Raw genomic sequence first — 68,637 nt, 5'->3', positions numbered from 1 at the left:
TATATATGTCACGTGAATGTAAAATGCTGTATTTCATGGTGCTAAAACACCAATAAAAAATATTGTGGGGAAAAAAAAGAAGTAACATCAGCATGAGCATCCCAAACTATTCCCTTCCTGACTTGGTTGCACACTGAGTCCATCCCGTATCTTTTCCCACCCACCATATCCAAATGCTGTACTGCCGCCTTTGGAATCATTTGGACCCTCTGTTTTTGATTTAACGTCCGCTGCTACATTTATTACCCCTGAAATAATGATAAAGTCCCTCTTGTTCTTCCAGTGTCCCAGTTTCCTTCCTCTTTCTGTGTCCACTGACACAGTTTCCCTTCCGATATTTTCTCCTTTTTCTTTGGTGGTTCGTCTCATTTGAATGATTCTGCATACGACATCTTCCCCTTTACTTTGACACTGTGAATCTCAACTTCTCTTTTCATAACTTCACATCCTCAGTATGCAGCACTGTGGCCTCCACCACAGCTGCAACATTTTGGACTCTCTCCCTCTCCACATTCTCCACAGTCATGGCCTCCACCACACGGTGGCATGGTGGCTTAGTGGGTAGCACTGATGCCTCACAGCAAGAAGGTCGTGGGATCGCTTCCCACCCTTTCTGTGTGGAGTCTGCGTGTTCTCCCCGTGTCTGTGTGGGTTTCCTCCCACAATCAAAAGCATGCTTATATAGGGCCTGCTCCTTTCTCTGCCCCTGACCAAGGCAGCATCTCTACAAAATATTCCCCCCTCTAGCCCCACTAATCTTAACCCACTGAAAAGTGACATGCACCCAACTTTGAAACATATGACAGACGCATGCTTGACGGAGTACTCGGTCGATTTTACGCAGAAGCTAGACATGCAAATGGCGAACTTTCTAAGAAAACAAGCCTGATGACTCTTCGTCACAGACTTAATCGATCGATGGGATGTCAGTTTGTGCAGTATGACAGTAATAATAAAGAGTTGAAACTTGAGATTGATTTTTCAGTTTTAGTATGTTTGACAAACTCCCAATTTTCTTGTTTACCATATAATAAAGCAGTTATAGACTTTTGATTTCAGTGTACCCGTGATAATGCGGACCTGGTCAGGACACCTCATCAAAAGTCTATAATTGTATAATATAGTACAGTGCATTCCCCCCACCCCACTTATTAATAATACTAGGGGAGCTACGACCACTACCTTCCCCCCCACCAGGACTAAACCAAACTAACTTTTTTCCTTAAATATCACAAAGATTCAATGGGAAGACCACTGTAGGTCACAGCAAACTCATTTGTGCCTAAACTAAATTCATTCATAGGTTTATGATTCAAAATGGCATCCAAAATGGTTGCCAATAGACCCTTATCATTGAATCTCTGTGATATTGAGGTTGTTTATATGTTGGAGTCAAATGACGCGCCCTCGCATAAAAAGTCACATGACCTAATTAAGCGGGCATAACACTCAATCTGCTGCACTCTGAGGCTCCCTTTAAATGCGTGTTGAACTTCTCACTTTATAGCACTTTTTAAATGTTGTTAATAGGCCTAGTATAACTTGACTTACGAGTGTTTTTTTACGCCATGTGTTTTCATGAATATTACTGTCATTTTTCGCTGCGTGTTTATGTATACACACGGAGCCAAAATGATCATTTCCTTCTCTACTGCAGCAGCAACAGTGGTGGGAAGAAATATGACTCCTTCTTCCTCAATGGTTGGCTCCTGAAATTTTCCACGAATCAGAAGTCACTAACCCCACGTGTTTGATCACAGCCCACCCACCCCACGTGGGTCTGATTGTGTGTGTTTTCTCTTTGTTACTGGTGGGAAGCATGTGTGGTTAGTGTTTTGTTGTTGTTTGGGGTTTTTTTTTTTTTTTGTAAAAATTAGGCATTTTATGAATGTGGAGCAAGCGCTTCAGTTATTTTTTTGAACTGGAGGAAGACGGGCATGCAGCACGTTGTCAGAATCTGAACCAGACAATGAGGATTCTGGTCATGAAAGAGATGATCCCTCTTCTGTTCTGGAGGAGCAACCAAAGCAGGTGGATCCACCAGTGTGCGCACGGAGATCTGAACAGAGGGTCGGAGCTTGCGCTTCTGTTTCCAGATCCAGAGCTCCACTCAGACATGCAGCAGAGATATGTCCCAGTGCTGACTGCTGGAACACGGAGGAGGACGCAGACTCCGCTCCAGCAGTAAGCAGATTTCAGCCTTGGAGAACAGCAGGAGTCCAGGTTGATACACTTTCCACCCAAAGTCCAAAAGACCTTTTTCTTTTGTTTTGTGCAACTGACACAATTAGAATAATTTGCACCAACACCAATAAAATTACTGCAAAAAAACAAGGCATTAGGGAAAAAATACAACTGGACAGACATTGAAATGGAAGATCTGTACCAATTTTTTGGACTTCTGATGTACATGTCGTTGGTGTTACTGCCAAGTCTCCAGGACTACTGGAAACAAAGTCATAATTTGTGTGTGCCCTTTCCACCGAAAGTAATGTCCAGATTTAGATCGATATTCTGGAACATTCACCTAAGTGATCCACTACTTTTGCACCCCCCTCCCCCAGGACTAAACCAAACCAACTTTTTTAGGTTCCTTAGATGACCCCAAAACACAATCAGGATGTTCCCAAAAATAAAAACTGGCCTCAAGCCAGTTATCCAAGATGGCCACCAAAATAGGGTTTTTCCACTAAAACACCTTTAAACAACATATAAACAACCTCAATATCACAGAGATTCAATGATAAGGGTCTATTGGCAACCATTTTGGATGCCATTTTGAATCATAAACCTATGAATGAATTTAGTTTAGGCACAAATGAGTTTGCTGTGACCTACAGTGGTCTTCCCATTGAATCTTTGTGATATTTAAGGAAAAAAGTTAGTTTGGTTTAGTCCTGGTGGGGGGGAAGGTAGTGGTCGTAGCTCCCCTAGTATTATTAATAAGTGGGGTGGGGGGAATGCACTGTACTATATTATACAATTATAGACTTTTGATGAGGTGTCCTGACCAGGTCCGCATTATCACGGGTACACTGAAATCAAAAGTCTATAACTGCTTTATTATATGGTAAACAAGAAAATTGGGAGTTTGTCAAACATACTAAAACTGAAAAATCAATCTCAAGTTTCAACTCTTTATTATTACTGTCATACTGCACAAACTGACATCCCATCGATCGACTGGAGATGCCTGTTAAGTCTGTGACGAAGAGTCATCAGGCTTGTTTTCTTAGAAAGTTCGCCATTCGCATGTCTAGCTTCTGCGTAAAATCGACCGAGTACTCCGTCAAGCATGCGTCTGTCATATGTTTCAAAGTTGGGTGCATGTCACTTTTCAGTGGTGTACTTGCGAAACAGGCTGGCTGCTGACTGTGTATTTCTGCGGGTGTCCTTCGCATCTTTTTCTTGTAAAATTCGTTTTAAGTCAGCGTCGCTAACAGACGCAAATCTGTCTTCTGCTATCTTGTCAACAAACTGACAGCCAAAGTAAGCATTGTATCGCGTTATCTGATTGGTCATTATTGATAGAAGGCGTCACTCGATTAGCTAGCGCTACGATGCACACAAGGTGTACTTGTTTTGCATGCGATGTCTACTCAGCCCCACCAGCGGTCAACTCGGCATGTGGTACAGCTCAGAAAGTGGCGAATGGGCCAATCAGAAGTTGGCAACATCCCATACCATATAATAATCTACAGAATAAACCTGTTCCCTTTAAATATAGTAAATATATAGTGTCGAAAAAGAAAGTAATCCCTGAAGTGTTAAACTGTTCCGTCCTAGTGTTCTGACATCGTCTAATAAAATTCTTCTTTGTGTGTTATATATGTTTGGCGTGCCCATAAGACATGCTCAACAAATAAAGTCTCTATTCTCTAACAGTCTCCTTTCTGCTGTGTCTCAAACAATGAGCGGTTTCATGTTTTCCAGTGATGTTTAGAGTCTGATTTAAACCTGTGTGACGTATAGGTAGTCATGTGAGTACTTCTTCCCCCCTGTGTTGTGTGGGCCGCCCGAAGAGGAGGTACTGCTGGCCCAACACCAGAGGGCGCCCTGCCTGAAGGTGGGCTTCAGGCACCAGAAGGCGCAGTCGCCGCCAGGAGCATCTGGAACCTGGATTGACAGCTGTCACTCATCCACTCATCATGACGCACCCATAAAAGCCTGGAGAAGACACCACACCCACGTCGAGAAATCGTCGACCCGTACAGGTAGACTCTCAGCCGTCTTTGCAGCTAAGCTTTTGTTGTGACGTTCATTGCATCTGAGCTGGTAGCTGATAATTAGTGACTTTTGAGTTTGCAGCTTATCCACTTGTATCCGAGTCTGAGGGAGTTGGTTGGAGCCGGCATTTCCGCTCTGCACTCCAGCACTCGACAAGTGTATACTGGGTCTGCACGGTAACTCACGGGACTTGTGAAAGCAGGAGGTGGAGGTGTTCTTCTCCTCCCAAAAAGGAGTCATTTGCTGACTGTTTGCTGGGTGTGTTCATTCACACTCACTATTAACTGTTTCTGTTTCCTGCCAGCAGTACCCGATCTGACAGCTGGAGACGGTGGCCACCTGGGGACTCAGGATTGGCGGCTCCGGGGTGTTCCAGATCCGTTGGTGGTGGAAATCGTGTGGGTTCCCACTCCTCTCTGGATGGGCGTCTCCTATCCGCGAGCCTGCCCACACTACACCAACTTGAGATTGACTATAGTATTGATTGTATCTGTATTCGTTGTGCACTTTTCACAACATTAAATTGTTATTCTTGCATTCCCATTGACCGTTCATTTACCCCCCCCCATTGTGGGTCCGTGTTATCACACTTTTCACAACAGGATTTCTCGGCCAACGCCATGGATCCCGAGGGGCGTCAACCATGGAGTGAACCACCAATGGAAACGCAGGGTGCACGGTGGCCAGCAGGAGGCGTACTAGGTGAGCTGCAGCAAATCCTAACCGCCTTCACTGCTCAGTTGGACTTGGTAACCGAGCAGAACGTTATCCTCAATCGGAGGATGGAGGCTCTCACCGCTCAGGTGGAAGTGCACACGCAGGGCGCTGCTGCGGCACCTCCTCCTGCTGCCCGAGGGCCTGATATTGATATTCCAGTGGTCATTCAACGAACCCCCCCCCCGTCCCCTGAAGCATACATAAGCCCTCCAGAGCCGTACGGAGGCTGTGTCGAGATGTGCGCTGACTTCTTAATGCAGTGTTCGCTCGTCTTTTCACAGCGTCCGGTTATGTACGCGTCTGATGCTAGCAGGGTGGCTTATGTGGTAAATCTGCTTCGAGGAGAGGCACGCGCCTGGGCTACGGCGCTTTGGGAGCAGAACTCACGGCTCCTAACAACATACACTGGGTTTGTGCGGGAGTTCAAACAAGTGTTTGATCACCCCAATAGAGGCCAGACCGCTTCAAACGTGCTGCTGTCGATGAGACAGGGGCGTCGGAGTGCAGCCGAATATGCAGTCGACTTCCGCATCGCGGCAGTGAGGTCCGGCTGGAATAACGTTGCGCTCCACGCCGCCTTCGTAAATGGACTGTCTCCGGTCCTGAAGGAGCATTTGCTGGCGAAGGATGAGCCACGGGATTTCGATGGGCTTGTCGATCTAGTTATACAGTTAGACAACCGACTAGAGGAACATCGCCGGGAGCGAGGCGAAGGGCGTGGCCGGGCACGAGTTGTCCCTCTTCCTTCCGGGTCCGAAAGGATGTCGCCGTCCCCCCCGCTCCACTGCCAGAGCACTCCGTGAGGCGACATCTCCCCCTGCTGACGATGCTATGGACACGAGCAGGGCTAAAGTAAAATCAGAAAACAGACAACGGAGGCTGGCCCGTGGGGAGTGTTTTTTCTGCGGCTCGAGTGAGCATATACAGAAGAATTGCCCCAAATGGTCAAACTACAACACCCGCCCTTAGAGACCGGGCTAAGGGTGGGCCATAACACTCACAAGGGGAAATCCCGGAAATCTGCACGAATCCCAGTTATGATCCTGAGTGGGGATCTAACCCTTCATGCCCCAGCACTGGTGGACACGGGGTCGGAGGGGAATCTGCTGGATAGCAGATGGGCAAGGGAGGTGGGGCTCCCTCTGGTGGCCTTACCATGACCATTGTTGGTACGGGCACTAGATGGCACCCTCCTCCCATTAATCACACACCAGACTCAGCCAGTAACATTGGTCGTGTCTGGGAATCACAGGGAGGAGATTGTGTTTTTTGTGACACCTTCTACCTCCCGGGTGATTTTGGGTTTTCCTTGGATGCTAAAGCACAATCCCCGGATTGATTGGCCGTCTGGGGTAGTGACGCAGTGGAGCGAAACCTGCCACCGGGAGTGTTTAGGATCCTCGGTTCCACCCAGTGTAACAGCTAAGGAGGAGGTTTTAGTCCCCCCCAATCTTGCGGTGGTGCCGGCTGAGTACCATGATCTTGCTGACGTCTTCAGCAAGGATCTGGCGCTCACGCTGCCCCCGCACCGTCCGTAATGATTGTGCCATTGATCTGATCCCGGGCGCTGAGTACCCGTCCAGCAGGTTGTACAACCTCTCACGTCCGGAACGCGAATCAATGGAAACCTACATCCGGGACTCTTTGGCTGCCGGGTTGATCCGGAACTCCACCTCCCCGATGGGTGCAGGTTTCTTTTTTGTGGGCAAGAAAGACGGCGGACTCCGTCCATGCATCAATTACAGAGGGCTGAACGAAATTACGGTTCGCAATCAATACAATCAAGTTATTTTCATTAGTTACTTCATCCAAACCATCAACATGTTTATTAGACCCCATTCCTACCAGGCTGCTCAAGGAAGCCCTACCATTATTTAATGCTTCGATCTTAAATATGATCAATCTATCTTTGTTAGTTGGCTATGTACCACAGGCTTTTAAGGTGGCAGTAATTAAACCATTACTTAAAAAGCCATCACTTGACCCAGCTATCTTAGCTAATTATAGGCCAATCTCCAACCTTCCTTTTCTCTCAAAAATTCTTGAAAGGGTAGTTGTAAAACAGCTAACTGATCATCTGCAGAGGAATGGTCTATTTGAAGAGTTTCAGTCAGGTTTTAGAATTCATCATAGTACAGAAACAGCATTAGTGAAGGTTACAAATGATCTTCTTATGGCCTCGGACAGTGGACTCATCTCTGTGCTTGTTCTGTTAGACCTCAGTGCTGCTTTTGATACTGTTGACCATAAAATTTTATTACAGAGATTAGAGCATGCCATAGGTATTAAAGGCACTGCGCTGCGGTGGTTTGAATCATATTTGTCTAATAGATTACAATTTGTTCATGTAAATGGGGAATCTTCTTCACAGACTAAAGTTAATTATGGAGTTCCACAAGGTTCTGTGCTAGGACCAATTTTATTCACTTTATACATGCTTCCCTTAGGCAGTATTATTAGACGGTATTGCTTAAATTTTCATTGTTACGCAGATGATACCCAGCTTTATCTATCCATGAAGCCAGAGGACACACACCAATTAGCTAAACTGCAGGATTGTCTTACAGACATAAAGACATGGATGGCCTCTCATTTCCTGCTTTTAAACTCAGATAAAACTGAAGTTATTGTACTTGGCCCCACAAATCTTAGAAACATGGTGTCTAACCAGATCCTTACTCTGGATGGCATTACCCTGACCTCTAGTAATACTGTGAGAAATCTTGGAGTCATTTTTGATCAGGATATGTCATTCAAAGCGCATATTAAGCAAATATGTAGGACTGCTTTTTTGCATTTACGCAATATCTCTAAAATTAGAAAGGTCTTGTCTCAGAGTGATGCTGAAAAACTAATTCATGCATTTATTTCCTCTAGGCTGGACTATTGTAATTCATTATTATCAGGTTGTCCTAAAAGTTCCCTAAAAAGCCTTCAGTTAATTCAAAATGCTGCAGCTAGAGTACTGACGGGGACTAGAAGGAGAGAGCATATCTCACCCATATTGGCCTCTCTTCATTGGCTTCCTGTTAACTCTAGAATAGAATTTAAAATTCTTCTTACTTATAAGGTTTTGAATAATCAGGTCCCATCTTATCTTAGGGACCTCGTAGTACCACATCACCCCAATAGAGCGCTTCGCTCTCAGACTGCAGGCTTACTTGTAGTTCCTAGGGTTTGTAAGAGTAGAATGGGAGGCAGAGCCTTCAGCTTTCAGGCTCCTCTCCTGTGGAACCAGCTCCCAATTCAGATCAGGGAGACAGACACCCTCTCTACTTTTAAGATTAGGCTTAAAACTTTCCTTTTTGCTAAAGCTTATAGTTAGGGCTGGATCAGGTGACCCTGAACCATCCCTTAGTTATGCTGCTATAGACGTAGACTGCTGGGGGGTTCCCACGATGCACTGTTTCTTTCTCTTTTGCTCTGTATGCACCACTCTGCATTTAATCATTAGTGATCGATCTCTGCTCCCCTCCACAGCATGTCTTTTTCCTGGTTCTCTCCCTCAGCCCCAACCAGTCCCAGCAGAAGACTGCCCCTCCCTGAGCCTGGTTCTGCTGGAGGTTTCTTCCTGTTAAAAGGGAGTTTTTCCTTCCCACTGTAGCCAAGTGCTTGCTCACAGGGGGTCGTTTTGACCGTTGGGGTTTTACATAATTATTGTATGGCCTTGCCTTACAATATAAGGCGTCTTGGGGCAACTGTTTGTTGTGATTTGGCGCTATATATAAAAAAAAAAAAATTGAATTGATTTATACATGCTTCCCTTAGGCAGTATTATTAGACGGTATTGCTTAAATTTTCATTGTTACGCAGATGATACCCAGCTTTATCTATCCATGAAGCCAGAGGACACACACCAATTAGCTAAACTGCAGGATTGTCTTACAGACATAAAGACATGGATGACCTCTAATTTCCTGCTTTTAAACTCAGATAAAACTGAAGTTATTGTACTTGGCCCCCCAAATCTTAGAAACATGGTGTCTAACCAGATCCTTACTCTGGATGGCATTACCCTGACCTCTAGTAATACTGTGAGAAATCTTGGAGTCATTTTTGATCAGGATATGTCATTCAAAGCGCATATTAAACAAATATGTAGGACTGCTTTTTTGCATTTACGCAATATCTCTAAAATCAGAAAGGTCTTGTCTCAGAGTGATGCTGAAAAACTAATTCATGCATTTATTTCCTCTAGGCTGGACTATTGTAATTCATTATTATCAGGTTGTCCTAAAAGTTCCCTAAAAAGCCTTCAGTTAATTCAAAATGCTGCAGCTAGAGTACTGACGGGGACTAGAAGGAGAGAGCATATCTCACCCATATTGGCCTCTCTTCATTGGCTTCCTGTTAATTCTAGAATAGAATTTAAAATTCTTCTTCTTACTTATAAGGTTTTGAATAATCAGGTCCCATCTTATCTTAGGGACCTCGTAGTACCATATCACCCCAATAGAGCGCTTCGCTCTCAGACTGCAGGCTTACTTGTAGTTCCTAGGGTTTGTAAGAGTAGAATGGGAGGCAGAGCCTTCAGCTTTCAGGCTCCTCTCCTGTGGAACCAGCTCCCAATTCAGATCAGGGAGACAGACACCCTCTCTACTTTTAAGATTAGGCTTAAAACTTTCCTTTTTGCTAAAGCTTATAGTTAGGGCTGGATCAGGTGACCCTGAACCATCCCTTAGTTATGCTGCTATAGATGTAGACTGCTGGGGGGTTCCCATGATGCACTGAGTGTTTCTTTCTCTTTTTGCTCTGTATGCACCACTCTGCATTTAATCATTAGTGATCATTCTCTGCTCCCCTCCACAGCATGTCTTTTTCCTGGTTCTCTCCCTCAGCCCCAACCAGTCCCAGCAGAAGACTGCCCCTCCCTGAGCCTGGTTCTGCTGGAGGTTTCTTCCTGTTAAAAGGGAGTTTTTCCTTCCCACTGTAGCCAAGTGCTTGCTCACAGGGGGTCGTTTTGACCGTTGGGGTTTTACATAATTATTGTATGGCCTTGCCTTACAATATAAAGCGCCTTGGGGCAACTGTTTGTTGTGATTTGGCGCTATATAAAAAAATTGATTGATTGATTGAATACCCGTTACCTCTGTTGGATTCGGTGTTCACGCCCCTGCATGGAGCCCAAATATTTACTAAATTGGATCTTAGGAATGCGTACCACCTGGTTCAGATCCTCAAGGGAGATGAGTGGAAGACGGCATTTAACACCCCCTTAGGTCACTTTGAGTACCTGGTCATGCCGTTCGGCCTCAAAAACGCCCCTGCGACATTCCAAGCATTGGTTAATGACGTTTTGCGGGACTTCCTGCATCGGTTCGTCTTCGTATATCTTGACGACATTCTCATCTTCTCCCCGGATCCTGAGACCCATGTCAAGCATGTACGTCAGGTCCTGCAGCGGTTGTTGGAGAACCGACTGTTTGTGAAGGGCGAGAAGTGTGAGTTCCACCGCACTTCTTTGTCCTTCCTGGGGTTCATAATCTCCTCCAACTCTGTCACCCCTGATCCGGCCAAGGTTGCAGCGGTGAGAGATTGGCCCCAACCAACAAGCCGTAGGAAACTGCAACAGTTCCTCGGTTTTGCAAACTTCTATCGGAGGTTCATTAAGGGCTACAGTCAGGTTGTTAGCCCCCTGACAGCCCTGACCTCCACTAAGGTCCCTTTCACCTGGTCGGATCGGTGCAAAGCCGCGTTTAAGGAGTTGAAACGTCGGTTCTCGACTGCACCAGTTCTGGTGCAGCTCGACCCCAATCGTCAGTTCATAGTCAAAGTGGACGCCTCTGACTCAGGGATAGGAGCCGTGCTGTCCCAAAGCGGGGAGTCCGATAAAATTCTCCATCCTTGTGCTTACTACTCCCGCAGGTTGACCCTGGCTGAAAGGAATTCACAACACCCTGAGCCTCCATCTCCACTGTCTCCATGATACAACCTGTCCCTGAATTTTATAAAAATAAAAACAACCCTTAGATTTCCTGTCCCACTGCTTTTGTTGTGCTTTGTTCATTTCTGTCTTGTTATGGTTTTGACTTCAGATTTAATCAGTGGAATGTAGATCTGTGTTTCTGATTTCAGAGCTGCTTTTCGTTGGCCTCAATTCCGGAATGAGGTGGAACCCAAATGAGACATACTGAAATATTCTGTTGTTGTAGTTTAAATAAGCTTTGAAGAAATAAGCTTTGAAGATCAGGTCTGGCCTGCAAACAGATTTGCAATTTGAAATGCTGAGTCATTGATATAAAAGTTAATGCTGTTAAAGATTTGTCAAATATATTTAGTAATATTTATAGTATAATAAATTTAGTAATATTTAGTATCTTAGTAATTGATTGAACTATGCCATGGAAGAGGAAAGAGCACTGATAAGATTGATGACGAGACATGATTTAATCAGTGCATGATGAACAAGAAGGAAAGGACTATTCGTCTGATTGTCTTATGCTATGCAATGAGGCAAGACATTGTTTCATCAGTGTATAATTAACAACCAGCAATAGACTTTAAGACTGACTGTCTTGTACAAGTACAATCAAATTATTTCATTGAATGGACTCTGGAACACCTGGACTGTATATAAGTGACATGAAAACTGGATGTACTCATAGTTTGTCTTCAGATCTACACTCTGTATGACATCTACCTTTAAAGCTTTAAATAACAAAAGATCTTAGATACTGAAACCTGTTTCCTCTGGTGTCTCATTTGTTGTCTGTGTCAGAGTTTTTAGGTAATTTTCCTGAGTCATGCTGTCATTGAATCTGAACATCACCTCCTCTACCCATAGTGCAAGCAAAAATGCAAACAGGTAGACAGGAAAGACATCTAACTGATCTGACAGTCTTTTTATGATCGACTTATGAAACTGGGGAATATAAACTGCTTCGCCTGTCTTTCCTGTGACTGGATCTTTAGATCCATCTGTAAATATTTGAATCATACAGTAGTGTTCAGAATAATAGTAGTGCTATGTGACTAAAAAGATTAATCCAGGTTTTGAGTATATTTCTTATTGTTACTTGGGAAACAAGGTACCAGTACATTCTCACAAATCCAACAAGACCAAGCATTCATGATATGCACACTCTTAAGGCTATGAAGTTGGGCTATTAGTAAAAAAAGTAGAAAAGGGGGTGTTCACAATAATAGTAGTGTGGCATTCAGTCAGTGAGTTCATCAATTTTGTGGAACAAACAGGTGTGAATCAGGTGTCCCCTATTTAAGGATGAAGCCAGCACCTGTTGAACATGCTTTTCTCTTTGAAAGCCTGAGGAAAATGGGACGTTCAAGACGTTCATAAGAACAGCGTAGTTTGATTAAAAAGTTGATTGGAGAGGGGAAAACTTATACGCAGGTGCAAAAAATTACAGGCTGTTGATCTACAATGATCTCCAATGCTTTAAAATGGACAAAAAAAAAAACAGACGCGTGGAAGAAAACGGAAAACAACCATCAAAATGGATAGAAGAATAACCAGAATGGCAAAGGCTCACCCATTGATCTGCTCCAGGATGATCAAAGACAGTCTGGAGTTACCTGTAAAGTGCTGTGACAGTTAGAAGACGCCTGTGTGAAGCTAATTTATTTGCAAGAATCCCCACAAAGTCCCTCTGTTAAATAAAAGACATGTGCAGAAGAGGTTACAATTTGCTAAAGAACACATCAACTGGCCTAAAGAGAAATGGAGGAATATTTTGTGGACTAATGAGAATAAAATTGTTCTTTTTGGGTCCAAGGGCCACAGACTGTTTGTGAGATGACACCCAAACTCTGAATTCAAGCCACAGTTCACAGTGAAGACAGTGAAGCATGGTGGTGCAAGCATCATGATATGGGCATGTTTCTCCTACTATGGTGTTGGGCCTATATATCGCATACCAGGTATCATGGATCAGTTTGGATATGTCAAAATACTTGAAGAGGTCATGCTGCCTTATGTTGAAGAGGACATGCCCTTGAAATGGGTGTTTCAACAAGACAATGACCCCAAGCACACTAGTAAACAAGCAAAATCTTGGTTCCAAACCAACAAAATTAATGCCTTGCAGATGTGAAGAATTCATGAAAAACTGTGGTTATACAACTAAATACTAGTTTAGTGATTCACAGGATTGCTAAAAAAGCAGTTTGAACAAAGTAGTTTTGAGTTTGTAGCGTCAACAACAGATGCTACTATTATTGTGAACACCCCCTTTTCTACTTTTTTTTTTTTTTTTTTACTAATAGCCCAATTTCATAGCCTTAAGAGTGTGCATATCATGAATGGTTGGTCTTGTTGGATTTGTGAGAATTACTGAATCTACTAGTACCTTGTTTCCCACGTAACAATAAGAAATATACTCAAAACCTGGATTAATCTTTTTAGTCACATAGCAGTACTATTATTCTGAACACTACTGTATGTCTGTCTCCATGTCTGCAGAAATATGTTGCAGATGTTTTAGCACTCGGTGGTCTCCAGCATCATCTTCTACGCTGTAGTGTGCTGGGCAGCAGGCTGAAGGCAGCTCTCTGCAGCTGAGAGCCGGAGAGTTCCAAAGTAATGTGGTGCAGATAGTCATGTAGCCGGGAGCATATGCAACATGGAAGCCACGCAGGGGAGTGTCTAGAAACACCAGAGAAATCAACAAGCTCTACTACGGAAATTACAGTCAGCCAGGTTACCTTGGAGTAAGCTGCAGAAAGCCCAGATGTCAGAGTACATGGAAGCGGCAGGAATGACAACGCGTAGAATCTGGCATGGTCAAGGTCACGGATTCCTCATGGAAGGTTCACGGAAGAGCCGAATCCGGCCAGACAGGGTCACGGAGTCACAGAAGACTCTCTTGGGTCAGGATCATCAAGACTCTGACAAAGACTGAGCTCAGAGCCAGGGTTTAAGTAGGCGGCTCATATCAGGAGCTCATGAACGTCAGGTGAGAGGAGATGATGAGCTGCAGGTGTTCCTTGGCGCCACCTGGAGGGAAAACAGACAAACTACACACAAAAGGTTAGACAGGGCAAAGGACCCAGGCAGACCATGACACTCCCACCTGTTCCCTTCACTTCAAGCTTGATAAGGAGACCATCCCGCCACAACATATCATAAACCTTTTCAATATCAAAAAAAAGATTGCTCCTACCAGTTCCTTATTAGCTTGAGCTTTCCTAATAAAATCTACCAAACACAGCACGGGATCCATGGTCGTCCTCCCTTGGTGAAAGCCACTCTGATTAGGACTGAATAACCCGCTAATTTCTACTATGTAGGTCAGTCTATCAGTGACCATGTGCTCCATTGTTTTACATAAGTTAGATGTCAATTAAATTGGTCTATAACTAGTAGCTTCACATTTATCTTTCCCTGGTTTTCCAACTGGGACAACAACAGAATGTTTCCATGCTCATGGAAGTGTCCCAGATTCCCAGACTCTATTATACAACTTGTAAGATCAACATCTGTGCTTGCAGAGACAAATTTTCCACCGTCTTGCAACAAACCATTAAATATTGTTGAATCTGTAACATAAAAAGTGGTGACGTGGTCTGTTTGCCTTTAAGATGTGTTTCCAGGAATTAGACGCCACCGGCCCTCTCTGTGCTAGCTGTGTTGCGTGCAGCCATGGCTGCAGCTGTTAGAAATGGAAGCTGCCAAAGTTCAGCCATGTCTTGACTGCGAGCCAAAGCGCTCGAGCGTTATTTTACTGCTGCAGATCCACGTGTTACCATTACACAACCTTTTGTCCAATATTTTGCCACGGGAGTGGGCTAAATACAGCACACCAGCACACCACATGAAGTGATGCTGCCAAGAAATGTGCCGCATGCGTGACATGAAATTCTCGAGGGCGTCACATGCTTTTTATGTGCGTATCAAATGTCTCTCCACAAAATGCTGTAGGCTTGTCTTACACGATGTTCTATGTCCCGTGAACACACAAAAGGATTTGAATGTTTCTCATGAACAACATTTCTTTCTGCGTTCTTTGTCAGGCGCACAATCTGTGACAATATTTGACTTTCCTGTCCTAATTTTTGCAGGTTAAACTTTATTTAAGTGACACAGATCAGGTGACACATCAGAGCAACAAATTAGTTTTTATCACAACATAAAAGATGAACCTCAAAACATCTAAAAACATAGAGTCCAGGATAGAAAATGTTGGAATTTCCCCTCAATACAGACCAAGGATCTGATCGTAAAAGAGTTGGTTGCATTATTCACCCATCAGAAATCTAAGCTAGCTCAGCAGCTGTGTTTAAAAAAGATATTTTAAAGTAAAAAATACCATATTAGACACAAGGTGTTGCATTCAAAAAAAAAAAAAAAAAAATAGAGACATTCGTCATGAAATGCTCCGCGTGCAGTACTATTTTCCATGTAAAGTGCAGTAATATGTACATGTGTGGGGCAGGTATTTGGTTGAACCCTCATGTGTTTGATGTAAACTGGGATACACAGTGGAAAAATTGGAGATTGACATTATATTTATTTAGAGGATGTGGCCAACAGTGACCATAAAAAGTCGGTAGCCTTTGAACAAATGCAACTATTGGTAATTTTTTAAAAGTAGGTCAAGGTCACCGGCCTTCAAACCCATGTGGGTGGAAGAGCTGTGAATAATGTCAGTCACAGTCAGTCAGAGCTGCGTGTCGTCAGAGCGAGCTGCAAAAAGTTTGTACCTGAGTTTTCAGAGGTGGTGTTTGTAGTTGCCATCTGCCACGCCGGTGTTTGCCAACCCGGACAGTGGGAATACCACCTCAACCGGCAACTTAGCCCCGCGACTGGACAGCAACAACGTCCGAGGCCCAACGTGGTGAATTCACTGAGGTCGCGCGCTGCGTCATTAGAGCCGCGCGGCACGAGTGCCGCTTCCCCGAGGCCTCGTGCAGCCACCGCGGATCCATCAGCGCGGAAACACCGAGGCCGCGCGGCACCAACGCAGTGCAGATCCATCCCGGTGACAAACAACGCAGGCTGTTAACATCGGCGATCGACAAGCTGCTCATAAGCCGACCATGGGGCCTAAGAAGGTTCTGACAGCGGAGGAAGGTGACGATATTAAAAAAATCTCTGGACTTTCTATCAGAGGAGATTTCTGTTGTGAAGCAGCAACAGAAATCAATTATGGATCTGGTGGAGGAGGTGAAGGCATTACGGCTCCAGAATGCCGAGAAAGACCGGCGTCTGGTGCAGCTGGAAAATAGAGTGGCTGAATTGGAGCAGTACACCAGAATCAACGACGTCATCATCACAGGTCTTCATATCAAACCACGGTCCTACGCACGGGCGGTAACAGATGAGAGCGGAGGGGAGCCCAGTGAACAGGAGGTCAGCTCTGTGGAAAAACAGGTTGCTGATTTCCTCCTATCTAAAGGTATAGAAATGGATTTAAATAACATTGAAGCGTGCCACCCTCTGCCCCGGAGAAATGACGGTGATAAACGAACCGTCATCATGAGATTCATCAACAGAAAACACAAAACAGCACTGTTAAAACAAGGAAGAAAACTGAAAGGGACAAACGTATTCATCAATGAACATCTCACCAAACGGAATGCCGACATCGCCAGGAAAGCACGCTTCTTGAAGAAACGGAAAAATCCAGCACACATGGACTTCAAACTGTAAAATATTCATCAAACTGAACGGATCACCAGAACAAGCAAAAGTCATGGCAATAAGGAACATCGAGGAGCTGGACAAATATGAACAATAGTGTTTCTTAAAGCGAGGATCTGGACAAATATGACCAATAAGGTATGAGGACACAAACACATCACAACACCATGACACAGACCAGAGGAACCCATTCATCTACTACCTATTCATCTACATCTGGAGACAAGAAGGATATAACTCAAAGGATTGCTGATCATGGAAAAGTAGAACTGAGAACATTTAAATACACAGACCACAATGTACTGGACTTGGAGCACGATATAGACCCGGACAATAATTTCTTCTCAAATATCAATGACAGTTGTTGCTATTATACAGATGAACAGTTTAATCGGATCATTAGAACGGATAACAAATGATCAATAATCCATTTCAACAGCAGAAGTCTATATGCAAACTTTAACAACATTAAAGAATATTTAAGTCAGTTTAAAAAAATATTTAACATAATTGCTATATCAGAAACATGGATCAATGAAGATAAAGGAATGGATTTTGAACTGGATGGATATGAATTTAATTGTGTAAACAGAAAAAATAAGAGTGGAGGAGGAGTGGCTGTGTATGTGGATAAGAACATGGATTATAAAATAGTAGACAATATGACAACTGTGATTGATAACTTATTAGAATGTATAACTATTGAAATATGTGAAGAAAAAAGCAAAAATGTATTAGTCAGCTGTATATATAGAGCACCAGGATCTAGTATTGAAACATTCACTGACTGTATGGGAAAAATGTTCTCAAAAACTAATCAAAAAACTGTGTTCATTTGTGGTGACTTAAATATTGATCTGCTCAATCCAAATAAGCATAAAATAACAGATGAATTTATCAGTATAATGTACAGTATGAGTTTATATCCAAAAATCACCAGGCCAAGCAGAATTACATCCCATAGTGCTACCTTAATTGATAATATATTCAGCAATGATATTGAGAATAACACTGAGTGGATTATTAATCAATGACATTAGTGATCATCTACCAGTTTTCATCGTTTATAATAGAAACCATCGGCGGAATCAGCCAGAGGAGAAAATAAAATACAGGCGAGTGCGGACAGAGGAAAACATGAACACACTAAAGAAGGATTTACAGGAGCAAAACTGGGAAAAGGTATACAGTGAAAGTGATGTTGATAGTGCATATGAAACTTTTTTACAAATATTTACATCATTATATGATAAAAATTGTCCAATTAAACAAGACTACAGAAAACAAAAAATCCAAGCTCGACCATGGATGACGAAAGGGTTACGAAATGCATGTAATAAGAAAAATACACTGTATAGAGAATTCATAAAACTAAAGACTAAAGAGGCAGGAAATAGATATGAGATACAAAAATAGATTAACTAATATTATACGGGTATGTAGGAAGGAATATTATAGTAACATTATATAATAACAAAAACAATATTAAAGGAATATGGGATATATTAAATAGCATTATCAAAAATGGTAATAAAAAACAGAGTTACCCTCAGTATTTCATTGATAATAATGTCAAGAAGGAAAATAAGGATGAGGTAGTCAACGGTTTTAATAATTTTTTTGTAAATATTGGACCAAGCTTGGCAGAAAAAATTCCTGATTCCCAACCTGAGGATTGGGATAATAATCTCATAGAAAGAAATCCCTGTTCAATGTTCCTCACAGCAGTGGATGGAAATGAAATTATAGACATTGTGAATAATTGTAAATATAAAACATCTACCGATTTAAATGAAATTGATATGGTGGTGGTAAAACAGGTCATTGAATGGATTGTAGAACCATTAACATACATCTGTAACTTATCATTTCAAACCGGTAAATTTCCCAATCAAATGAAAATAGCTAAGGTTGTGCCGCTGTATAAGACTGGGGATAGACACCACTTCACAAATTATAGACCTGTTTCTTTGCTTCCACAATTTTCCAAATTATTAGAAAAGTTATTCAATAATACATTAGACAAATTCATAAATAAACATAAATTACTTACTGATAGTCAATATGGATTCAGAGCACATAGTTCAACATCACTTGCATTAATAGAATCAGTTGAGGAGATTACAAACGCCATAGACCACAAATTACATTCAGTTGGAATATTTATAGACCTTAAAAAGGCTTTTGATACAATTAATCATGACATATTAATCAATAAACTTGAACAGTATGGGATTAGGGGGTTGGTGTTGCACTGGGTGAGAAGCTACTTAAGTAACAGAAAACAGTTTGTGAAGTTGGGGGAATATACATCATCATGCTTGGACAATGCTTGTGGCGTCCCACAGGGGTCAGTATTGGGTCCAAAACTGTTTCTAATTTATATAAATGATATTGTCAATGTTTCCAAAATATTAAAATTAGTATTATTTGCAGATGACACAAGCATTTTTGTTCAGGGGGGGATTTGCAGGAGTTACTGAGGAGGATCAGTATAGAAATGGGAAAATTGAAAATATGGTTTGACAGAAACAAATTATCATTAAACTTAAGTAAAACAAAATACATGTTATTTGGCTATTGTAATACAGACATACAGGTTCAGTTACAAGTCGAGGGGGTAGATATTGAAAGGGTACATGAAAATAAGTTTCTGGGGGTGATAATAGATGATAAGATAAACTGGAAGACTCATATAAAACATATACAAAGTAAACTGTCAAGAAGCATTTCAGTTCTAAACAAAGCGAAACATATTCTGGACCACAACTCACTCCGCATTCTTTACTGCTCACTGGTTTTACCATATTTACAGTACTGTGCAGAGGTATGGGGTAATACTTATAAAGGTACAACACAATCACTATCAGTAATGCAGAAAAGAGCTATAAGAATTATTCATAATACTGGCTATAGAGATCACTTCCAGCAAATATTAAAAATATGTTTTTTAACAGATCAGGGGATTACAGTCTGAGGGGGAAATTTAATTTAAAGCATCAGTGGGCACGAACAACATTAAAAGGTTTCTGTATTTCGGTCTGTGGGGTGAGGATGTGGAACAGATTGGGAGTGGGGCTCAAGCAATGTCCAAGCATGAACCAGTTCAAACAGCGGTACAAAAATATGTTTTTTTCTGGGTATAGGGAGGAGGAAGGGTAATGAGGGTTAGGGTGTTTTTGTTTTTTGCTTCGGCTTGTAAATATATAGTATTTTGTATGTAAGTAGGTATGTGTAGGTGTATATTTATGTTTGTGTATATATGTGTATATATGTATATGTGTGTATGTATATATGTGTATATATGTATATGTGTGTATGTATATATATATATATATATATATATATATAGATAGATATCGGTTTAGGTGTGTAGGAATCTATGTGTATATGTGGCAAACGGTATTACTGGTTGTGGGGAAGAAGGGGTAGGGATAAATAAGCTGATGCTTCACCCTACCCCTTTTCGGACATGTTGGGTACACAGTAGGAACTTTTTTGTTGTTGTCTTTACTGATCTATCTTGTAATTGTTGTTGTATCAAATGTTCGAAATAAACAGTTTTCATTCATTCATTCATTCATTCAAGTACACCTCCAAGGCATGTACCCACCAAATATGAAGTTTTTGCAAGCAATAGGTGCCGAGGTACATTGCAGTGAACAAATTTCAGGCAAAGGATTTGACAGTTGTGACCATCGGTGACCTTGAAAAGTAGGTCAAGGCCACCGACCTTCAAACCCATGTGAAGTACTCCTCCAAGGCATGTACCCACCAAATATAAAGTTTCTGTGAGCAAAAGGTGTCACGCTACGTTGTGGCAAAGGATATGACAATTGTGACTATTGGTGACCTTCAAAAGTAGGTCAAGGTCACTGGCCTTCGAACCCATGTGAAGTACTCCTCCAGCATGTACCCACCAAATATGACGTTTTTGCGAGCAATAGGTGCCGAGCTACATTGCGGCGAACGAATTGCTACCGGACAGACGGACGGATGGACAGACAACCCGGATGCTATATGCCCCGCATAAAAATCAGCTCGCTGAGCAAAAACCGGCTTAGTGAACGTGTCTGATTTTTGTGACATATGTAACAGAACTCTAAAACAACCTGTTCCAGTGTGAATGTAGCAGATTTCAGGGAACTTTCTTCATGCACACAACAGAATTGTAGACTTTTTTTTCCCAGAATGTTTTACAAGAAACCAGATATATCAAAATGTAAAATGTAGATATAAAAGTGGTTCTGTTCCACGGCTACTTTAAACGATGTTTTGTAGTTTATGTTGGCCCTGGCTTTTTAACTAATCAAATTATTTGGATTTTTTAGTTTGTTGGGGAACGTTCTGTTTAGTTTGCATTGATACAACTTGCAAAATAGAAAATGTATCCAGCAGATCTACAGTTACTCAAATAGGTTTTCATGTTTTTCTTATAACAACACTTCTTATAATTCTTTTCTGTTATGTGTCGGACGCAGCCCGGAGAACCGACCAGCGTTTGAAGGACCCAGTATAAAATAAGCAGAGCACGGTACAAAGGATAACAGAGTTTAATGAATATAACAGTGCTGTGAAAAATATAAAAGTGCGCGGTCTGGCGTGGTGGATTGCGGTGCGCTCCCAGCAGCGCTAACGGTCCGGAGCCAGAACTGGTTCGGACCCAAGGACCCCGCCGACACCCCCCAGGTGGCCGCGACAAACCGAGTCTCAGGAAGTGTGCTGACGAGCGTGAGACCTCACCCTCTCCTCTTTCACAGACCATGCATCAAACCTGGACGTTCTCTGCATCCACTGATGATGAGATGGCTCTCGAGACGACGATCTCACCCGTCTGGTCACAAGGTCGAGTCTCTGGCAAATACACACTGTGTACTCCAGTCTTAAATGCCACCATGTTCCAATCCATGTAGATGCACCACAGCTGTGAGTCCTGATGAGCCGCAGGTGATCAGCCTCAGGTGATCAGCCTCAGGTGATCAGGGTGAGGTCCTGATAAACACAGCTACACAGCCACTCAGTCCCAAATGCAAGCCACCTGGAAGGAAAAACAAAAGACAGAAACAAAAAGGCAGCCAGGCCCCCCAGCCATACAACACTTTTCCCCACCAAATTTAACAGTCATTGGAAATTAGAACAACAACAAATCATTAACTGGAACAGCCCAGTGCCATGAAAATACACTCAATCTTTGCAAAAAAAAAAAAAAAGTCAACCAATTTTTGTTGTAGGAATGGATGAACATTAATAAATTAAATAAAGTTGACATATCTCAGATATATATACATCCGAGATAATATATTGTCTGCAGTTAAATAGGTGTTAAAGTAAATGTAAGAATCCCTGCAGGGTTTTTATTTGTATTTTTCATACTGTCGCAAACTTTTTAATTTAGGGTTGTTAATATTTCTGATTTACGAGTAGTTACATGTTTTCAGCTGTGTGGATTGTCTTCATTAAGAGTGCAACAGGTAACACAAACAATCTTTCAAATGGTGATACAAGCACCAAGCTTAGACATTACTCTTTTCAAAAAGCAGACCGGACACTTGAATTTTCAATGTAGGGGTCAATTCAATTTCAATTTATTTTATTTGTATAGCGCCAAATCACAACAGTGCTGCCTCAAGGTGCTTCACATGAGTCAATGAAAAATTACACAGGGTTCAAAATTGAAAAATGCTCCATTCTTATTGAAAAGTATACCACATTATTTGTCTGATTATAAGAATTCCAAAAATGTATAGTTCGGACTATCTATGACTGAATTCCATGGAATTATGAGGTATAAACAGCAAAATCACCAGGTCCATCCATCCATCCATTTTCTTCCGCTTTATCCGGAGTCGGGTCGCGGGGGCAGCAGCTCAAGCAAAACCACCAGGTCGTTATTGTAAATAAGAATTTTTTTTCTTAATAACTTACCTGGTTAAATAAAGGTTAGATCAAATCAAATATTTTAATATTTGATTAAAAATATGAGAAAGGTCAATTTCAGTTTGTATAGTGGTCAAGTTGCCCCAATTGTAGTAAAAAATAAAAGTGATGCAAATAATTGTTTAAGCTAATAGGATTCATAAATGGAATCCTTTTAATCATGTTGAATGTTTGGTGTCCAAAGTAAAGGTCAAACAACGTCGACGTCCATTCTATGACATGTGACATGTTACCTTGTAACATAACTAAGCATGACATAAAAATAGCCCACAATAGGTGAAATGCGCGAAGTAGTCAGCGTTATTTTTTACAATTATTATAGATGTTTTAAGGCTGTAAAACCCCTCACTACACACTATACGCTTTTCTCAAACAGGCATTAACATTTTCTCACTTTTCTCTCGTGTGTAAACACTCTCAAAGTTCAAACCTGAGTAGAAAAATAATACCAACCTGTTTTCAGGCCCAAACATTTGTTTGAGAAATAAAAATAGAACGTTTTCCTATAAATAATTATGATGGCTTTTAGAACTAACGAATTTAATTTTAATGATCAACCTACGAGGTTGGACACAAAAGAAATTATTAATAGTGACTGACCAGTATTTCACAGATCCTCTGATCGCGCCTCTTCGTCCTGGCGCCGCGCCACTGTCGCGCCTTTTTCCACTCACACCTCGCTGCAGGTGTCTTTTTCCGAGTGAAGAACACAGTTATGGGTAGTTGTTGGCGCTCTTTTTTCCTTCTGGGCGAGAAGATTCTTATAAACAGACACGCAGAACACAATGCGCGTGCTCTCCCTTCGCGGTGACGCAACAGGTGTCCTGTCATCTCAACAGAACAGCGGCCTGCTTGATGAGGACGCAGAGCACAATGCGCTGTAAAAAAAAAAAAAAGCATGCAAAATTGGACTAAAAAAAATCTGTGAAACTGCGAGGCGCTATATTTTCCAGTATTTCTTTTTCTTTCTTTTTTATTTTTATTTTTGATAACTTTCATATCCGAGGGGGTGAGGTTGATGACGTGAGGGGGCGTCGCCCTCAAACGCCCCCTCGTGGCGCCGGGTCTGACCATATAACTCCATATCATGACGCCAGCTGGTTGTTCGCTCAAACAAAATAATCCAAGATGGTGAAAAACGCTCTGAAACAGCTACGTTTCTGTATTAATCTGTTTTTCATATATTTTGTAAATGTTAGTAAGAAATAAACACCTCTAAATTGTTTTGGTAACCAGATAATACTTCTGATCTGATTTACAAGACATCTTAAGGAGATGTTAGCGCCTAGCGCGTATGCCCCGGGAATACCCATCAAGCAACAAAACCAACCGCTTATCACTGTCATTTGTAGCTAATGTGACTGTAAAATAACAGTTTGCGTTGTTTGTGATAGCTTGTTTTTTTTTTTTGGTCAAAAACCCAAGATTACAACGGTGGCAACAGCGCTCTCAGCCAATCAGCGCCTGATATACAGATTTAAGATTTAATGGCTCTGTCGCCGCTTCACAGACCCACTTTTTAGAGGGAGCGGTGTTATTTCTACCTGGTTCTTTTATGTAAAATTCTGCCCCTTACCAAAACCAAACCATTGTATTCCTCATTTTGAGTTTATTCAAGGTCACGCTAGAAACCAGGCCTGGGACCCTCACAGACAGTGTCCATCTTGTGAAAGGCCCCTAAAATGAGTCATACAACACATTTTATACCTTGTGGGTGTTAACAAAGGGTGTGGTTTAGTCTCACATCTCTAATGTTACTGGCTCTCACCAATAGGGAGAGATCTCCCTATGTCCGAGACTTGGACACATGATAAAGTAAAACTTAACTTATATTTCTCAGAACTTCCAAACAAATAACACAAATCATTGATAGCTAACATAAAATAAAGAATTAGCACAGATATTATCTAACAGCGGTTAGTGAGAAGGAGCTGGATAATGGAGACTAAATAAGGTTGTTAAGCACTTAAACCGTTACACGTGGACAACAGCATTAACATCACAACATAAAAGTCTTTGTATATTGTGCCTAAAACTCTCCTGGATATATTAACTGGGTTTTTAGACATTGTTACTGCATTTGTTTTATGTAAAAATGCCAGAAGCTCAGGTCGTTTCACTGTTATTTCCAATGGGAGTTGCTGCGAGCTGCGATCGCTTCCTGATCATGTCGTTCGAGGGGAAAGTGAAGTTTGCACTTTAACATCCTGTTTATTGTAATAAATCATTTTTATTAACAAACAGACATATATATTTAGGGGAGGTGATGGTCTAGTGGTTAAGGTGTTGGGCTTGAGTCCAGAAGATCCTGGGTTCAAATCCCCGCCTGACTGGAAAATCACTAAGGGCCCTTGGGCAAGGCCTTTAATCCCCTGTTGCTCCCGGTGTGTAGTGAGCGCCTTGTATGGCAGCACCCTGACATCGGGGTGAATGTGAGGCATAATTGTAAAGCGCTTTGAGCGTCTGATGCAGATGGAAAAGTGCTATATAAATGCAGGCCATTTACCATTTATATTTTACCTGTGCATAATAAAATCTATAAAGTAAAAGAAAAAAAGTTTTATTAAGTGTTCTTACCTTAGAAACAGACAAATGCAGTTAACGGAGGTGGAGGCGGAGAACAGCGGGAGGGAGGTTTGCACACACTGTGAACACAAACTAAACTTACACTGTAGATCCTTAAAAGGAGCATACAGACGTAACTTGAATTGTAAACTTGCAGGTCTTTGGACCCGGAAACAGATTTATCACGTGATGCTTACGTCAGACCTTAAGAACCGGATTGGCAGAACGTAACCTGTTGCCCCCGACGTCAGAATAAATGGAGCCGCCCCTGGATCAAAGTCTTCTTCTCATTGGGGTTCGACAGAAAGCGGTTATTAACTTTTGTAAGAATCCGGGTGACAACAAAGTTCTCATTTGTGGTCAGCTCTGAGGACTTTCCACAATTAGGTAATTAAGACGATTCAGACTTTGTTCTGACCGCAAGCGACACGGCTGAAGGAATTCAGCCAATCAGGAGCCGCAGCGGCTGAGGGGGCGTGTCCACAGAGGAAGGATATGAAGGTGGGCGGAGCAGCTGTCACTCAGTCAGTCGGCGCTGTGAGCGGCGGACGGGTTTTAACTTTTGTGTCTCTTCTTTCCCCCTTGAAAGTCTTAAAAAAAAAAAAAAAAATGTCCCAACACGTCGAAAACGGGTCCCCGTGTCGGGGCCGCGTGCTCACTTTGGACACCATGAACCCCAACGTTAAGCGCGTGGAGTACGCGGTCCGAGGTCCCATCGTGCAGCGCGCGGTGCAGCTGGAGAAGGAGCTCGCAGAGGTAACGTAAAGTAACACCGACACTTTCAAACAAAGTCTGCTTTTACTGCTGCCGCGTTGTGTTTTAATTCATGAGGCGGGAGATCAGAAAGTGTAAAAGTGAAGTTGAGAAATCTTTGAAGTCCCGAGTTGTGTCAGTTCAGAGAACACAAAGTCCACAACTTCAGCTGTTTCCACACATGGAGTTTATTCCCCCATCAAACATTATCCAGACGTTACTCTGTTACCGTCAGCAGGGGGGTAGGCAGGATTTTCAGAGTTGGGCCAGTTGAAGACAGCACCCCCCCCCCATAGCATTTAATGAGGTCACATTGTGGAAATTAAGCTTTATTTACGTCATAACATTCTATGATTACATGTATTTTCTCGGCTGCACATCCAGGCACTTCCATCATTCAAGTGACCACAGTCGAGTCGGGATGGATTGTTTCAGTAGGGCCATGGTTTAATTTGTTGTGATTTTCTTACTTTTTAGCCACTGTTTTTAGGTGAATGCACTGAAAAACAACCAAAATGGATCAACATATACACTACGCAAAAATGACACTATATCAGAATCAAATGTATTGGCCACTAAGTTTGCCCATGCAAGGAATTTGACCTGGTGTTGTTGGTGCATTAAAAACAAACAAGAAAACACTTCTGTAAGAAGTAAAAAAAAAAAAAAAAAATTTATAAATAAAATGGCAAAAAAAAAACCCTACAAGAAATAAAGTAGCAAAGCAAAGTAAAATAGAAGTAAAATTTGACCACTGCACTGATTAGAGTGCAAATCTCTGCCAACACTAGTTTCCAATTACACAAATTTTTATGATGGATTATGATGTATTACTCCGTGCCCTGACCACTGTTGGTGCGACACTGCCTTGCAGAAAACAGAAAAATAAACCGTGCAAACAATAGAATTGGATTAGAATGGGAATAACCCCCTTGTGTCTGATTTGTGGAAGTTCATGCTAGATTACGGTCGGAAATATCCGTTTTACAGTAAAGCTCAATTTGCAACCGTATAACCAGCACAAACATCTGCAAATCATCAGACACAAGGGGTTATTAATTCCCTAATTATATCTCAATCAAAAGTGCATCCACCATTCTAATCTTTGACACTGAGGAGTAATTGTTTTCCCAAGGTAAAAAGTTGTGGAATTGGAAACTAGTGTTGGCGAAAGTTTGCGCTCTACAAGAGCAGTGCTCTAGTTTTTAACGGTTATGGATTTTTGAAAATTTGTTAAATGTTAAAAAAGAGGGATTTTTCCTGACTTTGACCTACGACCTTGAAAACTGAATCAGTTGTCAATCAGCATATGAATCTCCTGTAAAATAAATAAATAAAAAAGTAAATAAAAATAACGATATATGAAAAATTGTGGGTTACAGGCTGTTCACAAACAAATAAACAATCAGTGGTGGAAACAACCTCCACCAATGTAATAAAATAGTGTATACAAGAACAAAACTTCTCTTTTATAGAAAGTTAAGATGTTAATACATTGAAATATTTTGTCATTCCTTGTTTGACATAAAGGTGCTGATGTTCTTTGCTGAGGATAAATAAAATGTGTGTTAGTGTTAAGAAGCTTCATCTCAGATTTAGAACGATTTAGCAAAGGGAGGTTTCTGGCGTCCGCTAAGGGTTGACGAGGACTCATCATAACAGATATGTGATTCCCATGGTGACCCGGACTTTACCTGGATCTGGATTCCACAACAGTGCAGTAATTACATACTGATCCAGAACGGCCCGACTGATCATGATGTTGCAATCTGATATTTAATTCACAAGCTGAAAGAAAATAGTGTCTTCCTGATGTTGGTTTTACATTGTGATGTCGTATCTTTCTGCTGCAGAACCTGCATATTGATCTGGATCACTCCCAACAAATCCTGAGCCAGAATCTCAATCTGGATCCGGATCACCTCCAAAACTTAAGTCTTCTATTCCCTAATATCTATCTGTGGTTTAAAAAAAATCGTCAAAATCTATGCAATAGTTTTGGTGTAATCCCGTTGACAGACTGATAAATAAATAATCACTGATGATTTTACATCCTTAGCGAATGTAATTACATGTAGACACTAGTAACAATATAAACTGTTTTAAAACTGCCTGCACATTTGTTATATACATTACTTTCATAAAGACCTGGTGTGTCTGAAGTAGGAATAAATATCTGGCTATTGAACATCTGGACATTGTGTAGGATAGTTTTTCCATCATCCAGCTTTGAGTTTGTACAGACAAGATGCCAGTCCTGCTGCTACTAATTAGATTTGATATCGCTCCCGGGTGATATTATCCAAACCCTCTGAATACTCAAAAACCATACAGAGGCTTGAACAACAGAAATATGACTAAATTAAAAAAAAAAAAAAATCCTTCAATATTGAATTCAATAGCAAATAACACTGGCAAATATACAGTGTATCTCAGTAGTATATCAAGTTATCATATACCTATAAATGATACGCCAATATGATTGGATAAAACACTATAGAATAAACAGCAATACACCCTTTTCGCGGGGGTAATATTTTTCATACCACCCAAGTAATCAGCCAATCCGGACAGCGGAGCGGCGCCACGATGAAGAGGCGTGGTCAGAGGAACTGTGAATACTGGTGAGTCACTATTAATAATTTCTTACGTGTCCAACCTCGTAGGTTGATCATTAAAATTAAATTTGTTAGTTCTAAAAGCCATCATAATTATTTATAGGAAAACGTTCTATTTTTTTTTTCTACTAAGGTTTGAACTTTGAGTGTTTACACAGGAGAGAAAAGTCAGAAAATGTTAATGCCTGTTTGAGAAAAGTGTATAAAATGTGTAGTGAGGGGTTTTACAGCCTTAAAACATCTATAATAATTGTAAAAAATAACGCTGACTACCTTGCGGATTTTGCCTATCGCGGGTTATTTTTAGAACGGAACTCCCGCGATAAACGAGGGACCACTGTATATGATAAAATCGTTAGCAAGTTGTTCACCAATAAATATGGCTTTATACACCCTGAAGAAAACCATACAACATTTGTCATTTATAGGTATATGATAAAATCGTTATCAAGTTGTTTGTGAACAACTTGATAACTGATGATGCCCACGTGTGTTTTCATGCCAGTGAGTCACGTGACACAGAAGCAAACTGTAAGGGCCGTTGCCGCGACCCATAGAATCAGCCATATTTACCCCTGAAACGAATTTGTTTTAGGGCTCTGAATCACATACTTGAACTTCTACTTGCCTTTGGCCTTACTTGTGTCCCCTCTCCTGTTGTATTTTAAATTCAAACTTGAAAATGTTTTTTGGACAACTGGTTACCTGTATTAGCATCTGGAATGTATAGACATCTGTCATACGCAGGTGTGCAAAATTGTAGATTATTTAAGAGCTGTGAGCTCTTTATGATGTCATAAGGTAGGAATGTTACTAAATGATGATGCAATATTAAAGAAAGAGTCAGTGTGGAGGATGCACCCGCACAACACCAAATATTAATTGGTTCTTTATATGTATGGATGTTGTTTGGGATGCGCTTGTTTTTAAGATGTCTTTGTTGCAGGCAATCAGAGTTTAGATAGCAGATTAACTTTACCCAAGAAGTGTACCATATCTCAAGAACCAGTTGACCAGTTTCATTATATTTCGTATAAGGGTGGACTGGGGTGATTCCCCCCAAACACTTTGTATTACTGATTTGTGGGGACTGGTGGGTGGGTATGTCGTCTCCCGATGACTCTTGTTTTTGTTGTGTACGTTCATTGTTGGCATGTATTATTTATTGTTGGAGTTTATTTAATTTAGTGCTTTGATTCCTGGGATGGACTGACATAATTTTTTTTATTATTAATGAACATGTGACTTTTCAAGATACAAGTCACACAGGATTATAAATTGCTTGACCTCACTCACTCACTTTCTGCTGCTTATCTGGGTACGGGTTGCGGTGTCAATAGACCAAGCCGCTCATCCCACAGCAGCTGGGGAATATAATCCCTCCAGCGTGTCCTGGGTCTTCCCCCTGGTGCCTCCTCCCTGTTGGACATGCCTGGAAGACCTCCCTAGGGAGACCACCAGGGGGCAACCTCACCAGAACCAGAGTTGGCTCCTTTCCTCCCAAAATCAGTTTCAATTTATTTCATTTTTTTATTGCGTCAAATCACAACAAAGCTCCTTCGAGGCGCTTCACACACGTAAGCTCTAACCTTACCCAGAGCAAGCACACAGGCAACAGTGGTAAGGAAAAACTCCCTCTAATGATATTAAGGAAGAAACCTCAAGCAGACCAGACTCAGAGAGGTGATCCACTACTTGGGCCATTCTAACAGTTACAAAGTTTCACAAAGCTGAAGAAACGGAAAACAGGAAATCAAAACATCTATTGCATTAGCTTCAGGCATGGCATCTCACGGGCAGTCCAGCAACCCGTTGTCCACAGACGCCAGTCCGATGCATTGCCCTCCACACCTCGGACAGAGAGAAAAAGAACATTCAGTTGGCCAGAAGAACCACACCTAAGGTATAATTCATCAGCATTAAATCGGCAGGAAAGCAGAGAAAATACTAAGGTGATTGCCTGCCACCATCCCTAAGCTTCACTAACAGACCCAGAATTTAGATAAAATTGAGGCAGAGACCTGTTCTGTTACTAATAAAATTAATTTAAAAGGATAGGAAGCATACCACCGGTGGAGTGTCCTTGCCTCAAGTGGAGGAGTTTAAGTATCTCGGGGTCTTGTTCACGAGTGAGGGACGGATGGAGCGTGAGATCGGTAGATGGATCGGTGCAGCATCTGCAGTGATGCGGTCGCTGTATCGGACCGTCATGGTGAAGAGAGAGCTGAGTAGGGGGGCAAAGCTCTCGATTTACCGATCAATCTACGTTCCGAGCCTCACCTATGGTCATGAGATTTGGCTTATGACCGAAAGAACGAGATCGTGAGTACAAGCGGCCGAGATGAGTTTCCTCCGCAGGGTGGCTGGGTGCTCCCTTAGAGATAGGGTGAGGAGCTCGGTCACTCGGGAGGAGCTCGGAGTCGAGCCGCTGCTCCTCCACATCGAAAGGAGTCAGTTGAGGTGGCTCGGGCATCTTTTCCGGATGCCTCGCTGGAGAGGTGTTCCGGGCACATCCCATTGGGAGGAGGCCCCGGGGAAGACCCAGGACACACTGGAGGGATTACATCTCTCAGCTCGCTTGGGAACGCCTTGGGGTTCCCTCGGAGGAGCTGGAGGAGGTGTGTGTGGATCGGGAGGTCTGGGCGGCTTTGCTTGAGCTGCTGCCCCCGCGACCCAATTCCGGATAAAGCGGAAGAAAATGGATGGATGGATGGATGGATGGATGGATGGATAGGAAGCAAAGTAACATACTATGGCAGTCTGCTAGCCATACGAATAGGAAAATAATATAACCGCATCTTAAATCTGGACTTCAAAGTCTCTACAGAATCTGATCATTTTATTGCTGTAGAGAGAGCATTCCACAAAACGGGTGCATGATAAGAGAAAGCTCTGTGGCCCGCAGACTTTTTAAGGGGAGGTGTCTGTAGCACCACAAACCAAAAGTGGAAAAATGTCTTCTGATCCAAAACTGTCTTGAGAAAAAGTTTTTGGACGGCACTTAGCGAAACATCTGTGAAATCGCTTCCTGCCAGGCTTGTGACTGGGACGTCTCAGCAGATTTGTTTTTGCAGGGCGTGTGCTGGTGACGCGTATAAATCCCAGATCTCAACATCTGCACTACGTAAACTGAGCCAAGATGGATCACAGCAAGTCGACGTGGCAAGTTAATAGAAAAAGAACACGTTTACCCTCGCCCCGTGGACCAGAGGAATAATAACAGTCCCTTTTTTTTATATATATATATATATATATATATATATAACTTTTATAGACATTTTGAGTAGAGGGAAATGATTCCATCTGCAGAGGAACCTGTTTGCAGTTTGTTGTAAACTCAGCTGGATTTGAGATTATTCAATAGATGGGGAAAATAATTTTGATTATTTTAGTTTTTTCAGTTTTCTGAGTCGATGAAAACCACTGCATTTCTGCTGATAGTCCAACTACCTAAATGTGAAACAGATGTGGAGGACCTTGCTGCTGCAGGTCGTCTTCAGACGAACTCCAGAATTGTTGTCAGATCAGATCCCTGGTTTAAAAAGGACTGGTGAAGTCTGGGGTCTGCAGCCCAGACTCAGTGCCTGGTGCAGACCGAGCAGAATAACAGAGCAAACTCATGAGGCTTATTTATATGAATGTTGAAGTCATCAACAATCAGAATCTGTACAGGTTGCCAAGTTAGAGATAAACTCACGAAATGCATCTAATTCAGAATGTGGGCCCGGGGTCCTATTTATGGTGACAAAATAACATGGTTGACTTTTATTCTCCTGCTTTGGCTATAAATGGTATCCTGGGCAGAGCAGAGAGTCAGATGTTCAAATGAATTATATTTTAGACCTCCAACAGCTAGTAAACTATACCCAGATTTATAAGTTAGAGCAACCCGGTGTGTAGTGAGCACCTTGTATGGCAGCACCCTCACATTAGGGTGAATGTGAGGCATTATTTATAAAGCGCGTTGAGCGTCTGATGCAGTTGGAAAAGTGCTGTTTAAATGCATTTCTATATAAATCCATTTATACCCCCCCGCTTCATATCATGAGTAGAGCTGAAACAACTAATCGAGTTAATCGATTAAAATAGTTGTCAACTAATTTAGTCATTGATTAGTTGCTAAATAACTTTATTTTACCGCAAATGTTTCGTTTCTTCCGTATAATCAACCGAGCTTTGCTTAGAATCTTGAACCAATGAAGGAGTGCTTCGAGCTGCTGCTCCGTTGGTTTCATTTGTTTAATTTCGCTTTATCTTAATTTTTCCCCACTAAAACCCTAAAGAGCAAATGTCTGTGAGGAATATTTACCTTTTTTATGTTAAACTGACCTGTTATGGTCTTCTGAAACAGTTGATAGATGTATTTTATGCTAATGCTGATGCTAATGTGTTAGCATGTCTATGGCGTTTTCAGTGTTAAAGTTAGCATTAAGCTGCTGGCATTTCAGCATGTTTGCGCATTTGTTTTCTGTATAATAATTAATGGCTTTGTTGTCGTAAAAGAGTCAAATGTATTACAAATTATAATATTTTTAAATTTATTTTTATTTATATATTAATAATAATAGCAACAATAATAGTAATAACTAGAAGCACTCAGAGTGCAAACCTCCGCCAAGGCCATGGGATCACTGACGCCATAACATCTACACGCCGTGGAATCTGGTCAGTAGTAAAAAAGGTTTCATCTGCTGTGACTGGATAGCATGTATCCTTAATGTTTGGCATCACAGTTTATTGCAACTTTCACCTTTCCCAGAAGCTACTGTCATCTGAGCACTGATATTAATATTGCATGTGCTTATAGACAAAAACAAATAAGAGACAAAATTAATTTATTACTCAACTAAACTGCAAATATATGAATTTTTTTTAACATTTATGAAACACTTCTCTAAACAAGGCCATAGGGTCACTGACCCTAAAGAGATTCCCTCCTTGGCACAGTGATCTATTCAACAATTCAGTGTTACAACCAAAACTATGATACATACACTTTTCTTTCCTTTATATTTGGCATCCTTGACCATGAAAACATATCACTTTTTATTAGTTCAAATGTTATTGTATAAAAACGATTTTTCGGTAATGGCGGTTTTCTTCTGGATCTAGCTCCATAACATTTGAAGCTACATCAAATCTGATGACACCTTACTGAATCAGTACAGATTCAGCTACAATTTGGTGTTAGTTGTGCATCTCTAGCTTCATTTGTCACCTCACACTGACACATTTTCTATTTTCCCTATATTATTGCATATTCTGGATCACCAGCTCCGGAATCCGGATCCGATCATCACCAAACTTTGTTTGATAGAACATTTGACTATGTTACACCCTAATTTTTTTCGAGCCTTTCTGCCTTGTTTTTGTGGAGTTAGAAACTAGAATGTCAAAATTCCCCCTATCCCGCAATGGTGAAGAATCATTTAAAAAATTCCTGGATCCGGATCGTGATCCAGATCACCACTAAAATTTAATCACTTGTTCCTCTTGTCATTTCCAACCACTCCACAAAATGTCATCAAAATACGGTCAAAACCTTTTGAGTTATCCTATTGACAGACAGACAAACAAACGCGACCGAAAACATAACCTCCTTGGCGGAGGTAATAACTAATAAAGCTACAATACAATTTTAGAGAAAGAGACATGAGTCACATGTGTCATTGTGAAATGACCACATAGTTTACAAGTTATACAGAGAATGTTGCACATATGAGTCAGGCTACAGTTTTTGATTTAGGTTTTATGGTTAACTGGTTATGCTAATTGCTCATTTGCAGCAACAAAAATACCTCTTTTTTCACCATATATTTTATAACATTGATATGTTTCAATGTTGTTTTATGGCAACTCAGCACGTTGATAAAGCAATGCCATTTGAAATCATTATTTTTGTTCTTTATTATAAACTGTTTTATTCTTTATTATTTTATATGTCAACAGCCAAAGGACATTTGACGATTTGTTGATTTTCAAGTATTTTAAGTTTTCAAATAATGTTCTGTTGTTAAAGTGATGGAAGGAGAGAAAAAAAATTCCCTGCTAATCCGATTAATCGTGTCGAAACCCCATCAGATTCATTGATGATCCAAATAATCGATTGTTGCAGCCCTAATCACACGAGATGTGACTAAATGTGTAGCTGGTGGGGAGGCTTCATTTAAGGGGAGGACAGCAGTAGGTTTAAGCCAGGTTTCACATAAACCAATCATATAAGTGGTATTCCATAATTACATCATTTATCAACAGTGATTTTGAGGACTGTGACCTTATGTTAATGAGACCCAGACTAAGGACCTCTGTGGGGTTGACAATTGGACTGTTGGAATTTAGGGGTGGTTCTGGAGTAGCATATATAAGATGCCGGGAAATAGGTTTAGGTTTGAGACATTCCACGTGGGTTGTAGGTAGCAGACACATATTTATTGATGTTGTAGGAACAGCCAGTGGGGCATCCTTAATTTTAATGCACTAATTTCCCCACTAAACTAATGGATTCCACAACCACATTAGCCATAGGCCCTGCAGGTTAACCTTATCTGGTGTGCCCGTCATATCTAACTTCACTGAACTAAGAAGCTTACGGACACGGCTCTCTACATCATGTAAGATTAATGTAGAAAGTAATATAATGTAATTTATGCACCAGAAAATCCAATCATGTAGCCAAGCTACCACAAGCGCACCGCTAATGAAAACACTAACCACTTCTCAGATTCACGCTGGAGTAAAATAATTAGTGAAAATTCACAGCAGTTGTACTTAAAAGCTAACAGAAGTAATAGAAATAAGAGAAATGATTACAACCTTGTATTAATTAGAAGTGCATTGTTCAAGCCAGCAGTCCGTCTGGAAGAAAGTTTTTATTTAAAGTAATAACTAGAAGCACTCGGAGAGCGCAAACCTCCGCCAAGGCCATAGGGTCACTGACGTCACATGGCAGAGACTTTGGCAAGAGACTTATTCCACGTCGTTTCACGCATCTACCGTCATGTTTCAGATTCAGTGGTTAACCCTCTGGGGTCCGAGGGCATTTTTTGGACAGTTCAATTGCCTGGCATAAATGTTTTATTATTGCTGTTAACAGCTCTCCCTGCATCCCACGATCAAGTTTTGTCTCTTTTTTTCAGGACAACCTGTACTTTCAAAATATATATGCTATAGTTGTGTTTTATAAGTGTAATAAAGGTTTACAATAAGTAATAAGAAAGGAAAAAGTAAAACGGAAAATAATTTTCCACACATTTATTCAAAACACAAAGCAAACTATAATAAACTAGTAACACATCACTCCTAAAAACAATCTTTGGTGTGTCACGTGAGGTAAATCTGCCCTACAATTGGATTTTGGAAAACCATGTGACGGTGAACCAATTCCAATTGAACATTCACATTGCTCACGTCATCACACAGCTTCTCTGAGGAGTACAAAGATGGTGGACGGTGGCTCAAAAGTCTGCGGAGTTAACTTTTCAGCAAAAAAAAAAGAAAAGTAATTTTCTATCTCATATCATTAAAAAGTTATTTATAATTTAGTAAAGCTTGGTCTCAGCTGTCGTATATGACGGCGTTGGCCCCAGAGGGTTAAACCCTTAGATCTTCAGCAAATGTATTTATAAAGAGAAACTGCATGAACTACACAAGTTTTTTTTTTATTTTCTAATAACAAGTTTATTCAATGAGGAGAAACAAATGCTAAATTATTGTCGTAACTTAATTTTTGTTCAGCCTTTGTGACCCGTCTTCATGAAGTTAGATGCAAAAAATGTTTAAATTGGCCCTATCCTGCAAAGATTCCTTAAAAAAATTAGTGGATCCGGATCGTGTTCCGGATCATTACCAAAATTTAATGACATCTTTTCTTTCAGGCTTTTAAGGTGGCAGTAATTAAACCATTACTTAAAAAGCCATCACTTGACCCAGCTATCTTAGCTAATTATAGGCCAATCTCCAACCTTCCTTTTCTCTCAAAAATTCTTGAAAGGGTAGTTGTAAAACAGCTAACTGATCATCTGCAGAGGAATGGTCTACTTGAAGAGTTTCAGTCAGGTTTCAGAATTCATCATAGTACAGAAACAGTATTAGTGAAGGTTACAAATGATCTTCTTATGGCCTCAGACAGTGGACTCATCTCTGTGCTTGTCCTGTTAGACCTCAGTGCTGCTTTTGATACTGTTGACAATAAAATTTATTACAGAGATTAGAGCATGCCATAGGTATTAAAGGCACTGCGCTGCGGTGGTTTGAATCATATTTATCTAATAGATTACAATTTGTTCATGTAAATGGGGAATCTTCTTCACAGACTAAGGTTAATTATGGAGTTCCACAAGGTTCTGTGCTAGGACCAATTTTATTCACTTTATACATGCTTCCCTTAGGCAGTATTAGAAAGCATTGCTTAAATTTTCATTGTTACACAGATGATACCCAGCTTTATCTATCCATGAAGCCAGAGAACACACACCAATTAGTTAAACTGCAGGATTGTCTTACAGACATAAAGACATGGATGACCTCTAATTTCCTGCTTTTAAATTCAGATAAAACTGAAGTTATTGTATTTGGCCCCACAAATCTTAGAAACATGGTGTCTAACCAGATCCTTACTCTGGATGGCATTACCCTGACCTCTAGTAGTACTGTGAGAAATCTTGGAGTCATTTTTGATCAGGACATGTCATTCAAAGCGCATATTAAACAAATATGTAGAACTGCTTTTTTGCATTTGCCCAATATCTCTAAAATCAGAAAGGTCTTGTCTCAGAGTGATGCTGAAAAACTAATTCATGCATTTATTTCCTCTAGGCTGGACTATTGTAATTCATTATTATCAGGTTGTCCTAAAAGTTCCCTGAAAAGCCTTCAGTTAATTCAAAATGCTGCAGCTAGAGTACTAACGGGGACTAGAAGGAGAGAGCATATCTCACCCATATTGGCCTCTCTTCATTGGCTTCCTGTTAATTCTAGAATAGAATTTAAAATTCTTCTTCTTACTCATAAGGTTTTGAATAATCAGGTCCCATCTTATCTTAGGGACCTCATAGTACCATATCACCCCAATAGAGCGCTTTGCTCTCAGACTGCAGGCTTACTTGTAGTTCCTAGGGTTTGTAAGAGTAGAATGGGAGGCAGAGCCTTCAGCTTTCAGGCTCCTCTCCTGTGGAACCAGCTCCCAATTCGGATCAGGGAGACAGACACCCTCTCTACTTTTAAGATTAGGCTTAAAACTTTCCTTTTTGCTAAAGCTTATAGTTAGGGCTGGATCAGGTGACCCTGAGCCATCCCTTAGTTATGCTGCTATAGACTTAGACTGCTGGGGGTTTCCCATGATGCACTGAGTGTTTCTTCCTCTTTTTGCTCTGTATGCACCACTCTGCTTTTAATCACTAGTGATTGATCTCTGCTTTCTTCCACAGCATGTCTTTTTCCTGATTCTCTCCCCTCAGCCCAACCAGTCCCAGCAGAAGACTGCCCCTCCCTGAGCCTGGTTCTGCTGGAGGTTTCTTCCTGTTAAAAGGGAGTTTTTCCTTCCCACTGTCGCCAAGTGCTTGCTCACAGGGGGTCGTTTTGACCGTTGGGGTTTTCTGTAATTATTGTATGGCTTTTGCCTTACAATATAAAGTGCCTTGGGGCAACTGTTTGTTGTGATTTGGCGCTATATAAATAAAATTGATTTGATTTTGATTTGATTCTAAGTTAGGCCAAGATACACCCCTGGTAAAAATTTCATTGAAATTCGGTAAAAAATAAATAAGTTCTAAAGTTTTTATGTAAAGTATTTTTTATAAACTCGTGTTTAAAAATAAGTAAAATGCGACTTACACTAATGTGGTAAGTTATTTTACTTTAGGAGACCCCCCCAACATTTTGACTAGTTTCTTGAAAATTAATCTTAAGTCTTGCATACCAGAATGTGGAGGTCTGGATCCAGGTCCAGCCTCCATGTGGGTAAAATTTCTGCATTGTAAGAAATGCAACTGCCTCAGTGGGTTTTGACAAACGTTCTCTACGGAACAACCCCCCCCCCCCCCCCCAAAAAAAAAAACATTGTTTCAGTACTATTTCCTCGTTGATATGTGAAACACTCGTTTTGCTGAGTTTGTGCATGCTTAAGTCTACTTTTTCTGCTGTCACTTTTTTTGTTTTAATTTCTAAGGTGGGAGTTCAATAAGTGTGAAGTTAAAAAATCTTTGAAGTCCCGAGTTGTGTCAGTTTAGAGAACAAAGTCCACAAGTTAAGCTGTTTTCACACATGGATTTTATCCCCTAATCAAACATTATCCCGAAGTTACTTTGTTACAGCAAATGTTATCACTGTCACAGAGGTGTAGGCAGAATTTTCAGAGGTGGGGCAGATGAAGGCACCCCCCCCCCCACCCTTCATGAATAGCATTTAATGAGGTCATATTGTAGAAATTCAGCTTTATTTCATGATCATAAAGGCCAACATTCTACGATTACATGTAGAAACTCTCAACCTATCAGTAAACTTTAGCCCTGAAACAATGTAGTTTTATGGTTCTGAAGCACATATTTGAACTTGTTTTTTCCTTTGGCCTTACTTGTGTTCCCCCTCCCGTTGTGGGTTGGGGGGGTGGCAGCAAACAGCCTATTGGTCCCGTGGGTTGGAAAACAGTAAATAATGCACTTCAATGCAAAGCAGCTCATAATGTTTGTGTGTGTGTTTTTCCCTGGTGGTGTAATTAATCCAATAAGCTTTCCTGAAGAAATGCCAAGTGGGATGTGCAGGGAGTGTGTTACATGCCGTAATGGAAGTTTTTTTTTTTTTTTTTTTTTTTTTTTTTTTTTTGGAGGAGGCTGCAGGATACATGCTGTTACCTGAGGTCGGATGAGTTCTCTTCACTTCAGTCTCCTTGCGGAGGTTTAGTTGGACTAAGTCGTGGTGTCTGAGGCTTTTCTCTGCAACAAAACAGTCTCATTCATGTCAGGTTTTCTGAAGTCCACTCGTGGTCCAAAGCAAACAAGATCTCAACAGATGAAATATGACAGACAATGACTTAAGTCAAACACGCTTTTCAAAAATGTATGTGGACCCGAATGAAAAAGTCTCAAATGTTTTAGCACAAAGGGCGGATGGAATAAAATCACTTAAAACTTATTTGAAAATGATTTACACCAGATTATATTTCAGTCTGGCTTTTAAGTGTCAGTATGCCAACAGTAAAAATCTTAAAATAGTTTTAACTGTGTGAATAAACTGGAGATAATCTGTTTCTAATTGGTTTAAAATTTTCCTACGCTGACAATATAACTGTTTATAGTGCTGTCCAGCCAATGTGACGTTAGCTCTTCGTAAAGTACTTTCAATTTAAAAAGTGCTTTGAACTGGATTTGAACTGCCTAAATTAGGGACAGATCTACAAGTTATCAATATGTACCTGACACAGGATGTTCTAGTGTAGGGTGGTTCACACAACACACTGGTTGCTTGTATTTATCTTGGCATCAGTCCAGATTGTGACAAATGTCACTCAGGACCAGCAAATCTCACAAACATGTTTTCGTCCTGTCCAGTCTCTGTTCACTCTCAGTTGCACCATCTTGTGTCCTTCCCATTGGTTCGGCACTTCGATCCCATTTTGCTGATCATGTTGGTTTTCTCATGCTGCCATCCAGGCTTCACGGTGGTTCTGCGTTATGGTGGATGCAGCAAAGCGAGGCACCAGCACATTCTCCCAGACTTGACTCAAAGGAGGTTGAAATTGTATGCTGATGATATACCGCTGTAAAGTGATGTTAATTTGAGATAAACTGATCTCAACTTTTGACTTTTTTTTCCCCTTGGGTTTTTCTTAAGTAATTTTGGTTTCTTAGAATTATTTTCTGACGATGGGTGAAACTAGTGTCTGTAGCTCCACAAACACAAAGTGAAAAAAAATGTCTTATCCAAAAGTTTACAGAAAAGGTCTCTGGTTTTGGATGTCACTTAGCGAAATGTCTGTGTAATCACTTCCTGTCCAGCTTGTGACTGGGACACTTCTCAGCAGATTTGTTTTTGGAGTACGTGTGCTGGTGACGTGTATAAATCCCCGATCTCAACATTTGCACTGTGTAAACTGAGCCAAGCTGGATCACAGCAAGTTGACGTGGCAAATCGATTTTAAAACTCGCCCTGTGGACTAGAGGATTTATAACGGTCATATGACTGTTATAACTCCTCTGTGTGATCAGTGCCTGTTGCAGACCGAGCAGAATAACAGATGAAACTTTGTTCTGGCAACAGGATCTACAATTAAAAGCCAAACATGGCACCTTGACCTTCAAACACATCAAACCCATAAACCGCTTTAAGGCATCGCCTTGTCATCAGGAAAAAGTCAATATTGATTCATGCAAAAGCACAGAGCCATGTGCACGTTATGAAACGTTTTGAAGGTTTGCATCATGTCTAGAGTTCTTAAACCAGAGGTCTTAAACTCATTCCAGAACGGGCTGAGAGGGTACAGGTTTTCTTTGCAACCACCCACTCCACCAGCTGATTTCACTGATTCCACCTGCTCAAAGTAATGTTAATTAGTGAAATCATCTGGTGAAGTGGGTGGTTGCAAAGAAAACCTGCCCCCTCTCGGCCCTTTCTGGAACGAGTTTCAGACCTCTGCCTTAAATGTTCCCTGTCAAATATGAGGCAGGACAGGGAAGAAACTGGTTTCAGATTTTTCTCTAATCTTTGTATTTGTCTTCTTTAATACAGATGTAAAATATTTTTTGTCAAAGTCCACTGGCGTTGGAGGTCCTGGATGTCCCAGAGCCGCTGAAGCGCATGTGTATGTTGATGCACATCCTCAAAAGGAATGCACTTTCACCAGAGAAATCATTACGTCACTTTTGAGTCATGCACTCTTGACTGTAATGTCGTTTCTTTGTCCTCCACAACAACTAAAGCAACCGCTTGCAAGTGGAAATGTGGAATAACTGGAATGAGTCATTAATTAGAATGAACTGCAAAAGTTAATCTGGATGCAGTTTGTAAAATGTGAGCGCCTCTGTTTGTTGTATAACATATGTTGTTTTTTTTTCTTTTGTTTTGTTTTTTAAATAAAAAAAAAAATGCTCACTGGGATGCACAGACCAGTGCACACAGTTTGGTGCCAGTCTAAGCCTGGATAAATGGGAAGGGCTAAAAGTTGTGCCAAATGAAATGTATGGCTCATGAATCAGTTTTCCATGCTGGGTTAGCAATGACTGCCGCTGGCACTAATGGTCAGCACTGTGGGGTGCAGTAGGAATGATGGACAGACAGATGGGTTTTCACTGGGCGTTGTATTGCATCAAGGATCTGCTCTGAGCCCTTTCTTGTCTGCAGTGGTGATGGAGAGATCGACAGATGAGATCTGACAGGACTCTTAGTCATTATGAAGCTTGCATGCCACATTATGATCTGGAGAGGTGAGGGTGAGATGGGGAATGAAAGCCACAACAAAGATGGATTACATGTGCCTGAATGAGAGGGAAGGTGGCAGAATAGTGGAGTTGCAACGAGTAGAGGTGGTGAAGGGGGATTGGTTTTGGGCTCAACTGTTGAAGCAATGGAGTGTGTGTTAGAGAGTGCAGGAGTGAAAGGGGAAAGTTTGCAAGACTAGTGAGACCAGCTGTGATTGCAAATGAAACAAGATTTTTATGTGGTGACAGACATTGGGCCTGAATCTGTTGAATTTGAAATTTGGCGTCACCCCCCCTCCCCCCATGGGAACTCGGTGAACTGAATTGTGCAGTTGTGCACGTTACATCTCATTTACACTTGTTGTTGTTGTTCAACACCAAGCAACACCATTGTTGGGTGTGGCTTGAAATGAAAATCCTTGAAGGGTGTAAATTTAATGCTTTTTGTTCATAATCCCAGGAGCAGTTGCTTTACTCTGATAGTGAGTTTGTTCATCAAAATCATATGAAGAAAGCATGAATTTTGTCAAAACCACTGCAGTTTAACCTTTCTTCTTTTTTGACATTTGCATGCATTAAAGCTACAGTGTATGGGATTTAGTGCCATCTAGTGGTGAGGTTGTTGCATTATGCTGTCGCTGGTCAAATGCTGTCTGTTTTTTCCTTTTTGCCTTCTCCTGTGATGAAATCTTCACAGTGTAGCTTCAAGCGTGCAGGTTTTGATGTATTTTGTGTGGTTGCAGTGGGGGGGCACAGATGGCAAGAAACTGAAAACATTGCACAATGTGTGGTATCTGAATCTGGCCACAGCCTGGTGAAGATGAACGTTGCATTGTCTGCTGTGACAAACAACAGCAGCTGCAGCACGGACAGCGAGCGCGAGCACAAAATAAGCCCAAACGCTCACTGCGCCAAAAAGCTGAGCATGAGAGTCTTTCTGTCATCCCCAAAGTAGAACAGAGGTGTTTGTGTTTGTCTGTGCAGCAGAGACCCCGTGCCAGAACGATCCGGTGCCAAGGCCCCTTCAAAAAAACTAATGCTAATGAGCCAGGACCAGCGGGTGGAACTGCGCGGCTCTGATTGACACAGCAACAACACGGGGCTTTGAATCAAAGGGATCAGTGGTTTTTATGAGCAAACGGGTCGGCCGCGCAGCCGCGTTCCATGCTCCTCAAGTCTTGTGTTGGTGAAGCAACACACACGGAAACCAAAAACCTCTGGCTTCCTGTCTCAGGCCAGTAACATCCAGATTCTAAATACTCTGTGCCCCCGGACATAAAAGCAGTGAAGTCTGCAGCAATCTGACCTTCACCTTGACCCAAATGATTAACCTCTGGCTGACTGCCAGGGCAGTCCTAGAACTTGGATAAGTGTGCGCCGCATTTGGTCCAAACTGGGTTGAAAATCAAATTGCTTGACCTTTTTTGACAATTAAATGTTTGTGGAAAATTTTAGGGTCTGCCTTTATTGCCATTAAAAGTCAAGTCTGGGAGCACGTGCTGGAACCGCGTTTCGCCACAGCCGAAACACCGTGGAACCACCTTGGTCCACGGTCGCACCCACCCCGACAGAAAACTGGTCCATCCCCAGGTCTCTAAAATAACTATCTATCTGCCACAGCCAGGTGAGGCGTGGGCATTCCCTCGGCCTATGAACCAGATGTGGTCAAAATCAGCAAAAGGACCTCTGGGTGGGGGGGGGGCAACACTCAGACATGACCTCGGCCCCAACGATTGACCTCCTTTTTTATTTTTTTTATTTTTGCAAATTTTACTGTGGAACCCAATCCATATCTGTGCCATGTTTGGTGCAAATTTGTGTAAAAAACTGAAATGTATTTTATTTAACTAGCAATAAGAGTCTCTGAGAAGAACCCACCCACCCAAAAGAGTGTTTTGTCCAAATTTTGATTCCAGGACAGACAAACACGTGTGGCATGTTTTTGGTGACAATTTGAGTGAAACACTGACATTTTGACCTGAAAGTTTAGTTGCCTCAACTACAGAGCTACTTAATGTGTTTACTAGATGACCTCTGCTCGGAACACTTGACTTTCTGAAATAAATTTTCCCACATTGATTTTTTTTTTTTTTTTTTTTTTTTCCTCACGGTTTGCTTCTTACGTTCAGCAAATGTCTCCATTGTGTGCATCAAAGTTGTCAGACAAAAAACAAATGAGAAGCGGCATAGTTTGATGTGCTCTCACAGGACAAAGATCTGTGATTGTGCGTAGGCGGTATTAAAGTAGGCAGTGTTTGACACGGATTTGAGAGTCTTGGATGTTCCAGTTCTGAGTTCATTACCTGGACAGGTTGAGACACATTTAAAGTGAAGACGTTTGAGGTTCTCTCTGTGCATGTGAAACCGCTTCACGGCGTTTGTGTTAGAACGTCTTCATAACAGCGTCTGACTTTGTCCTTTCAGGGAGCACAGAAACCTTTCAAAGAGGTGATCAGAGCCAACATCGGAGATGCTCACGCCATGGGACAAAAGCCAATCACATTTCTCAGACAGGTTAGGCTACTGTAACAACAAAGTCAAATCTGAGTGTGGCTTTGTTTTTTTATAAGTCCTGGTAACGCCCGTTACCGCTCAGGTGCAATGTGTACATACAGACTGTGTGACATCAGGACGTGGTGTATTTCTTTCAGGTCTTGGCTCTGTGTTGTTACCCTGAACTGCTGCAGGACAACAAGTTTCCAGAGGACGCCAAGAACAGAGCGCGATGTATTCTCAAGGCCTGCGGAGGCCAGAGTATAGGCAAGACAACGCCTGAACCGTCGCACAACCGCATTCACTTCCTGATTCATCAGTGTCTTCTAGCTCTGACTGTTCCTTCAATGGTCTTCTTCCATCTCTTATCCAGGAGCCTACAGCATGAGTCAGGGCATTGAGTGCATCCGTCAGGATGTTGCGTGTTACATAGAGAAGAGAGACGGCGGAATCCCGTCCAACCCTGATAACATCTACCTCACTACTGGTGCCAGTGATGCCATTGTGGTAAACTTTTTTTTCTTGAGGATGGTCTTCTATTCTGAATATTTGGTCCCAATTTAAAAAATGACAGAATTTAGCTTTAGCTAATTTAGCAAAGTTTTTTTAAATAGTAGGCAAAACGGATACCATCTACTATGTTACAGAATTTTCTTGCAAGTGGAACAAAATATTGCCAAAAACAATTATGTGCAATTCCCATGACATGATTGTTTTTGCACATGTGCACAATGCTAATCCTGCATTTTTCATCACACTTTGCCAAAAAGTGAAAATATCTCCATTAGTATCTCAAAACTGTCTTCTGCTGAAGAGTGCTGTGTGCTTTTCATGGGTTTAATATTGTAGAGAAGTATCAGAAGGACCCTTCTGTTCAGAGACCCCTAGTTCCCGACTACTCTATATTGTACCCTCTTGTCCAGTTTCAGATACTTTAACACAAACGTATCCGCAGTACCAGTTAAATCCACAGCATTTTTTTTTATTTTTTAAATTTAACGTTCTAAATTTTGCTGATTGCTTGCGGTGTTACAAACTGGCGCTTTCCCAGGCCCCTATTGGGTTTTTTATTTTAATTTTTTTAAGATGCCCAAAATGTACACAGTCAAGTAGGGATGTCCCGATCCGATCACATGATCGGAAATCGGGCCCGATCACGTGGTTTCAGACTTGATTGAAATCAGGATGTTGCATCCCGATCAGGAATCTGATATAGATTGTAGCCTCATTATTTTGATCAGTGCTATTTCAAGCTCATTATTGCAGATTAATGGGCCTTTCATGCGTCGGAAGCGTCAGAGGCGTCAAGAATCGGTCTAAAAAGCATTATTTTCAATGAGACACGTGCTTTTTAGAGGCGTCAGAAGCGTCGTGTCAAAAGCTGAGCTAAAGCGACGCTTCTGACAGGTGCGCGCATTGTCATTTGTTGGCAGGCTGACGCAGTCAAAGTTCAACCCAATCCAACGTTCGACGCTCTGAGCTGTGACGTAGCTTTGCGCTGTCAAATAGGAACAACGCGTCAGGCCAAAACACGGAAGACTAGTGGCAGAAACCACCAGGTGGAATGTTTGCTTGCCTCTACTGCTGGTTGGCTCTCACTGCAGTATTGTATCACTTCCTGTTCCGGAGCACAGCGGTGTTTTTCTGTATCTGTTAGCTGTTTAATCTGCGCAGTTAGATTGATCTAGTTATCTAGATTACGATTTGTTTCCCAGTGTAATCTTCACGTGCCTTAACTAAAGCACTCCTTCTGCTGAATCACCTCTAAATTATTTACACATTATTCACTTTGCGTGTTTTTAGGAATCCGCTAGCTTAGCGCAGCTACTAGCTCTTAGCCGATTTAGCATGGCGGCTTCTCCTGTCTCTCCCGCACATTTCTGCTCTGGGTGTGAAATGTTTAGTTATTCCTCGGCCTCCTTTAGCAGTAACGGTACTTGTAATAAGTGTAGCTTATTCGTAGCTTTGGAGGCCAGGCTGGGCGAATTGGAGACTCGGCTCTGCACCGTGGAAAATTCTACAGCTAGCCAGGCCCCTGTAGTCGGTGCGGACCAAGGTAGCTTAGCCGCCGTTAGTTTCCCTCTGGCAGATCCCGAGCAGCCGGGAAAGCAGGCCGACTGGGTGACTGTGAGGAGGAAGCGTAGTCCTAAACAGAAGCCCCGTGTACACCGCCAACCCGTTCACATCTCTAACCGTTTTTCCCCACTCGATGACACACCCGCCGAGGATCAAACTCTGGTTATTGGCGACTCTGTTTTGCGAAATGTGAAGTTAGCGACACCAGCAACCATAGTCAATTGTCTTCCGGGGGCCAGAGCAGGCGACATTGAAGGAAATTTGAAACTGCTGGCTAAGGCTAAGCGTAAATTTGGTAAGATTGTAATTCACGTCGGCAGTAATGACACCCGGTTACGCCAATCGGAGGTCACTAAAATTAACATTAAATCGGTGTGTAACTTTGCAAAAACAATGTCGGACTCTGTAGTTTTCTCTGGGCCCCTCCCCAATCGGACTGGGAGTGACATGTTTAGCCGCATGTTCTCCTTGAATTGCTGGCTGTCTGAGTGGTGTCCAAAAAATGAGGTGGGCTTCATAGATAATTGGCAAAGCTTCTGGGGAAAACCTGGTCTTGTTAGGAGAGACGGCATCCATCCCACTTTGGATGGAGCAGCTCTCATTTCTAGAAATCTGGCCAATTTTCTTAAATCCTCCAAACCGTGACTATCCAGGGTTGGGACCAGGAAGCAGAGTTGTAGTCTTACACACCTCTCTGCAGCTTCTCTCCCCCTGCCATCCCTTCATTACCCCATCCCCGTAGAGACGGTGCCTGCTCCCAGACTACCAATAACCAGCAAAAATCTATTTAAGCATAAAAATTCAAAAAGAAAAAATAATATAGCACCTTCAACTGCACCACAGACTAAAACAGTTAAATGTGGTCTATTAAACATTAGGTCTCTCTCTTCTAAGTCCCTGTTGGTAAATGATATAATAATTGATCAACATATTGATTTATTCTGCCTTACAGAAACCTGGTTACAGCAGGATGAATATGTTAGTTTAAATGAGTCAACACCCCCGAGTCACACTAACTGTCAGAACGCTCGTAGCACGGGCCGGGGCGGAGGATTAGCAGCAATCTTCCATTCCAGCTTATTAATTAATCAAAAACCCAGACAGAGCTTTAATTCATTTGAAAGCTTGACTCTTAGTCTTGTCCATCCAAATTGGAAGTCCCAAAAACCAGTTTTATTTGTTATTATCTATCGTCCACCTGGTCGTTACTGTGCGTTTCTCTGTGAATTTCAGACCTTTTGTCTGACTTAGTGCTTAGCTCAGGTAAGATAATTATAGTGGGCGATTTTAACATCCACACAGATGCTGAGAATGACAGCCTCAACACTGCATTTAATCTATTATTAGACTCTATTGGCTTTGCTCAAAAAGTAAATGAGTCCACCCACCACTTTAATCATATCTTAGATCTTGTTCTGACTTATGGTATGGAAATAGAAGACTTAACAGTATTCCCTGAAAACTCCCTTCTGTCTGATCATTTCTTAATAACATTTACATTTACTCTGATGGACTACCCAGCAGTGGGGAATAAGTTTCATTACACTAGAAGTCTTTCAGAAAGCGCTGTAACTAGGTTTAAGGATATGATTCCTTCTTTATGTTCTCTAATGCCATATACCAACACAGTGCAGAGTAGCTACCTAAACTCTGTAAGTGAGATAGAGTATCTCGGCAATAGTTTTACATCCTCATTGAAGACAACTTTGGATGCTGTAGCTCCTCTAAAAAAGAGAGCTTTAAATCAGAAGTGCCTGACTCCGTGGTATAACTCACAAACTCGTAGCTTAAAGCAGATAACCTGTAAGTTGGAGAGGAAATGGCGTCTCACTAATTTAGAAGATCTTCACTTAGCCTGGAAAAAGAGTCTGTTGCTCTATAAAAAAGCCCTCCGTAAAGCTAGGACATCTTTCTACTCATCACTAATTGAAGAAAATAAGAACAACCCCAGGTTTCTTTTCAGCACTGTAGCCAGGCTGACAAAGAGTCAGAGCTCTATTGAGCTGAGTATTCCATTAACTTTAACTAGTAATGACTTCACGACTTTCTTTGCTAACAAAATTTTAACTATTAGAGAAAAAATTACTCATAACCATCCCAAAGATGTATCGTTATCTTTGGCTGCTTTCAGTGATGCCGGTATTTGGTTAGACTCTTTCTCTCCGATTGTTCTGTCTGAGTTATTTTCATTAGTTACTTCATCCAAACCATCAACATGTTTATTAGACCCCATTCCTACCAGGCTGCTCAAGGAAGCCCTACCATTATTTAATGCTTCGATCTTAAATATGATCATCTATCTTGTTAGTTGGCTATGTACCACAGGCTTTTAAGGTGGCAGTAATTAATCCATTACTTAAAAAGCCATCACTTGACCCAGCTATCTTAGCTAATTATAGGCCAATCTCCAACCTTCCTTTTCTCTCAAAATTCTTGAAAGGGTAGTTGTAAAACAGCTAACTGATCATCTGCAGAGGAATGGTCTATTTGAGAGTTTCAGTCAGGTTTTAGATTCATCATAGTACAGAAACAGCATTAGTGAAGGTTACAAATGATCTTCTTATGGCCTCGGACAGTGGACTCATCTCTGTGCTTGTTCTGTTAGACCTCAGTGCTGCTTTTGATACTGTTGACCATAAAATTTTATTACAGAGATTAGAGCATGCCATAGGTATTAAAGGCACTGCGCTGCGGTGGTTTGAATCATATTTGTCTAATAGATTACAATTTGTTCATGTAAATGGGGAATCTTCTTCACAGACTAAAGTTAATTAGGGAGTTCCACAAGGTTCTGTGCTAGGACCAATTTTATTCACTTTATACATGCTTCCCTTAGGCAGTATTATTAAACGTAATTGCTTAAATTTTCATTGTTACGCAGATGATACCCAGCTTTATCTATCCATGAAGCCAAGGACACACACCAATTAGCTAAACTGCAGATTGTCTTACAGACATAAAGACATGGATGACCTCTAATTTCCTGCTTTTAAACTCAGATAAAACTGAAGTTATTGTACTTGGCCCCACAAATCTTAGAACATGGTGTCTAACCAGATCCTTACTCTGGATGGCATTACCCTGACCTCTAGTAATACTGTGAGAAATCTTGGAGTCATTTTTGATCAGATATGTCATTCAAAGCGCATATTAAACAAATATGTAGGACTGCTTTTTTGCATTTACGCAATATCTCTAAAATCAGAAAGGTCTTGTCTCAGAGTGATGCTGAAAAAACTAATTCATGCATTTATTTCCTCTAGGCTGGACTATTGTAATTCATTATTATCAGGTTGTGCTAAAAGTTCCCTAAAAAGCCTTCAGTTAATTCAAAATGCTGCAGCTAGAGTACTGACGGGGACTAGAAGGAGAGAGCATATCTCACCCACATTGGCCTCTCTTCATTGGCTTCCTGTTAATTCTAGAATAGAATTTAAAATTCTTCTTCTTACTTAAAAGGTTTTGAATAATCAGGTCCCATCTTATCTTAGGGACCTCGTAGTACCATATCACCCCAATAGAGCGCTTCGCTCTCAGACTGCAGGCTTACTTGTAGTTCCTAGGGTTTGTAAGAGTAGAATGGGAGGCAGAGCCTTCAGCTTTCAGGCTCCTCTCCTGTGGAACCAGCTCCCAATTCAGATCAGGGGAGACAGACACCCTCTCTACTTTTAAGATTAGGCTTAAAACTTTCCTTTTTGCTAAAGCTTATAGTTAGGGCTGGATCAGGTGACCCTGAACCATCCCTTAGTTATGCTGCTATAGATGTAGACTGCTGGGGGGTTCCCATGATGCACTGTTTCTTTCTGTTTTTGCTCTGTATGCGCCACTCTGCATTTAATCATTAGTGATTGATCTCTGCTCCCCTCCACAGCATGTCTTTTTTTCTTGGTTCTCTCCCTCAGCCCCAACCAGTCCCAGCAGAAGACTGCCCCTCCCTGAGCCTGGTTCTGCTGGAGGTTTCTTCCTGTTAAAAGGGAGTTTTTCCTTCCCACTGTAGCCAAGTGCTTGCTCACAGGGGGTCGTTTTGACCGTTGGGGTTTTACATAATTATTGTATGGCCTTGCCTTACAATATAAAGCGCCTTGGGGCAACTGTTTGTTGTGATTTGGCGCTATATAAAAAAATTGATTGATTGATCTGTACAAAACAGAAACGTGTCACAGGGCTGCTCATTTATAGAGCAGTTTTCTGAAGAAAAATCATTGGAAATGTTTTTTGTTGTTGTTTGTTACCTCAAAATTTCTGATTACTATTAAAAAAAAAAAAAAAGTTTAGAACATTTGTCATTAAAATAGCTAAATAAATCAATAAATGGTTCTTTAGACACCTTTCGTCTGTAAATTAAAACCACCTGTTATTTCAGATTAGATGATTTCTTGTTTAACATAAGAAACCTTGGACATTTATTTTTAGACATAAAATAACATGGAAATTTGTACATTTTTTAAGTCTGGTAGATTACTTGATTGACTTGATTGTTCAAGCTACCTCAAGGAGAAGTGCACTGTTTAAGTGATAATAAAATAAGGTGATTAAAATGAAAACATTATATATTTAGCATTCAGTTTTTTAAAGCATCGGATCGGGACTAGATATCAGCAGATACTCAAAATAAGATGAATCGGATCAGGCCAAAAAAACCTGATCGGGACATCCCTACAATCAAGTATATATTTAACAATTTTCAGGATCCACCTTTATAAAAAATGTCAGCTTTTAAACATAAAATGGATGTGTTCTAATATCGGTATAAGATCTGGTTTTAAAGGGCTCATTATTATCTTTATTTTAATTTTAAGGCTTGAGTTAATGCCATGTAAAAATGAAGTAGTCAGGGTTTAGAAACTTCACTGAACATATATTTTATTCACTGTCTATTAATTATAAACAGAACTGTACTTTGTACAACAGTGACTTTCATAACTACAGACCTTTGTCACTTTGTTCCTCTGATGCAGCTGTTTAACATAGACTATCAGAGGAATATGTCAGTGGAATGCTACAGAAAACCTCTACCAGTTTAGCCGACGTTACCAGAAATATTACCACAGTAACTCTAAAGGGTCATTTGGGCAACTCCATGTTGAAGAAGCTCACTGGCCAAAAAACATTTAGAAATTGAGGAGACTAGTGTTTGAAATTGCAAGAGCAAATTATTCACGTGCAGAAAGAAAGTAATTTCAGATAGGGTGATGTGGTTTGGATTAGCTAAAACATGTCAAAGCAGGTCTATTTTTTCATGTTTTTCTTCCATCAAAATGTGAATGATTTGGGCTCACTTTCAGTCTATTGCATAAACTGATTTTTTCATACTCTCTGTAAGCATATTATTGTTGTGTGAATGAGAACATTGCACACCTCAGTTGAAGTGAGAAATTGATTGCCAGCACTGCACCTGCTTTGGTCCAGAAATCATAAAAATACCAACATAACCTATTATTAAGCTGTCAAATTATAGAATATAGCCATTTCCAGTCAAGTACATTGTTTTTATCAGCAGAAATTTGTTTTTTGTAACTTTAAATATAGAGTGACATACTGTAACGTCAGTCACACATAATTATGCAATCATTCAGTTTATGCCTTTGATTTGTAATATGGCAAGGTGCAGCAGAATGACAGTTGCTTGCAACCTTATATCCTAGAATAAAGAGTTGCTAACCCTGTATAGTTTGAAGACAAAGTTGCAATAAAGTTTATGAATATTTGTAATTCATCAACAAATGTATGGCCTGTAACACCATGGACTCTGTGGCGTTAATGTTAAGTTACTGTTTTTGATGGACTTTGTCATTAAAGTGTATTTGTTACACCGTATCGGTTGCAGACCATACTGAGGATCCTGGTGTGCGGCGTGGGCTGCGACCGCACTGGGGTCATGATCCCCATCCCGCAGTACCCGCTGTACTCTGCCACCCTGACAGACCTCAACGCCGTGCAGGTCCATTATTACCTGAATGAAGAGGAGTGTTGGAGTCTGGACGTCACGGAGCTCAGGAGAGCGCTGACTGAAGCCAGGCAGCACTGCAGTCCCAGAGTCCTTTGTGCCATCAACCCCGGCAACCCAACTGGTGTGTGTGTGTGTGTGTGTGTGTGTGTGTGTGTGTGTGTGTGTGTGTGTGTGTGTGTGTGTGTGTGTGTGTGTGTGTGTGTGTGTGTGTGTGTGTGTGTGTGTGTGTGTGTGTGTGTGTCTTACATTTGTTCTGAATTCCAGTTCTCTGTGTTGCTGTTCTGTGTGCACAAACTGTTATCAGGCATTAAAGTGCTTTAATCTAAGTGTTGACTTTAATTTATTGGGACGTGTGATCTGATAGGTCAGGTTCAGAGCAGACGCTGCATAGAAGACGTCATCCGATTTGCTAGAGATGAGCATCTTTTCCTGTTGGCTGATGAAGTAAGTGAACACATTTACACACATTCTGTTTTCTTTGAGTAATAAATGATACTCTGGGATGTAATTTATGTAGAAACTACTACAATCTGCTTCTCAAAGAACAATTTTTTTTTTTCTTTTTTGTGGTCACAAATTCATACCTTGTGCACACATTACTTAACTCACAGGACATAATGTCACTTATGTACTCTAGAATTTGTAACTCATGCAGAGTAATTATGCAGTTTCTAATCTCATACTACCTGTTCTGTAGTCTCAGATGAAGAACTTGTCCACACAAATGACTTAATCCAAGGTGATGAATTAGGAATTTGTGCACACAGATGATTTACTTTGTGCTTATTAATGAGGAACTGGGGCACATGTACAACTGAATTTGTGCTCTCTAATTATTTACTTTGTCCTTATGAGTCAAAATTTCTCCACGCTTATTTTGTGCTCATACAGAACTCTTGTACACACATTACTTAATTTATGCTTTCAGTGAGCCTGCAGTAACGAACTGGTGCACATAACTGACTTAATTTGTGCTCATGAATAAAGAACTTATGCATACAAAGTATTTATAGTAGTGATGAATTAAGAATTTGTGCAAACAAATGATTTACTGTGTGCTTATGAATAAAGAGCTCTTTTTCTTTATTTTACTTAATTTGTGCTCATGAAGTCAGTATTTGTGCACACAATTTATTTACTTTGCGCTCATAAATTAAGAACCTGTGCAAACAAATTGTTTAATTTGTGCACACCATTTACTTACTTTGCACCCTTACATGAAGAGCCTGTGCACATAAATTGCTTAATTGGTGCACACAATGTATTAACTTTGCGCTCATAAATGAAGAACCTGTGCACACAGATTGCTTAATTTGTGCACACAATTATTTACTTTGCGCTCTCACGTGACTTGCTTTGTGGCCCCAGGTAATCAATTATACAGTGAGGAAAATAAGTATTTGAACACCCTACGATTTTGCAAGTTCTCCCACTTGGAAATCATGGAGGGGTCTGAAATTTTCATCTTAGGTGCATGTCCACTGTGAGAGACATAATCTAAAAAAAATCCGGAAAACGCAATGTATGGTTTTTTTTTTTAAATAATTGATTTATTTTACGTTCCTGCTGCAAATAAGTATTTGAACACCTACCAACCAGCAAGAATTCTGGCTCACATAGACCTGTTAATTTTTCTTTAAGAAGTCAAACCCCAAAACACACAGCCAGGGCAACTAAGGAGGGGCTCCATAAGAAGCATTTCAAGGTCCTGGAGTGGCCTGGCCAGTCTCCAGATCTGAACTCAATAGAAAATCTTTGGAGGGAGCTGAAACTCCAAACCTGAAAGATCTAGAGAAAAATTAACAGGTCTGTGTGAGCCAGAATTCTTGCTGGTTGGTAGGTGTTCAAATACTTATTTACAGCAGTAACATACAAATAAATTATTTAAAAAAAACATACATTGTGATTTCCAGATTTTTTTTTTAAGACTATGTGGATGTGCACCTAAGATGAAAATTTCAGACCCCTCCATGATTTCTAAGTGGGAGAACTTGCAAAATTGCAGGGTGTTCAAATACTTATTTTCCTCATTGTATGTAAATTATTGCAACTGAACTCTCAATCTTATTTTCATAAATTAGGAACTTGTTTGGGGGGAGAGTGGGGGTAATTCTTGCTCGTTTGTTTGCTTTTTTGTTAGGGGCACGGCTTCGTATGAGTGCTGCTTTAGTTACCGCCACCAAACAAGACCGGAGGTGGAGGTAACGTCTCCTCGGATTATCAGTAGATTCTGATACCTCAGACTCTGCCCTTAAACCTCAGTGCAGCTGCGTGTGTGGGTGCACAGTGGCGCCTCCTTTTTTCTTTTTTTTTTTGTGAACAATAAGGACTCCTTAATCGGCCTCATGGTTTGATATTTTCCTGTTGTTGTTGTTTGTTTTAGGTTTACCAGGATAACGTATATGCAGATGGTTGTGAGTTCCACTCCTTTAAGAAGGTGTTGTTTGAGATGGGACCAGAGTTCTCCAGCACCGTAGAACTCGCCTCCTTCCACTCTGCATCCAAATGCTACATGGGCGAGTAAGGAGCCACACACACACACACACACACACACCCCGACTCTGGACACAATGGTGGATCTTCTCGTGACTGAGTCATCAGTCAATCTCCACAATTATAACTCTATTAAAAAAAACAAAAATCAACTCGGTAATTCAACATCAAATTTTGTTCATTTGTTTTGTATTTTGTATATTAATTCCAGAGTGTTAAACCAGTATGTCATTGGGACAGAACAGTTTAAAACCAGATTTTGACCATTCAGGCCAACAGACAGATGGCGCCAGTGAGAGAGGCGCATGTGAATGAGAGGATTCAGCACCAGGCAGCCGAAAAACTTAACTGCCGCCAAACTGTCAAGACTACAACTAACGATTAATATCATAATCAGTTCACTGATTGGTTACTCTGTCAGTTAGTTGTTTGGCCCATTTTAAAATGGTAAAAAATGTTAATCAGCATTATCCAGAGTCCAAGACGCCTTCAAAGGTCTTGTTTTGTCCACAGCCCAAAGATAATTTGTTTATACTATCAGACAGGAGGAAAAGAACTAGTTAAAAAAAGAGTGCAGCAGATAACCAAAACAATCGTTTAGTTTGTGATAAAACCATGGAATTTGGTGCACATATTCTAAATTAACTGTTTATTTTCAGATATGGAGCCATCCTGGAGCTGACCTCTAATGAGCTACATGGGTCACAAAAGAATTACACTGGGATCAAAATTTAAAAATGTTCCAATCATGTTGAAAACTATACCATATTATTTGTGTGATCATAAGGATTCCGAAAAGGCATAGTTTGGACTATCTATGACTGAATGTTATGGGGTAAAAACAGGGAAAAAAAAATGGTGACAAAGGTCAGTTTCAGTTTGTACAGGAGTCAAAAGTTAAAGTTACTTCAATTCTGGTAAAAAGTGATGGAAATTATTGGTTGAGGGAATAGGATTAATAAATGGAATAGTTTTGATTGTGTTAAATGTTTGGTCTCCAAAGTAAAGGTCAAACAAGATCGATGTCCATTGGATTCTATGACATGTGGCACATGTTACCCCGTAACATGATAACCTACCATGACAGATGGTGCAAACTATTCCTTTTAAAATGCTATTAACTCAACCAATAATTTGCAACATTTTTACCAAAATTGGAGCAACTTTAACTTTTCACCCCTGTACAAACTGAAACTGACCTTTGTCACCATTTTTGCTGTTTTTTTTTTTTTTTTTTTTTTAATACCCCATAACTCCATGGAATTCAGTCATAGATGGTCCAAACTATACCTTTTTGGAATCCTTATGATCACTCAAATAATGTGGTATCGATTTCAACATGATTGGAACATTTTCTAAATTTTGACCCCTATGTAATTCTTTATTGGCCCCTGTAGCTCATTAGAGGTCAGTTTCAAGATGGCTCCATATCTGAAAATAAACATTAGTTAATTTAGAATATGTGTGCCAAATTTCATGCTTTTATCACAAACTGCATGATTGTTATGGAAATTTTATTAAGCTGCTCCACTAAGACTCAAAATGATTAATTATCAAAATAGTTCTGGATTATCTCTGTATATACTTAACTGTTGCAGCTCTACCCAACTAGCCTGTGATTTAGATATTTCAATTTTTAAATGAATGATTTAGTAGTTAATAATCAGTTCATAAGATCATTGTTTTCTCTTTAATAGTGTGTGTGTCGGGGGGGGGGGTCTGTCCTCAAACAGTCCTTCAGGCCGTCCACTTTGCTGTTTTTTTTTTTTTGTTTGTTTTTTTCATTGTGTGATGTCTTTGGCACGTTCTCTCGCTGAGATTTTTCTGTCCTGTATCGCTGTTTGACACTGTTTGCATTTTTAGGTGTGGGTTCCGCGGCGGTTACATGGAGGTGGTGAACTTGGACCCCGAGGTGAAGATGCAGCTCACCAAACTGGTCTCTGTGCGTCTGTGCTCCCCCGTCCCCGGACAGGCGCTGATGGACCTGGTAGCTAACCCCCCGCGTCCCGACGAGCCCTCATATGCCTTATTTGTCAAGGTCAGAACTGATAATTAAGTCTGCTTTAGAAATCTCCTGATTTCAAAAGTTTTTTGTTTTGTTTTTTTTTTTTGTTTTTTTTTTGTCGTTATAACATTATTGTTCATGACTACCACTAGGGGGCAGACTAATTATTTTACTTTTTTGCCATCATTAATTATATTTATTTTATTTTAATATGATCTGTAGAAATCAGGACTTGGCCACTTTAACCGGTTCATTTTCTGCTTCTTGTCCTGTATGGAAGACAGTTAAAAATGTCAAAAAACACATTTGAAGTCAAACAGGAGTTTTTGGCAAAAGATAACACAATAAAATCAAGTTTGGTCGTTATTGTCACAGCTACAAACCATGTCTCTGTTTAAAAAAATAAGTAAATAAAATAAATATTTTTTTATTGATGACTGTAATGTTTGTGTTTTGAACGATTACTTGTAATTTACTTTTTAGCGCTGCTGTTTGCTCAATTCCTGTATTTCTAAGATGTTTCATTGGCTTCTAAGAATATAATTTAATTTCTTTCCATCTGACACACAAAGCTCACTCACTAACTTACTGATCACAGTGACTGACAGATATCTGCACAGTTTTGGCATTTCCTGATGAACCTGAATGCACCATTACTCTTGGTGCCTGTGAAGACTGCGTTTTGAGTGTTTTTTGAACCCTGACCACGAGAGGCGGGACTTCACGGTCTTACAGAGAGATTTTCTGTCCGTGCCACACCACAAAAACTATTTGATTTGTTTTTTTACTTTATTTTTTTTCTTCATGTTGTGCTGAAATAATCTTCACCTGCAGCAGAGGTTCAGTGAAAAACCTTTAAATTTATTCTTATTATTATTATTTATTCTTGTGTACATAAACAAAGGCTTATATAAATTGTGACCTGTGGATTTTGGCGGGTTTCACCAAACCCAGTTTTTACTCTTCTGCTTGTTCTTGAACTGCTCAGAGCATGAGATATTGTGAACTTTGGCCTTTGTGACCTTTACCAACAGGAGCGCTCGGCGGTGTTGGCGGCATTGGCGGAGAAGGCGAAGCTAACAGAGGAGACCTTCAACGCAATACCCGGGATCACCTGTAACCCTGTTCAGGGCGCCATGTACACCTTCCCCCGCATCACGATACCTCCGAAAGCCATCGCCAAGGCAGAGGTCTGGGATCCCCTCAGCCAAGCTTTAGAGCCGCTGCCACAGTGTCTGATGTTTGTGTGACGTCTGTGTGACATTTGTTTGTGTGTCTGTGTGCAGGAGGAAGGTTTGCATCCAGACATGTTCTATTGCATGAGGATGCTGGACGAGGAGGGAATCTGTCTGGTGCCCGGCAGCGGATTCGGACAAAGAACCGGAACGTTCCACTTCAGGTGAGGACGATAGACCCTGTACGAAAGTCTGGTCCAGAAGTATTTGGACATTTTGGTTTTAGTTTCAGGGGACCATAAAATAATCGGACAACTGAGCATTTTGACGTCCAGGCGTGTGCATTATTTTTCTTGTGACGGCGCATCTGACACTGAAGCTCTGAGGCTTGTGTCGTATCCAAATGAAGCCCCGTGTTGAAGCTTGCATTATTCCTCTGAATATCCTGAGGCCTCACTTCAGTCAAATCTTGTTTCGTTTTGCTTAAAAACATGCAGATAAACAGAAGCGTTTCTGCTTGTCTTCACACCTGCAGTTCAGTTTCCGTCTTCTATTTCTTCTGAGTATATTTTTGGAAGCAGCAGAATTTATCTCTAAAAGCAGAAACCACTTGAACTCCATCAGGGTTAAAACAGTTTAAATCAGTAAAGCATCACTCAAACCGACCCAGCAACATAAAGAACCACTTCCCTTTTCTGCGCTTCAGCACTCTTACATCCTGTAAATTCTTTTTTTTTTTTTTTTTTTTTTTGTCCAATAATTACTGTAATATTATTTGCTCTCTTAACCTCCTTGTGTGCTATACTTTGTTTGACCAGTAGAGGGCAGTAGTCTATAATGAGCTGTGAAGAGACTTGAAGTAATGAAGCTTTGGGTGAAGCATTTGGCTGCAAAACCTTGACCACTTGCAAAAAAACAAAACAAAAAAAACAAACAAACTTCACCTCACCATCATTAGATAAAAAGGTCTGGAGAGGTTGCAGGTTGGAATGAGAACTGATGCTTCGCTAATTTAATCTTTATTTAACCAGGTTAGTCTCATTAAGATCAAGACCTGTTTTGCAAGGGAGACCTGGACAATTATAACGTTTCCAATTCACCTAACCTGCATGTCTTTAAATGTGGGAGGAAACTGGAGGAAACCCACGCAAACATGAGAACATGCAAACTCCACATAGAAAGTGGTTGGTGTCAAAGCTGAGACTCCCACGCTTCGCTAAAAGCATTATTATTGATCTGCCTACTCAGATAGCAGCTTATCATCCTGACCTTTTATTGTGGCCAGCCTAAGGCACACCTGTGCAATAATCATGCCGTCTAATCAGCATCTTGATCTGCCACACCTGTGGCAGATCAAAAAAAAAAAAACACACACAAAAAAAAAACATGCAGAAGTCGAGTTCTGTGCGGAATAACAATACAACAATTGGACAGCATGGTGGGTTAGTGGTTAGCACTGTTGCCTCAAAGCAGGAAGGTCATGGGTTCGATTCCCACCTGTGTCCTTTCTGTGTACAGTTTCTGTTCTCCCTGTGTTTCCTTTCACATTTAAAGGACATGTCACGTGTTTCAATGTCCCAGTTAGCAACACAACATCAAAGTACTCATGATTGTAAATCTCTCTGCACACGTGCTCATAATTAGTGGTTTCTGATGTTTTTTATTATTCTCCCAAAGCGAGGAAAGAGATGCATTTCCGGAAAACGTCTCACTCTGCATTTCTCTGCATGTGATGTCATTAAGAGGAAAACAGAAACATCTCAGACAGAGACGGAGGGAAACGAATGCGGTTCTGTCTGATAAAGAAGCTTCTGAGCTTTTCTTTGAAAGCAGCAGCTCGGATTTACGGAGGAGGAGACACACTTCACCCCGAAACTCTCTAACTTGTGTCTGTCGAATTTGGAACTTAGTGTTGTGACGCTGCAGTTTGTGGTACAGCTGCTGGTTTACTGCTGCTGTGATCATGGACGTGCCTGGACACGGAGTAGGTCTCTTATTGGAAAAACTCAGAACACTCTATTTTCAGGAGCTAATGGACTCTCTAATGTGCCACAATCCTGACAGAAGTTGGGTTGAAGGCAGAGCTGCGATCGGACATCAGGCGTGCGTGATCAGAACCCGAGAGCGAGTGGACCTGGACATTATTCTCTAGCCGAGTGGAACTTGAAAAGGATCTCTGGCTGTGGATCCATGAGGATGAGTGGACTGTTCCATGGCTGGCGATTGCGTGCACGTGTGGGGCTTGTTTTTGTTGTGGACTAATTTGGAAATCTCTACATTGGGGTGAGTGGAATGTTCTTTTTTTCCATCTTTTGCTTTGTGTTTTTTTCAATGGAGCTATTTACTTTCAGAGAGTCTGTGGATGTGGAGTGTGTGTGTGTGTGTGCGCGCGCACAGCAGCTGTTTTGTCCCCTAATTTAGACTGACGTCTGGCTGAATTTGAACAATATATAATCAATATTAAGCTTGTAGACTCTCTTCAATGTTATAAAACTGTCAATCTCTATAAGGAACTTTCAGAAGAAAATTAATGTTGAATAATCCCTTAATTAAAAAAAAAAAACACAGCTGACATGCAGGTTAAAACGTTTGTTACACTGTTTTAACCTGCATGTCAGCTATTTATTGCTGCTTTATGAACATAGAATGTCTCCGTGATGACACAGATATATATATTTATTTCATTTTTCACAGTTATATACAACACTTATAAGCCTTTTTAACAGGCTGTTTATGATTAATTGCCGCAGGTGCACAAAAACCTTCTCACAGCTGCTCCTTTTACCATGACGACATCAAAATTAACAGTTATCACTTAAAAACAAGTCGTCATAACACGACATCACACTTGTGTAAACTTTGGAATTAATCTGTGCCTCAGCTCATTGAAGCGCACGCTGGGACACTTCTAGTTAACTATGTCACCTGTCTGAAACACTAGAGTACTCACAAGTACTTTGTTTTCGACGTCTCCGTAACTGTTTGCTGTGAATGCCATATACTTTGAAACCGGTCAAGGCAATGCACAAAGTAATCCCGGTGTATCATTGGATGGTCACTAACAGCCTAAATCTAAATTATGATTTCAGTGCAACATGTCCTTTAAAGATGTGCAGGTTGGGTGAATTGGACACTTTATAATTGTTCAGGTCTCCCTTGCAAAGAGTTCTTGATCTACATGGGACTAACCTGGTTAAATAAATGTACAGTAGAATCCACTATTTACAAGCAAGAAAAAAGAATGTTTTGTAATATTGCACATGTTCAAGTGATGTTGCACATCAGTGTACAAGTATTAGTGCACAAGAATGTATAGTATTATTGCACATGAGAGATGGAAAAATGGTTACTTTAATGATATTAGTGGTCTGAGGGGTCGACTGGGAACAGTGCTGGTTGTGGAGTCTGACGGCAGCAGGAAGGAAGGACCTGCTGTGTCGCTCCTTCACGTACTTTGGGTGGAACAGCTTGTCACTGAAGGAGCTTTCTAGTGCAGTCAGGGTGTCACTCACAGGGTGGGAGGTGTTCTCCAGCAGGGCTGACAGCTTAGCCATCATCCTCCTCTCTCGCACCTCCTGCACTGAGTCCAGGGGACTTCCAGGACAGAGCTGGCCTTCCGAATCACTTTATCCAGTCTCCTCCTCTCAGCACTTGTGATACTGCTGCTCCTGCAGACCACTCTGTCAAACATGGCTGATGCCACCACAGAGTCAAAGAAGGTGCTCAGGAGTGCCCCCTGCACTCAGCAGGTAGAGTCTGCTCTGGCACTTTATAAAGTGCATGTTGTTTGACCAGTCCAGTTTATTGTTTAGGTGAACACCCGGGTACTTGTAAGAGGCCACTATATCAATATCTGTTCCTTGAATCATCACCGGTGTCGGTGGAGAGCGCCTGTGCCTGCGGAAGTCCACCACCAGTTCTTTGGTTTTCCCCGCATTGATGTGGAGGTGGCTATGCTGACACCAGGCCACAAAGTCCTGGGTCACCCCTCTGTACTCTGTCGTCTTCGTCAGTGATGAGGCAGATTATTTCAGAGAACTTGTGCAGGTGATGGTTGACAGAGTTGTACATGAAGTCTGCAGTGTTGAGGATGAAGAGAAAGGGAGCCAAGACGGTTCCTTGCGGGGGGGCCCCATGCTGCAGTTGACCATATCAGAGACGCAGTCCCAAGCCCTCCATGTACTGTGGTGGTTCTGTGAGGTAGACCAAGGTGAGTGGTGGCAGTTCACACCTGTGATCTCCAGCTTGTCCCTCAGGAGCACGAGCTGTATGGTATTGAAAGCACTGGAGAAATAAAAAAAAACATGATTCTCACAGTGCTCCCAGGCTTTTCCAGGTGAGACAGCGCTCTATGTTGGTGAGACAGCACTCTATATTGGAGGTAGATGACAGCATCATCCACTTCACTGCCAGGCTGGTACGCAAACTGAAGTGGATTCTTCAATGAATTCACCGGGAGGTGGAGGTGTCCAAGGACCAGCCTCTCCAGGGTCTTCATCAGATGCGATGTCAGTGCCACTGGTCTGACGCTGCTGAAGTCCCCAAGGTGTGGCAACCTTTCCTTCTGAACTGTTACCACACAGGAGGCTTACCACAGCTGAGGTACTCTCCCAAGTCTCGGGCTGAAGATGTGCTTCACAATCCTGCACAGCTGGTTGGCAGAGGATTGGAGGAGCCGGGAGCTGATGCCATCAGGACCAGTTGCCTTCTTCACCTTGATCTTCCTGAGCTTATTCCTCACCTGGGTTATTGAGCAGGACAGGTGGGGGGGTTGAGTGCTGGTGGGTGGAGATGAAGTGGGGGGGACTATTGGCAGGAGGAGGAGCAGAGGGTGGCTGTGAGACAGAGCTGGAACCTGTTGAAAAACAGGTTGGTTTGTTCACCCACTTCAGATCCCCCGCTGCCTGGGCGTTGGGCTCCTTGTGACCAGATGGTTTTTAGGCCTCTCCAGACTCCCCTGATGTTCTTCTGCTGCAGCTGGTCCTCCATCTTCCTCCTGTAGCTGTTTTTTCTTGTCCCTGATCTTCCACCTCAGCTTCCTCTGTGCAGCCCTCAGCTCTTGCTTGTTTCTTGATCTGAAGGCCCAGTGTTTCTCCGTGAGGGGAGCCTTAATATCAGGATTGATCCAGGGTTTGTTGCTGGAGAAACACCAAACAGACCTGGTGGGTCTGTTCGGGCCACACAGACGTTTATATAGTCTGTTTTGCAATTTGTGAAACCATCGATGTCCTCCCTGTGATGATCACAAAGTTCTTTCCACACAGTGGTTTCAAAACAGTCCCTCAGACTATCTCCTTACTGCGTGGTGATGGCTGGTTGTCTGTGCACAAAGGATTTGTACACAGGCAGGAGATGAACCAGGTTGTGATCAAGTCTTCCCGGGGAGGAGGATGATTTATATACCTCCTTGGTGTTGGCATAAAATAAATCCAGTATTTTATTGTCTCTTGTGGGGCAAGTGACATACTGTGTAAATGTGGGCAGGGTAGAGGAGGGGGGGCATGATTGAAGTCCCCAGAGAAAAGGGCCTCGGGGTGTGTGCAGCCTGCAGGTTAGAGTGGAGAAGATCAGAGTGCATCACCTTTAGCAGATCGTTGGGGTGGGGGGGTACACACCTATCGTGTTAACATAACGGACAATTTAAAGTTTCCAGCTGCAAGTTGCTCCTGGTGTGTAGTGAGCATCTTGCATGACAGCACCCTGACATCGGTGTGTGTCTGTTTGTGTGAATGTGAAGCATATTCTTTATCCGTTATATATTTGGATCATGCAATTTTTTTGCATGTATTTAGTAAATAGTATTTGAGTTTGATTGAAGCTTAAAATGCATATTTTTGCTATTTCAACAAACATCTGCTTGACCTCTGGCCTGTAGTTGCAGCTTCACGATGGAGTGGAACACACACTTCAGTGTTTCGAGTATTGTTTCGTCCTGATGGCGTTCATTAGCAGCACCTCATTAACCTGCTTTGCGGTTGTATTGATGGTTGTGGTGTCTGTTGGTCGGCTGTCGTCTTTCTACCTGTTATGTGTTCAGGATGACCATCTTACCTCCAACTGAGAAACTGAAAGTTGTTCTGGAGAGAATCGCAGCGTTCCATCAGCGCTTCACCAGAGAGTTTTCATAGTGTCCCTGAGACTTTCAGCAACACCTCACGTGCCTTGACGGGAGGCGGCAGGATGCACCACTGGCACGTCTCTTCAGCAGTTTTGAGGAAACTAACAGGAGGCAACACCATGCAGATTTCCTGCTTGTGCACATGGCAGCTGCAGCGATGGAATCACTAACTTGCACTTTTCCGAAAACGTCCAGTATTTAAGGAAAGGTTCCAGTCAGTGGTCTATAACGTCCAATTAGATTCTTAGTTTTCTTTTAATCAGTTGTTTAGTGTCACCGCAGCAACATGATTGTCCTGAACTCTGCAAGATTTAAAGGTTTTAATTTTACAGATGAAGGGAAAATGTTTAATGTAAATCAGTTTCTGGTTTTCACTGTCCTTGGTACTGATATGGAGTATCATCTATGCCCCAAACAAAAAATCCCTGAGAAGCAGTGGTCCAAAACTGGTTTTCAGAATTACCCTGTTAACAACAAACTAGCCTTTTTTTTTTTTTTTTTTAAATCATGGTTGCTGTGTTCACAAATGTGTCTCCATGGCAACCGCATCCAGCCAAAACAAATCTGTGCTGAAATAAAATGCTCTTAATGGATTTGCATCCTGAATGTTTGCATTAGCCCCACAGCAGCAGTGGACAAGCTCCTCCCACTCCAACATTCTCAACTTTAGAATGTTATTTTAAAAACGTACGGTCGAGGAACATCGGACGAACAAAGAACTTCAGCGTTAAAACGTGGACATCTGAGCTCAGCCAAAATCTCACCAAGTGGCACGGTGACCCAGCCCGCATCTCTGTATGTTCTGGGGTGCAAAGTGATAATCTGTTATTGTGTTTTAATGGAAAACAAACGTTTGGTCAGTTTTAAGAATTAATTTAAGAAGTATAACTTACCTGGAAATGACTCCAGTTCTGTGAGTACACTTTGAAAATGAGTTTCACATAATGCAATTTTTAGATAAAGCGATGTAAAATTAAACTGCTCAAGTAGTTGGCTGTAGTAACATGTTTTACAGACTTTTTTTGGGGGGGTGGGGGGGTGTAAATGTTAATTGTTCTGAAATTTCATTAAAAATTTCTGATAAATCCCATTGTGATATGGACTTGTCTTTTACGGCACTTTTTTTTTTTTTTCTTTTTTTTTTAAAGACTCCACCTCTAATTGATCATCTTGTCCTGACTGCTCCCATTAGGGGGCGCCACAGCTGATCAATTGTTTCCATCTCACTCTGTCCTCCGTATCATCCTGTCACACTGACCACCAGCATGTCCTCCAACACATCCTTTGGCCTCCATCCTTCTCACTATATACCATGGTCCCTCCTCTACACATGTCCAAACCATCTCAATCTCGCCTCTGAGCTTATCTCCAAACCATCTCTCCTGAGCTGTCCCTCTATGTTCATTCCTAATCCTGTCAATTCTCGTCACTCCCAAAGAGAATAACATCTTCAGCTCTGCCTCCTGTGTTTTGTTTTTTTTTTTGTTTTTTTTGTTTTTTTAGTGCCACTGTCTCTAAGCTGTCCAACATAGCTGGTCTCTCTATTGTAGAGAAGTGATGGTCTAGTGGTTAAGTGTTGGACTTGCAACCAGAGGATCCTCTGTTCAAATCCCAGCGTGACCGGAAAATCACTACGGGCCCTTGGGCAAGGTTCTTAATTCTGTAGTTGCTCCCTGGTTGTAGTGAGTGTAGTGAGTACATTGGGGTGAATGTAAGGCATTGATGTGTAAAGCGCTATGAGTGTCTGATGCAGCTGGAAAAGCACTCTATAAATCTCTCCATTACTTTGGACAGTTGACAAAGTATTTAAACTTTCTGCTTTCACCACTTCTACTCCTTGTGCACTATTCCACTGGGCTCTATCTTGTGTGTGTACACACACACACACACACTCAGTTGTGCTCCTGCTTACTTTCATTCCTCTGCTCTCCAGAGCGTACCCTCACGTCTCCAAACTAATCTCAACCAGCTTTTTCCAGCAGATTCTTGTCTGTCCTTCCCCATTGCAAAGAAAGGACTGAGCCCATTCTTGACATCATCCCACCTTCAATGGATCTCGTTCTTACCGTGCATTGCAGCACTGTCACATTATCCTTGTACATGTCCTGCACTACCTTCACATACTTCACTCCAGACTTCCTCATACAATACCACAATGCTTCTCTTGGCACCATCATAAGCTTTCTCTAAATTCACAAACACACAATGCCATTCCTTCTGATCCTCAGTCAGCGCTCTCAGCAAACATTGCATCGTGCTGCTCTTTCGCAGCATGAAACCATATCGCTGCTCACAGGTCGCAGCTTATTTTCTCAGCCTAGCTCCTGCTATTCTGATGTGGCTGATCAGCTCTATGCCTCTGTAGTTACCTGCAGCTCGGCAGTTCAATCTTGTTATTAAACACCTGAATGAGCACACTTCATCTCCACTCAAACATCCACTCACTTTCCAAGATTATTAAATAGTGTGGTTAGAAACTCACTGCCATCTCTCCTAAATATTTCTATACCCCTACTGGAATGTCATCTGGACCAACTGCCTTTCCACTCTTCATAGCTGCCCTCACTTCTTCCAATACCTTACACTTCCTGATTTGTTTGCTCCACATCATCCAGCCTTTTCACTTATTTTCTTCATTCATCAGCTTCTCAAAATATTCCCTCCACCAACACTCCAGCTACACATCATTTCTAGCTGTGTCCCTTTGTCTGGCCAATCAGTTTTCTTCTCCTTCCTTATGTAACAAGGGCCAGCAGGAGGTGCTGTCTGCTAAGTTTATAAACATCACTCCCCAAAGCCAAAAGACACTCTAGCAACAAGGAGGAGGCTCTAGCACTGGGAGGAGTTCAGTGCCAATTGGGTTGATTGAGTCAGAGCACATGTACTGTATGTGAAGGACCTTCATGCAGCAGATCCTGTGTATCACAAAATTGGCAACATTAACTTCAGGACTGGGAAGGACATGCCACAGATTATGCTATCACAGTCACACAGCACCAAAATGTAAGCGATTGAGTGGAAGGCCAAAGGATCTGGTTAGAGAAGAGGCATTCCTGAAGGTAGCAGACTGTCTGGAGAAGAATGATGAGCAGATACCAGCAACTGATCTTATTGGGAAAATGGTAGAATACACACAAGAGTCTATTGATCCATAGTTTCAAACATATGAAAACTGAGGTAAAGAAACACTTTGGAGAGCACATGGTCATTTTAGAGTTGAATGGAAAGCCAAATGTGGTCACCTTCTGTACCACTGTAGCCAAAATTGTTCAGGACTTCCACTGTCAACAGCAAAAGAATGCACTGAATGAAACAGACCAAAGCATTGAAACAGCTGCCACACTTACAAAGAATGACAAAGATGTAAAACTATCCGACACCTACCCTGCTTATGACAGTATGTCATCCTCTGATAGAGGAGTTTCTGCCAGGATCCCTGTTGAAGTTTCTCCGAGTGCTCTTTTCAGGGAAGGATGTTGCTGTAAAACTTGCTTCTATAGGCCAGGCAATTACACAAGCAACACGCCCAGGAGGGCTTCAGTCCCCTCTTCAAATTGGGCTGGGTGTCCAGTTGCACCACCATTTCCAGTCAAAGTTTTGATAGATTCTCTCCATGAACATGGGTTTTGTTATTCATATTCAGAGGTTAAATGTTTGAAAGGAGTGCTGCAGTAATGCATGGTACAGAGTACAGAGGGGTCTGTTCTAACACACCTATGTTGGCAACAGGGTCAGACTCTGATGATCCTGTGACAGAATAAACGGACCATGTACGAGTTAGTTTTATACAGCCCATCACATAAAATTTAATAAACAGGAAGTTTGTATATCTATTGTCTTTTATGTACTGTATGTTTTGCATGTTATTTCCTGAGTGTTAATATTTATTTCATATTTCTTGTGACAAATAATTATTTCACCATCTAAATGGTAAATGGACTGCATTCATGTAGCACTTTTCCATCTGCATCAGATGCTCAAAGTGCTTTACAATAATGCCCCACATTCACCCCGATGTGAGGCTGCTGCCATACAAGGTGCCCAGTGCACACCGGGAGCAACGCAGGGGATTAAGGACCTTGCCCAAGGCCCCTTAGTGATCTTCCGGTCAGGCTGGGATTTGTGTAACGGAGGCCAGCAGGTGTCGCTGTGCACCAGTAGATTCAGTAGATTCTCACAAATCCAACAAGACCAAGCATTCATGATATGCACACTCTTAAGGGTATGAAATTGGGCTATTAGTTAAAAAAAAGTAGAAAAGGGGGTGTTCACAATAATAGTAGTGTGGCATTCAGTCAGTGAGTTCATCAATTTTGTGGAACAAACAGGTGTGAATCAGGTGTCCCCTATTTAAGGATGAAGCCAGGACCTGTTGAACATGCTTTTCTCTTTGAAAGCCTGAGGAAAATGGGACGTTCAAGACATTGTTCAGAAGAACAGCGTAGTTTGATTAAAAAGTTGATTGGAGAGGGGAAAACTTATACGCAGGTGCAAAAAATTAT

At 41.4% G+C, this 68,637-nt stretch overlaps 1 protein-coding gene across 1 annotated transcript; it reads left to right on the top strand.

Moving 5' to 3' along the window:
• The first annotated feature begins 25,586 nt into the window (after positions 1 to 25,586).
• Positions 25,587 to 64,497, top strand: LOC117502402 (alanine aminotransferase 2-like). The gene is made up of 11 exons (XM_034161480.1): positions 25,587 to 25,801; positions 44,250 to 44,339; positions 44,477 to 44,585; positions 44,692 to 44,825; positions 52,222 to 52,465; positions 52,709 to 52,788; positions 54,728 to 54,864; positions 56,701 to 56,875; positions 57,877 to 58,032; positions 58,129 to 58,241; positions 64,055 to 64,497. The coding sequence occupies exons 1-11, from the start codon at positions 25,655 to 25,657 to the stop codon at positions 64,143 to 64,145; spliced, it is 1,476 nt and encodes a 491-aa protein (XP_034017371.1). The 5' UTR covers positions 25,587 to 25,654; the 3' UTR covers positions 64,146 to 64,497.
• Positions 64,498 to 68,637: the final 4,140 nt, after the last annotated feature.

The sequence above is a fragment of the Thalassophryne amazonica genome, chromosome 1 (genome assembly GCF_902500255.1).
Source record: "Thalassophryne amazonica chromosome 1, fThaAma1.1, whole genome shotgun sequence".
Taxonomy (NCBI): domain Eukaryota; kingdom Metazoa; phylum Chordata; class Actinopteri; order Batrachoidiformes; family Batrachoididae; genus Thalassophryne; species Thalassophryne amazonica.
The sequence above is the reverse complement of the archived record's forward strand: the minus strand, read 5'-3'. Positions and strand labels throughout refer to the sequence as shown.

Coding starts and splice junctions, on each gene's coding strand:
- LOC117502402 (XM_034161480.1), top strand. CDS start 25,655: ATGTCCCAACACGTCGAAAACGGGTCCCCGTGTCGGGGCCGCGTGCTC. Junction 56,876..57,876: donor CATATGCCTTATTTGTCAAG/GTCAGAACTGAT, acceptor CTTTACCAACAG/GAGCGCTCGGCGGTGTTGGC. Junction 58,242..64,054: donor ACCGGAACGTTCCACTTCAG/GTGAGGACGATA, acceptor TTATGTGTTCAG/GATGACCATCTTACCTCCAA.